General features: G+C 46.0%; 1 protein-coding gene and 1 long non-coding RNA gene across 8 annotated transcripts; both read left to right on the forward strand.

Moving 5' to 3' along the window:
- The first annotated feature begins 28,566 nt into the window (after nucleotides 1–28,566).
- LOC120651353 lies at nucleotides 28,567–33,281 on the forward strand. 5 transcript variants are annotated; one of them, XR_005666139.1, is made up of 5 exons: nucleotides 28,567–29,067; nucleotides 30,389–30,480; nucleotides 30,622–32,118; nucleotides 32,236–32,331; nucleotides 32,623–33,281. It is a non-coding gene; the product is annotated as an uncharacterized LOC120651353 (long non-coding RNA). The 5 variants fall into 5 exon arrangements; XR_005666138.1 differs by having other exon boundaries at nucleotides 28,572–29,067; nucleotides 30,622–31,032; nucleotides 31,200–32,331; XR_005666137.1 differs by having other exon boundaries at nucleotides 28,572–29,067; nucleotides 30,622–30,693; nucleotides 30,798–32,331.
- Nucleotides 33,282–36,600: 3,319 nt separating this feature from the next.
- On the forward strand, nucleotides 36,601–38,279 carry LOC120651351 (early nodulin-75-like). 3 transcript variants are annotated; one of them, XM_039928829.1, is made up of 3 exons: nucleotides 36,601–36,878; nucleotides 37,236–37,755; nucleotides 37,940–38,226. In XM_039928829.1, the coding sequence occupies exons 1-2, from the start codon at nucleotides 36,722–36,724 to the stop codon at nucleotides 37,748–37,750; spliced, it is 672 nt and encodes a 223-aa protein (XP_039784763.1). In that variant the 5' UTR covers nucleotides 36,601–36,721; the 3' UTR covers nucleotides 37,751–37,755; nucleotides 37,940–38,226. The 3 variants fall into 3 exon arrangements, with proteins under 3 accessions (XP_039784763.1, XP_039784764.1, XP_039784762.1); XM_039928830.1 differs by having other exon boundaries at nucleotides 37,236–37,749; nucleotides 37,934–38,226; XM_039928828.1 differs by having other exon boundaries at nucleotides 37,236–38,279.
- Nucleotides 38,280–72,089: the final 33,810 nt, after the last annotated feature.

Genomic DNA, 72,089 nt, shown 5'->3' on the forward strand with positions numbered 1-72,089 from the left:
ATATCCTTGGGTTGCATTATGGTTAGTTGTGCTAGGTTGCTGCGCTATAACACACTTTGGTCCTTTTTAATTAATTTGATTAATGGTTTACTTGAACTTAATTCTGAGAGTGGCCCTCTGTGTGGATGAGTGGCTCACGTCTCGTTAAAAGATGGTTTTTGTAGAAACATGGTTTAGGGGGCCAGCACGGTGCTTAGTGCTTGGTTGGCCACTCTCCATAAGGACCGGTTCATAGAGCGACAACCTGGGACAACAGCGCTACCACAAGGCTAGAATGGGATAGACTTGGCGTAATAATTAGATCTTTTTGGTTTGGAGTAACTTACCTGCGGGGCAAGAGTAGTAAGCTTCAATGGTCCCTGCTCCTCCGGCTTGGTCTGTGCTTGGATTGCGCTCCTGTGCTTGTACCCCCGGAGGTGGGCCCCATCGTCGCCGACCTAACTCTCGCGGTTACGCCTTACCAATGAGATTCTTTTTAAAGGCCTCGTAGTGAGTCGCTGGCCATCTCACCTAAGGAAGTGTGATGAACAACTGGCGTAGCTCACGACTTGTGGGTAAAGATGTGCAACCTCTGCAGAGTGTAAAACTGGTATACTAGCCGTGCTCACGGTTATGAGCGGCCCAGATCCTCCTTTTGATTAGTGGAGTTATCTTCTTCCGACGAGGGAGGTGCTTCTCGGGGTTACCTTGGTGGCTTGGTTTTGGTATGGTTCTCAGTAGTTTCATAATTAATTCTGATTAATTACTATGTAACTGGGTAAATGGTAATTCATCAACTCATAGCGAATAGCTTTAATAAAATTTTGCCAACACTTAAAAGCTAATGCAGTTGAGTCAGCCAGCCTAGAGCCTCATAGTTTGTGTTGTACTTGTTGAGTACAAGTTGTGTACTCACTCTTGCCTCTTCTCTACTTTTTCCTCTTGGCTACGCTACTGCTGCTCAGTTCCTGCCGACACGAGGGAGTTCGTCCAGCGCTACCAGGACTACGAGGACTTCTAGGTGCTTCGTCTCCCAGTCGACGTCCCTGTGGCGCCCTGCTTCAGCTTCGGAGAGCTTTATCGTATTTTTGTACTTCGCTTCCGCTGTATCAGACATTTTTGTCATTATTGTAATAAATAACATTCGTATTCGCTTTATTATGTCTTTTTACGTGATATGTGCTATGATATACTGTTCATTCTGTTGTATATACGTGTGACTTGATCCTGGCACGTATATGATTGCTCGGTTTATGTTCTTTTATATTGCACGAAGCCTAGATAGAACTGGTCGAGTTTTAGGACTTCTTCTCACCAATCCTTGTCTGCTGAAACTATTTTACTATTATACCCCTTGACTTCTTTGACTTTTTACCCTTCTTGCCTTGATTTCTCTCTCTGAAGAATAGTTTCGTAGATTTTGGCCTGAATCAGTCATCTGACCACCATGAGCATAGCTAGGTGACCTTTTTATAATAATACGATAGCACGTTCTGCGACGCGTTGTGTTAGTCGAGTCTATTGCTAAACTCGGCTAAGTTGTGAAAATTGTCTGCTTGTTATTATGCTACATGTTTGATTTGGATTTTTGACTGATTGCATAGCTTAGTAGTTTAAATTTGTTTAAAGAAAATCACTCAGATGTTAAAGTTAACTAATTAATAAAATGAGTTAGATCGTTGGGGGTAAAACAGTCAACTCTATCCTGTCTACTTTATCATGGCCGAGTCTTTTTTCCGCAAAGAGTTATCATATCCATCTGAATTTATTCCTGCAATATCCTTACTCGTGAAATCTTTTGTTCAAATCAGATGGTGAACACCAGGAGCACCGGTTCCGGTTCTGGCCAGCAGCAGGGTCAGAACAACCAGGGTACCGGGATCCCGATGCCGCCGCCTTTGACTCCGGAGCAGTACTTCCAGCTCCAGATGCAGATGATGGCCACCCTGAACAACACCGTTCAGGCTCTTCAGCAGGCTCACACTCAGCCTCCGCCTCCTCCACCGCCGCAGCCTCGCGACAGCCGTGCTGAGTTCCTGAGGGGTCACCCGCCGACGTTCTCTCACACGTCCGACCCTCTTCAGGCCGACGACTGGCTCCGTGCAGTGGAGCGTCAGCTGGACATCGCCCAGTGCGATGATCGTGAGCGCGTCTTGTACGCAGCAGGACAGCTGCGAGGGGCAGCTTTGGACTGGTGGGAGTCTCACCCAGTTCACGACCGCGAGTCTCTCACTTGGCTCCAGTTCAGGGAGCATTTCCGTAGCCACAACGTCCCCGCGGGCGTTATGAAGATGAAGCAGAAGGAGTTCCTTGCACTGAAGCAGGTAATCTTAAGTATAATCATTCAGCGTTTTCTTTTGGGCTAATGCCCCTTGTTCTATCCTTATGAATCTTGAGTTAATCTTCCGATATCTATCTGTCTTTGTGAATTCAGGGGACTATGTCGGTCACGGAGTATCGTGATCGCTTTCTTCAGCTGGCTCGCTACGCCCCTGCCGAGGTTGCGGATGACCGCAAGAAGCAGGAGCACTTCATGGAGGGTCTTGAGGACTATCTCCAGTACGCGCTGCTCAACCTCCGCTTCGACGACTTCAACCATCTGGTTGACAGCGCGCTCAATACTGAGCGTAAGCACCTGGAGATGGAGGACAAGAAGAGGAAGGTTGTCCCCGTTGCTTCCGGCAGCAACACTCGCCCTCGACTCCAGCAGCCCCAGCAGTACCAGCAGCAGTACCGGCCTCCTCAGCAGTACCAGCAGAGGCCACCGCAGCAGTACCCGCCTCGACAGCAGCAGCAGGCGGGGCAGGGCCAGAGGTTACCGGCACCTCCGGCTCGTGCTGCTCCACCGGCACCGCAGGCTCCACGTCCGGCAGCTCCTACCGGACAGCAGGCTCAGGGACCTCCTCGCACCTGCTTTCACTGCGGCCAGCCGGGGCACTACGCCAACGCTTGCCCCTGGAAGGCGCAGGCGGGACAGCAGGGGCGCCCAGCTCAGCCCAGGGCGCCAGCACAGGGCAGGGTGAACCACGTGACGGCCGAGTCAGCGGCCGAGGCTCCCAACGTGGTTATTGGTACGTTCATGGTTAATTCATATCCAGCTAATGTGCTTTTTGATACTGGTGCTACGCATTCCTTCATTACTCAGTCTTTTGTCGAGCATCATGGTATTCATACTAGCACATTAAAGAGGTGCCTGTTAGTATCTTCACCGGGAGGACAGTTGAGGTCTCACACTTACTGCCCGAGAGTCAGTGTTTCTTTGAGGGGAGTAGAGTTCTGTACTGATCTGATGGTGCTAGACACCAAGGGCATTGATGTCATTCTGGGAATGGAGACTCTGGCCAAATGGGGAGTTCGGATAGATTGTGCTCAGAGGACAGTCTTGCTATCAGTTTCCAGTGGCCAAGAGGTTGTTATCAGTGCAGTAGAGCCTTCTGGATTTCTTCATCAGATGGAGGCTAGACCCACGGACGGTATTCGCGTGGTGTCTGAATTCCCGGATGTCTTTCCGGATGATCTGCCAGGTATGCCGCCAGAACGCGCCATTGAGTTTTGTATTGATCTCTTGCCTGGCACAGCTCCTATTGCAAAGCGGCCCTACCGTATGGCACCTATAGAGCATGAAGAAGTTAAGAAGACTATTGATGAGTTGCTAGCCAAGGGCTATATCAGTCGCAGCTTCTCTCCCTGGGCTTTTCCGTTGTTGCTGGTAGATAAGAAGGATGGCTCGAAGAGGATGTGTGTGGATTATCGGGAGCTGAATGCAGTTACTATCAAGAACAAGCATCCACTGCCCCGTATTGAGGATCTCTTTGATTTGCTTCGAGGTGCTCGTATATTCTCGAAGATTGATCTTCGTTCGGGCTATTTTCAGCTGAGGATCCGTCCTGGGGATATTCCGAAGACGGCATTCACCTGCAAGTACGGGCTATATGAGTATACAGTCATGTCCTTCGGCCTGACTAATGCCCCGGCTTTCTTCATGCATCTGATGAACATGGTCTTCATGGATTATCTGGATGTCTTCGTGGTGATTTTCATTGATGATATTCTGATCTTCTCCAAGACAGAGGAAGAGCATGAGGAGCATTTGAGGCTCGTGTTGCAGAGATTGAGAGAGCATCAGATGTATGCCAAGTTCAGCAAGTGCGAGTTCTGGATTGACGAGGTTCCATTCCTCGGTCATGTTATCTCTCAGGGAGGCATTGCTGTTGATCCGAGCAAGGTGAAGGATGTGCTCGAGTGGGAGACACCGCAGACAGTGAAGGAAGTCAGGTCTTTCTTGGGCTTAGCTGGATATTATCGGAGGTTCATTGAGAATTTCTCCAAGATCGCGAAGCCTTTGACTTCTTTGCTAGAGAAGAATGTGGCATTCATATGGACTGATGAGCGTCAGATGGCCTTTGATGAGCTGAAGAAGAGGTTGACTACGGCGCCAGTCCTGACTCTGCCAGACCAGACGAAGAGGTTCACGGTATATTGTGATGCTTCGAAGGATGGTCTTGGGTGTGTTCTGATGCAGGAGGGCAGAGTGATTGCTTATGCTTCACGGCAGTTACGTCGGCATGAGCTGAACTATCCTACTCATGATCTTGAGTTAGCCGCAGTTGTGCATGCTCTGAAGATTTGGAGGCATTACTTGTATGGACAGCGTTGTGATATCTACACTGATCACAAGAGCCTCAAGTACATTTTCACGCAGAATGAGCTAAACATGCGGCAGAGAAGATGGCTAGAGTTAGTCAAGGACTATGACCTGGAGATTCACTATCATCCGGGCAAGGCCAATGTTGTAGCAGATGCTTTGAGCAGGAGAAGCTATGTCAACATGGCCGTGGCTTTCCAGATGCCTCCAGAGTTATGCGAGGAGTTCGAGCAGTTGAGTCTAGGCTTCTTGCATCATACTTCCAGTGCAGCATTTGAGGCAGTACCGACTCTAGAGTTAGAGATCAGGCAGCATCAGAAAGATGATGAGAAGCTGCAGGAGATTCGTGAGTTGCTCAAGAAGGGCAAGGCTCCTCATTTCAGAGAGGATGATCAGGGTACCTTGTGGTACAAGAACCGGATCTGTGTGCCAGATGTGAAGGATCTTCGGAAGTTGATACTGAGTGAGGCCCATGATACAGCTTACTCTATTCATCCGGGCAGCACGAAGATGTACTATGATCTGAAGGAACGTTTCTGGTGGTATGGGATGAAGCGTTCAGTGGCAGAGTACGTGGCTATTTGTGACACCTGTCAGCGTGTCAAGGCTGAGCATCAGAGGCCAGCAGGTTTATTACAGGCTTTGAAGATTCCAGAGTGGAAATGGGAGGAAATCACTATGGACTTCATTGTTGGATTGCCTCGTACTCAGAAAGGGTACAACTCCATTTGGGTAGTAGTGGATCGATTGACGAAGGTTGCTCACTTCATTCCAGTGAACACTACTTACTCCGGTGCTAGACTTGCAGAGTTGTACATCTCTCGGATTGTCTGCTTGCATGGTGTGCCCAAGAAGATTATATCTGACAGAGGGTCTCAGTTCACTTCTCGTTTCTGGGAGCAGCTTCATGATTCATTGGATACGAAGCTGCGTTTCAGTACGGCTTATCACCCTCAGACAGATGGGCAGACAGAGAGAACCAACCAAGTGTTGGAGGATATGCTGAGAGCTTGTGCTATCCAGTATGGTACTAGTTGGGATAAGTGCCTGTCATATGCTGAGTTCTCATATAATAACAGCTATCAGGCCAGTCTGAAGAAGTCCCCCTTCGAGGCATTGTATGGCAGAAAATGCAGGACTCCTCTCTATTGGGATCAGATCGGTGAGAAGCAGCTCTTCGGTCCTGAGATCATAGATGATGCAGAGCAGATGGTTCAGGCTGTGCGAGAAAAACTGAGGATTGTACAGAGCAGACAGAAGAGCTATGCTGATGGCAAACGGAGAGATCTGACCTTCAGTGTCGGTGATTATGTGTATCTGAAGATGTCTCCGATGAGAGGAATCCGCAGATTTAATGTCAAAGGGAAGTTAGCACCTCGGTATGTGGGGCCATTCAAGGTGCTAGAGCGGAAAGGCGAAGTTGCTTATCGCCTGGAGTTACCTCTCAGCCTCTCAGGAGTTCATGATGTCTTCCATATATCTCAGCTGAAGAGATGTCTGCGAGTACCCGAGGAGCAGGCACCTCTGGATGGAGTCGATGTCCAGGAAGATCTGACTTATACTGAGCATCCGGTGAAGATTCTGGAGACGTCAGAGAGGGTTACGCGGAACAAGCGCATCAAGATGTGCAGAGTTCAGTGGAGTCACCACAGTGAAGCTGAGGCTACTTGGGAGCGAGAAGATGAGCTGAAGAAGACATATCCAGATCTCTTTGCTAGCCAGCCCAGCTAAATCTCGGGGACGAGATTTCTTTAAGGGGGTAGGGTCTGTAACACCCTAATTTAAATTTCAGCATTTAATAATAAATTTAAATGGCTTTATTCTATTTCTAAGGTTTATTGTGTTTAGCCTGGCATTTAATTAAATTTTGTTTCACAAGTAATTAAAATTTGACTAAGTTTAAAATTTTGTGTTGCATTCATGCTGATGCATTGTTTTCATTGTCTGATTTCATAGGGGTTTGAATTCAAAATTTCTTTTGAATTCAAATAGTTGAGCTTGAGTTAGAAATAGAAAAGAGAAAGAAATAGAAAAGGCAAAACCCAAAACCCAGCCCAACCCGAAACCAAAACCCAACCCAGTCCGGCCCATCACTTGCCCCTTACCTTTTCCCCTTTTCCCTCCCTGGCCCAGTGCACCGGCCGGCCCAGGCTCCCTCTCGCTTCCCGCGCTTGGCCCAAATCCCCGCTCGCCCCGCTGCCTCAGCCTGGCCCGCGCTCGCCCGGCCCAGCACTCTCGCAGCGGCCGTCCCGCGTCGCCCAGCAACCAAGCCAGCGCCCCGCCCCTGCCAACTGGGCCCCGCTTGTCGGCGCCCCTCTCCCACAGACCGCGCGCCCCGTCGCTCTCACTGCCAGCCCGGGCCCGCTCGCCAGGTCCGTCCTCCTCCCCCGCGCAACCGAGGCCGGGATCCTCGCCTGAGATCTCGCCGGCCTTCCCAAACCGGGCACGCACGCCCAAGTTTGCCGCCGCCCTATAAGTAGCGCCCCCGCGGACCCCCTACTCCCCACCTCGCCTCACAATCGCCGCCGCAACCCTAGCGCATCGCGCCGCCTCGCCTCCGCTCGGAGCAGAGCCCTCACGCCGCCGGTAAGCACCTCCGCCACTGCAATTTCTCGCCGCCAATGACCCCGGAGCCCCCCTGACCCCCGTATCCTTCCCGCAGGGCCGCCTTGGGTCAAGTCGTGCCACCCAGGAGCCCGGAGAGCCCCTGCGCCGACCCCGTCACCAAGTTCCGCCCGTGCACCGCCGCCGGTCCACGACGTTGACCCCACTCCGCTGCAGCTCCGGCCCGATTCGAGTCCTGGGTAAGCGCCCCAAGTCCCCCCTGATCGCTTGCGCTAGACCTCGTAGACCCTGGCGCGCTCTAGGCGCCCAGGCATCGCGCTCCGGCGAGCTTCATGGCCGCCGAGCCGCCCTCGCCGTCGAGGAACCCGTTCCCAGCCCCGCACCGCCCGTCCGAGCCCGCCAGTGGACTACTCATGCCACGGCGGTGCTCCACGGCCGAACACCGGCCGAAAATGAGCCCAGGAGCGCCGGATTCGCTCACTCCGGCGACCCCGCCGCCGCGGGAGCTCCGCTCCGGTGAGCTTCGCCGCCGCCTGAGCCCCAATCGCCTAAGAGCCGTCCGATCCGAAACCTAGGGCCCAGATTAGATCGCATCCCCGCTAAATCCGAATCGTCGGATCGAGATCCAACGGTCTGGGATCAAAGATACCGGTTCGGCCTTGACTTTTGCTAAAGAGCCCTCAGTCTTCTGCTGAATTAACCCGCAGTCCACCGCCTTTGAAAAATAATTGCAGTTAAGCCCAAAATTTTGCACGGACCCCCCTGAGTTTTCCAGAAATCAAACCCGCCGTCCACCCTTGGCAGTTTTGCGCGTCAGCCCTTAGATTTAATGTTTAATTACGTTTAGGCCCTCGGTTTTAGCAGAAAAGCTCCTGGAACTTAGTTTTTCTTACAAATAAACCCCTAGAACTTGTTTTTAGCCTAGATTATGCGTTTTAGCTCCGTTTTAGGCGTTCTTTTTGTCCACGCGATCGTTGTAACGCGTAGAACAGTATTAGAGTAGTTTAGTGCGCTGTTTTTATGTATTGATGTACTGTTTCTTAGTTTTTGTTAGTGTTTGCTTGTATGCTTATTATTGTGCATTGTTTTGGGCCATGTGTTCGTGAGTAGACGTTGATCCACCTGAGGAGCCCCAGTACCAGTACCCGGAGCAGCCGTCTTCCGAGCACTTTGAGCAGCAGCCAGAGCAGTACGAGGAAGGCAAGTATAACATGAACAACCCATCACTTTTAAATACATTTTCATACTGCATTTTAATACTGTATGCCTTTAAGGATTTCCTAGCCACTTTATATCCTTTATATATATCCTTGGGTTGCATTATGGTTAGTTGTGCTAGGTTGCTGCGCTATAACACACTTTGGTCCTTTTTAATTAATTTGATTAATGGTTTACTTGAACTTAATTCTGAGAGTGGCCCTCTGTGTGGATGAGTGGCTCACGTCTCGTTAAAAGATGGTTTTTGTAGAAACATGGTTTAGGGGGCCAGCACGGTGCTTAGTGCTTGGTTGGCCACTCTCCATAAGGACCGGTTCATAGAGCGACAACCTGGGACAACAGCGCTACCACAAGGCTAGAATGGGATAGACTTGGCGTAATAATTAGATCTTTTTGGTTTGGAGTAACTTACCTGCGGGGCAAGAGTAGTAAGCTTCAATGGTCCCTGCTCCTCCGGCTTGGTCTGTGCTTGGATTGCGCTCCTGTGCTTGTACCCCCGGAGGTGGGCCCCATCGTCGCCGACCTAACTCTCGCGGTTACGCCTTACCAATGAGATTCTTTTTAAAGGCCTCGTAGTGAGTCGCTGGCCATCTCACCTAAGGAAGTGTGATGAACAACTGGCGTAGCTCACGACTTGTGGGTAAAGATGTGCAACCTCTGCAGAGTGTAAAACTGGTATACTAGCCGTGCTCACGGTTATGAGCGGCCCAGATCCTCCTTTTGATTAGTGGAGTTATCTTCTTCCGACGAGGGAGGTGCTTCTCGGGGTTACCTTGGTGGCTTGGTTTTGGTATGGTTCTCAGTAGTTTCATAATTAATTTTGATTAATTACTATGTAACTGGGTAAATGGTAATTCATCAACTCATAGCAAATAGCTTTAATAAAATTTTGCCAACACTTAAAAGCTAATGCAGTTGAGTCAGCCAGCCTAGAGCCTCATAGTTTGTGTTGTACTTGTTGAGTACAAGTTGTGTACTCACTCTTGCCTCTTCTCTACTTTTTCCTCTTGGCTACGCTACTGCTGCTCAGTTCCTGCCGACACGAGGGAGTTCGTCCAGCGCTACCAGGACTACGAGGACTTCTAGGTGCTTCGTCTCCCAGTCGACGTCCCTGTGGCGCCCTGCTTCAGCTTCGGAGAGCTTTATCGTATTTTTGTACTTCGCTTCCGCTGTATCAGACATTTTTGTCATTATTGTAATAAATAACATTCGTATTCGCTTTATTATGTCTTTTTACGTGATATGTGCTATGATATAATGTTCATTCTGTTGTATATACGTGTGACTTGATCCTGGCACGTATATGATTGCTCGGTTTATGTTCTTTTATAAACCGGGTGTTACAGTGTGCCGCGAATTGGGGAAACTTTAAGGTACACATAGTCTCCAACTTCGAAGCTGAGAGTACGTCTTCTTTTATCAGCATAACTTTTCTGGCGGGATTGAGCTGCCTTTAGATTCTCTTTGATTTCTGCTATCTTGTCTTCTGCTTCTTTAATAAAATCTGGGCCCTCAATAATGTGACACTTCCTCCCGTAGAGGGCTTCAAACGGCGACATCTTCAAACTGGACTAGTAGCTATTGTTGTAAGAGAACTCCGCATATGGCAAACTGCCTTCCCAATTTTTGCCATAAGTAAGAACACAGGCTCTTAGCATGTCTTCAAGGATCTGATTAATTCTTTCGGTCTGGCCATCAGTCTGAGGATGATAGGATGAACTGAAGTCCAACTTTGTACCAAGTGCTTCATGTAACCGGCTCCAGAATCTTGAAGTGAACTGGGTGCCTCTATCTGACACAATCCTCTTAGGTACTCCATGCAACTTCACAATATGCTCAATATATAACCTAGCTAATTTATCACCTCCATAATTGGTACGCACTGGGATGAAGTGTGCCACTTTAGTGATTCGATCGACAATTACCCAAACTGAGTCATGGCCGCTCTGGGTTCTTGGTAGACCGTTGATAAAATCCATACTAACTTCATCCCACTTCCATACTGGAATTGGCAACGGCTGAAGTAATCCACTGGGCTTCTGGTGCTCTGCCTTAACCCTTTTGCACACATCACAATGAGCAACGAATCGAGCGATATCCCCCTTCATACCATTCCACCAATACTTCTCCTTAAGGTTCAGGTACATTTTCGTAGTGCCGGGGTGAATGGAATAAGTTGAGTTATGGGCTTCATCCAAGATGGTCCTGCGAAAATGACCTTGCTTAGTCACACATAATCTTTTCTTGAACCACAAGACTCCATCCTTATCTATCCTGAAATCTGGGGCTTTGCCTTCACTGTTGCGATCTTTAATCCATACCAATCTTTCATCCTCCATCTGAGCTTTCTTGATCTGGTCATCCAGGATGGGATGAACACTAAGATTGTGGTTGCAGGAGCAGCGTATAACCCTTAGGTTCAACTTCCTCATTTCTTCACTCAGCTATGGGGCTTGCGTAACTAGGTGATGGCAATACGCTTTACGACTGAGCGCATCAGCCACCACATTAGCTTTTCCAGGGTGGTAATGAATTTCCAAATCATAGTCTTTGATCAACTCCAACCATCTTCTCTGTCTAAGGTTGAGATCTGACTGGGTGAAAATGTACTTCAGGGATCCGTGTAGATTTCACACTTGTTCCCGATTAGATAATGTCTCCAAATCTTGAGGGAATGCACCACTGCGGCTAACTCCAAGTCATGGGTGGGGTAGTTCAGCTCATGTGTTCTCAACTGTCTTGAGGCATAAGCTACAACTCTTCCTTCTTGCATAAGCACACAACCTAATCCTTGTCGGATGCATCACAATAAACGACAAAGCTGTTCTGATTATCTGGCAAGACTAGCACCGGGGCAGAAGTTAGTCGCCTCTTCAACTCTTGAAAACTTCTCTCGCAAGCTTCAGACCAGACAAACTTCGTGTCCTTCTGGAGCAACTCGGTCATAGGCCGGGCTATCTTAGAGAAACCTTCTATGAATCTCCGGTAATAGCCGGCTAGTCCCAAGAAACTCCTGATCTCCGAGGCTGAGGTTGGTTGCTTCCATTCTGATACTGCCTTGACCTTTTCTGGGTCCACTTCAACACCTTCAGCTGTTAAGGCATGACCCAAAAAACTGACTCTCTACAACCAGAATTCACACTTACTAAACTTGGCATACAACTGGTGTTTTCTGAGCTTTCCCAGCACAACTCTGAGATGTTGTCCATGCTCCTCAGCACTCTTAGAGTAGACCAGTATGTCGTCTATGAATACCATGACAAACCGATCTAACTCCTCCATAAACACCTTATTCATGAGGGTCATGAAAAAGGCAGGGGCATTATTTAGACCAAAAGGCATCACTGTGAACTCATACTGGCCATAACGGGTCCTGAAAGCTGTCTTAGAGATGTCCTCTTGTCGCACTCTGAGCTGATGATAACCTGACCTCAGATCTATGTTGGAGAAGAACTTAGCTCCCTTCAGCTGATCAAACAGGTCATCAATCCGAGGCAGAGGGTACTTGTTCTTGATGGTGACTGCATTCAGGTCACGGTAGTCCACACAAAGTCTCATGCTTCCATCTTTCTTCTTCACAAAGAGCACTGGGGCTCCCCACGGAGAAGCAGCAGGTCTAATAAATCCCTTTTGTTGAAGCTCCTCAAGCTGCTTCTTCAACTCGGCAAGCTCTGGGACTGCTAACCGATAGGCATTCTTTGCTATAGGCTTGGTTCCAGGGACTAAGTCAATAGTGAACTCTACATCTCTTTCTGGAGGCATACCGGGTAATTCATCTGGAAACACATCTACAAATTCCTGAACTACTGGCACATCTTCTGGGGATTCTGCTTGAATGTGGTTCACCATGGAGTCTGATAGGCTATACTGGATTAGGCATGTGACTGTTAACCCTTGGTGGTTGGTGACTGTCACTGCTCTCTCAGCACATGCTATGTTTCCTCGGTGCTTGGTGAGCCAGTCCATACCGAGTATGACATCTATCCCTTTGGAAGTAAGGACCACTAGGTTAGCAAGGAATACTACCCCACTTAGGTTTATAGGGATATCTAAGATGCCTAAGTGGCAAGGTATATGACCTCCAGGCGAACGTGTCATTAGCAGCCTCTTAAGGGCTATAGTAGGTATATTATGCTTTTCCACGAAGTGGGAGGATATAAAGGAATGCGATGCTCCAGAATCAAAGAGCACTGAGGCTAGAGCTGATTGGACCAGAAACTCACCGAAAATCACTCCTGGTGCATCCTCTGCTTCTTCAGCATACACATGGTTCACCTTTACCTTGCCGAAGGACTGCTGCTGGCTCCTAGCTGGTGCTGTACGGTTGGCTCCCATCGGCTTCTTTGGTCCTTGAACAGAGTTGGAGAAAATAGAAGGGGCGAGCTGATTGAGATACAAATAGTTGGCCTTGTAGTGTCCGACTTCGCGGCAGTGGAAACAGGTCTTCACATTGGTCACTTGACTTCCACTAGTCGGTTGGGTGCGGAAGGTATTCTGGGTCTTCATAACAGGAGTTGACTGGGCTAGCTTCTGGAAAGAACCGGGGTGCGTTTTGAATGAGAAGGCACCCTGGCTCCTCTGGCCTGAGTGAGCCGGATACTGAGTCCTCTGAAACTTCTCCATCTGCTGGGGCTTCTTGCTTTCAAACCGTCATTTGCGCTCACTGAGTTCTGACTTCATATTTATCTCAGTGGTGATAGCCCTGTCGATCATGGCATTAAAGTCACTGTGGGTGGTGACTTTAACCAAGGTCCTGATTTCAGGGTTAAGCCCACCAAGAAAAGCTTCTTGCTTCTTTTTGTTATCATTGATATCCTCTGGTGCATAAGGAAACAACTCCGTGAACTTATGAAGATACTCCGTCACATTCATACCACCTTGACGAAGCTTTCTGAACTCATCCCTCTTGAGCTTCATAACACTGCTGGGAATGTGATGTTCTCTAAAGATCTTGACAAAGTCAGCCCATACCATCTCGTTAGCGTTTTCATTTATTTCCCTGTAACTCTGCCACCAAGCAAGGGCTGGTCCCCTTAACTGCTGTACTGCAAGCAAAACCTTGTCTCTGTCATCTGCATGGACCACTTCGAGCTTCATTTCAATCTCTCGCAGCCAATCATCTGCCTCAATAGGGTTATCAGATCCTCCAAACTTAGGTGGCTGCAAGTGGTTGAAATCTGCAATCCTGCTGCCATTGCCATTATGATGCATTGCAGGTCTATTGTTGCCAAGATTGCCTTGAGCTTGAGCTGTGAGAGTGGTCACAATAACTTGAAGGAGTTGGTTCTGCTGCTGCAGTATGGCTGCCAGATCAATTGGTGCTGGGGCACGGGGAGGTGGCGCCGGTAGGTGTCCATTTTCTGGTGCTTCTGGGGCTACATTCAGAGGGGCCTGGTTTCTCGGGTTGACCTCGTCAGCGTCTTCCTGAGCATGGAGTCCCTGGACTCGGCTCGAACAACAGGACATCTACGGTCAAGGAGGGATAAGGTAAGATTAGGTGGCTCTCCTAGTTTATTACTGGGGTAGATTTGTATATATATAATAGCACATAACACAAACAAATCATTCAAGCACCACACAAGCATTCATTCAAACAAGCAGGGATACATGCCACGACGGATTACAATAACATGGCTCGACTTTTAAGGGTCGGCCAGGACGACTCGACTACTGAACCCTACAACACGGTCTTCGGGGTCACTGTTTCCGGGATCTCGGGGAGACGCGGGTGGTGTGGTAGGCACTGATTCACCAATCCTCCTGCGTGGTTGGGACAAGGGATATAGCGGAATTCCCTCTAAGATTGGCGGTTCCGCGGCAGTCCTGGGATGGCGTTCCTTATGCTTGGCACAGTCCACTAAGTAAACACCCCTAAGGAGCTTACTATGGCGATCTGCCTGCTCCCTAAGGTTCTCTTCGGCCACGGCAAGGCGGCTTTCAGCTTCGGCTGCTCAGGCTTCTGCCTGGGCTACGTCCAGTTTAGCCCTACGCCAACGGGACTCCGCTCCCTCAGCACGCTGGATTAAATCTCTCACATGCTGATGCAGTTGGTCGCACAAATCGTCGAGGCTAAGCAAATAGCCAGACATAGCGACAACTGTGGGGTTCTTCTCTGTCCCTGCGGGGCTTTCCAGGTTGCGGATCCTCACTGCCCAAGCAGTACGGCTATGATCCAACAGTAGAAAATACTTCATGGGAGTGGAACCCAAGTGCCATTCAAACATCTGGCATAGGTACCGCAGTGCCTTGCGAGCTGCAAATTGAATGGTGTCAGGCATACGGGCTCCAGTGGCGGTGACGCTCCAGGGTTGCATCTCCAAGTACTTATCACTAGCGCCAATATGGATGGTGACCTCACAGCTTTCGGTGCCATGCTCCATGAACTCGCGACCCTCGTACTCCGGTCATTCCGGAATACCAAGTCACACCGTGGCAGCATAAAGCACCCTGGGGAATCCATCTTCGTTGATGCAGTAGGTGGTGGTCCAGTCATCCGCCATTTGACTTACAAAGGTAGGGTTAGCCTAATAAGGATAAAGTTTTAAGGAGTAATAGGGTTTCAAGGATTGACCATCCTAGGGATCCTACGGTCATCGTTACTACTGGTGCATATCCTACAGCCAAGCATGGCTCTGATACCACCTGAAGCACCCCGACACGAAGATCAAGGCTAAACCATGTATTATTTACCCAATTAAGTCTATGGCACAATACATGTTACATCAAGTGGAGTCCAGAGTCATATAGAGCTTTATTTAACACGTACATGAGGAGTAAAGTGACAACACAAAGCTACACAGAACAACCATAGGATAACAACTAGCATAACGACAAGCAGGACTAGCTCTTCATCCATCACGGCTCCACTCGAAAAGCTTGGGTGCGGACACAATCTACTCGCAGTCTTCCGGCACAAAGTCAGGATCCTCTGGAGAAAATCAACAGGGGTGAGTATAAAAGTACTCAGCAAGCTCCACCTCGCCCTACAGGAGGGGAATGACATGCATGATACACATTAAGCACAATGCATTAGCAATGCAACTCATGGTATGCAACTCTTCCCGACACAACCCACAGTAGGTAGCTCACTAGTTGTCAGGACCACACCGTAGCCTGTCCATACCGTGGACACGGACCATTCGAATGGATTATACACTCTGCAGAGGTCGTACACTGTACCCACATGCTCGACTGCCCAAATGGACAACCGACATAACCGACACCTAGCCGTGGTCACGCCCCAGCCCGGCCGCACAAACCCTCGGGCCCTGACCCCAATGGTCTATACCCGTAAACCATCCCTGCGACCGTCAGGCTAACCAGTGGGATTAGGCTAAGTCCGGCCCATACCGGAACCTGTGGTCGTACTAAAGTAAGCTAGGTGAGATGTCAAAACAACTCGGTCCTTATGGTTCACCAGGGCAGCAACCATCCTTCAACATGTCAACTCGAGCCTACCACCACGATAGCACTCACCTACCAATCTACCACCACGGTAGCGCCGGCTCCAGTATACCCAGCTGCCCTAGCCTCAGCCAAAACCCTTCATATCCTAGTCTCAACTCTGGATATGCATAACTACTCATATGCATGTATGAGCATACTCAATCACTCAAGTCTGGTATATGTAATCGATCCTAAACCAAGGCTACAACTAGACGTCCTCAAATGGATGCGACCGCTCATGTAGGGGTCGATGAAACTTGCCTTCGCTTACGTACGCGTCGGTGGTGGTGGCTTCCTGCTCGCGGTACGGGTCTTCTGGCTCCGGCTCGCTGTACTGGCCTTCGTACTCCTTGGCAGGCTCCTCCTCGATCACTCCATGATCTATGGGCGAAAACGGCACAATCGGCAAACAAACACAAGCAAGCTATAAAATAAGCTCAAATGGAGATGAAAATAGGAGGAATAGATAGTATATGATTTGAGAAGAGTTTAGGAAAAAGAGTTACGTGAAAAGAAGTTGATATGAAGGAGATATTGAGTTTACAGTATTGGTTGGTGTTTAATTCCGATTATAGAATGGTTTGGATTAAGTGCTCACGGCCTGGTGGGTGTTTTGGGCCTTTATTAGTATTGCGGAGTTAATGGTCGGGGAGCTGCCTGCCATCTCACCTTAGCGCGGAACAACTCGAGGAGGAGGGTCAACTGTTGGAGCTTCGTCTTGTGAGTGAGCTGGGCTCGTGAGGAATGGTTCAGCTAGTGGAGCAAAGCGGCTCGGTGTGCTTGGGCTGATGATGGGGCTCGTCAAGGCCTCGCTCCTTTTATAGGCGAGGAGAGCAGCAGCGGCGTCGCACAGGGACGGGCGACGGCGTGGGCTGCGGTAGCTCGTCGTCAACGCGAACAGTGACAGTGCTGAAGGCGCGAGCGTCGAGGCGGCTAAGCCGGCGAGGACGCTGCAGTGGCGTAGGCGAGGTGGGGACGCGGAGATGGGCAGCACGGCGTGGTGCCGACGGCAGTGCGCGGTCCCGTCGTGGGACCGGTGTGTCGCGCGTGCGCGAGCGAGAGCGAGCACGGGTGAGCACGGCAGGGAGGGTGCGTCGGCTTCTTTTATAGATGAGGTGAGGTGGTTCGCGCGGCGGAGAAAAAATCTCGGCCGGCACTGTGCGCGACGACCCCGATTTATGGCGAGGTGGGTGCCGCCATATTTGCATGACGGGTTATTTAATATTGTGAGCACTCTTGCCGGCTTCCAGGAAATGGAGTGAGTGTTGCCATGACGGGTCATTTCAAGGTCAATGGTGTGGGTACTCTGTGGCTTCCAGGGGATGATGAAGTTATGGCGCAGGAGGTAGGCGCTGTCATGATTGTCTGGGAATTATGGCATGGTACTGTGACTCGAGAGGCTTCTATGGAAAGAGACGAGATGATTTTTGTCAAAGGTGCAAGCATGTGTATGCTTGTTACTGACGGAAACGAATGTACTATTGCAAGGCAAGAGTATAAAATAGTTTGCCTAGTAGTTATGTAATACTTCATATAACGTTAGTATTATTTTACGTTACTAGTTTAATTGCAACATAAGTTTTATTTTAGTGATTGTTGGAAATTGAGGTGGCCCTAATACCCACTAAGTTGAGGATCTACCCCTATGACACACCAACTCACTTCAGAGTCGGTCAGCTTCTAGTCACTTAGTGTACCGGGTCCTTTTGACGGCAGAGCCGCCTTTTGCTTCCGGGAGGCAGAGCCTACCAACAGATGAAGCTGGCTCCCGGGTGACAGAGCCAACCTTCGATGGATCACAACTTTATACACTAAGTACTTAAGTTTAACCGAGAGACTAACACTTATAAAGACACTTACCTTATTGGAGAAACAAAGTTACAAAGGAACACACACCTTTAAGTGGCTAGCCTAGTACTCACCTTTCTAGCCCTACCACAACTCATCTACCTTGCTCATGGATGGATGCCATGGCAAGGAGGGGGGCTCTATTTATAGGTCAAGGGAAGCCATGGTATTAGGACAAGTGTCCCCCTTCTAGAGAATTCCAAAATATTTTAACATTTTCAAAATTTTACTTATTACTAATTCTAGAGTACTCCATGGAAAATATCTCACTCTTGATTAGTGGAGAATGTTCTAGAGGGTTGTCTTGCATTTCTTTCAATAATGATGAAAACTGGGATGTTACATGTCGTCACCAGAAGTAGTTGCTAAACCCAGAGCTAGCTCTTCCATCACCAAAGCCGAAAGCGCATCCGCCAAAGAGGAGTCACCACCGCCGGCCATGCCGACGCTAGATCAGGGACCCCGAAGCCGCACACGAGAAAGCCGAGACGTATGGCTAGGCGCCGAGAAGAAACGAGACCGCCATGCATCTGCGCTACTGCCAAGGGCGGCACAACCTCCACTGCGGCAGGACAGCTATAGCCGTGATGAAGACAGGCGCATTCCGATATCATGCAGCCCCTCGACCCGACCGCCACAGGAGCACGCAGGTCCGGCCAAGATCCGGCGGCCACCAGCACCACCGGCCAGGAAGAAGACAGCGGCGACCAAGAGCCGCTGCCACCGCTACTGGCCACAACCCGGCCGCCAACGCCATGGCGGCACCAAGCAGCTATCCGGTCCGGATCAGAGTAGCAGCCACAAACGGATCCGGTCCCAGAGGCACCCATGCTGGAGAACGAAAGCAGCCACGCATCCACATCGGTGCATCAGGGGGTCCCCTCGCGTGACGGCTTCGCCATAAAGTATCCACGCTCGGCTGCCCGCCAGATCCGCACGCGAGCGACCAAATCCGCCGGAGAGCTTCCCGCCGTCACCATCCCAGGGGTCAACCGGACTTCCGGTGGCACCCTCCGGCAGCGGCGAGGTGGGGTGGAAGATAGATCGATTTGTCATGGTGAGAGAAGATAGTGACACGTGGTTGCATTTTCTTGTAGAGGTGGTAGAGAGGAGCATCGAGTAGTACGTCATCGTGGGGCAGGGCAGGCGGCGCAGCAGCTACTACTCAATGATGCCAGGCTGCATGCTAGGCGCCCTTAAGCTTCGCATGGGAGCCGACCTGGCGCGGCAACGCAGCGAGGCGTGCTGACCACCGTACTGTCGGTTTTTTACCATCACGTCTACCTATGGATACCCTTAGGTAGATGAATGATCGTGGGAGTACACTGAGATCAAGAACACGATGGTGCAGGCAACACAAGGGTTTAGACAGGTTCGGGCCGCACAGATGTGTAATACCCTACATCCTGTTGGGTGGTGTGTATTGCCTTGAATGTAGGTGGGTGCGTATGAGCTGGTTATGGAGCATTCTCTACCCCTGGAGGGGTCCTTGCCTACACTTATATAGGCTGGGGAGGCAAGGGTATAAGGAAACCCTAGATCGGTACTAGTCTAAGAGTCTGCACCGAGTACTACTTAGGTGATTTCTTTCTATACCGACTAGTTCTAAGTCTATCGACTAGTTACATTGTCGACCAAGTACAAGACAAGTCTTATCTCGTATCACGTACTTAATCGTGCCACGTCAGGTATCCTATGGCCTCGGGTCTGACATGTACGCTGATGCCGTTTGAGTTTGAGGCAATGCTAGCGATGAGCGGGTGGGCACAGCACAGGCCCGTGGTGCTGTTGTGATGGTGGACCGCCAACAACAACGTGGTTTTTTTGGTTTGTTTTTAAATTGGTCTTTAGGGGTAGGTGACCCCCTCACCTGCCCCTACAAATCTATTTCTAGGGGCGGGTGATGTGTGACCCGCCTCTAGAAATGGATCTATAGGGACGGGTGAGGGAGTCACCCGCTCCGTCACCCGGCCCGTGAAATGAATTTGTAGGGATGGGTGAGGGGGTGACCCGACCCTAGAAATATGTTTTCAGGGGCGGGTAATGTACCCTCCCTTACAAACAACTATTTTTAGTTGCGAAAAGCAGGGGCGGGTGGGCCATCCGCCCCTAAAAATGTCTTTTTACCCACCCCTACAAACTATTTTTTTAGTAGTGTGTTAAGTTGGAGGAGGTTTCACATTCTTTTAAGTGGGGGGAACAAGATCTTGAATCTTTAAGATGAGAAGTAGAATGCTTCCTTGTCTTCATTGAGTCATCCCCAAATAATTATAAGTGCTGCTTACATGGATTCAAGGAACTCTAATATTTGTAAAGAAACAGATATGCTGCAAAGAAGTTAGTAGTTTTTGTAGTGCTTTACATCTATAGTAGGTTCTATCTGTGATTGAAGTCAGTATTGTAATGTTATCACGCATAGGGATACAACACTCAACTGAGCTTTATCCTTTTGTCTCAGTGGTGCGAAGCCACATAACTTTGTATAAATGAAATAATATTTTGTATGAAGTTAGTAGTGTCTTTGTATGACTAACTCTATTTACTGGAGTAACTTTGTATAAATTTCTTGAATCTGAAATATATTTGGTTATGTGCTTGCTTGGTTAATGTGGCTACTATTGACAGTCCTTAAGTGCCAAATTTGGCCGTCAACTAGACTCAATAATAAAGGAAAACTATACACCTTACTTGCATATTTGTATCACTAACCTTGCTCCACAGTTGTTTTCGATTTTTATACAGTTCAGATGAGCAAGAGTAGAATAAGATGAAAACACGCAGCAGATGCCACACAACTATGTAGAATATCGCATCTGGCATCACACACTTACAAGGAAGGCCCATCTGGCAGAGCAAATAGGCGCGCCACACAATATGCATACAAGGAAAGAGATCATGGCCCACATATCAGCCTGCCAGAAGAGGATAAGGACGAGTGGCCACCAGGTGGGGCCGGCCGACCCCTAGGGTCGACCGAACCTGGCCGGCCTCCCGTCCAGGTGCATTTCGAGGAGGTGTCACGGCCAAGGCACCTGATCACCTTCTATATGTGTAGATGGCGGGAACCGACGTCCACTAGTATAAATAGGCCTCTTTCTCTCTCTCTCTCTCTCTCTCACTCACACACACACCATTTCATTCCAGGCTCTCTCTTGCTCTCTTAGCTAGGTAGTGGAGCTAGGCTAGTTCTTCTTTAGCGAAGTGAGTCGTCCTCGGGTTTGTTGAGCAATCCTCAGCTCCTGGTATGGCTTTGTATTTGACTTGTCATCTTTCTATTCATAACATAGAGTTGTGCCATAGTTGCTTTACTATCTTGATAGTTTATCAATCCATGCTTTGCTTAGTTCATTCATGAGTTGTGCTACGGATTTGGTTAGGCCAGATGATCCGAGTACGGATAGAAGTTTGTTGTGCTTTCGGGCTTGCTCTAGCGTTTTACTTTCCATCCGAAGGGTGGGAGACCCGGGGACGCTAGGGTAGTGACTTCATACATGAGTGTGGTGCTCGGGTATTGTGGCAGAACCACCCAAAACTACTGGGCCTGGGTGCACTGATCTTTGTTGCTAAGCAACTCTGACCCAAATCGGCACGTACCGGTAGTTCCTCGAGTGAAGCCTCGATTAAAGCCACGCTATTCCAGGATCAGTAGACAACACTCACACGAAGGTGAGCCCAGAGATTACAACAAAGAACATTTCATACATCTCAGAGTGATTGCAGCGGAAAGGAAATTTATTACAAACCAGGTTCAGAGTAGTAAAGTACTACAGAGTTCCAAACTACACAAATTATTCAAGTCTCATTATTCAGCGGAAGCATTAAAAGATAACTAGCGAAATAACGTAATGCATCGATAAAGCCCGTACGAAAACGTCACTCAGCGGGAGGGTGATCAGCACCAGCTGAAGGGCCATCCCACTCAACAGACCAACCCAGAGGCAAGGTACATGGCCAAGTAAGACTCACGAACAGATCTTCAAAGTTAGTACCTGAAAAACAGTGCCACAAGCAAGGCTGAGTATACTAATACTCAGCAAGACTGACCCGTCTCCGGATATACCATAGTCCGATAACTAGACATGCAAGGCTTTTTGGTTGGTGGGGTTGTTTTGCCAAAAACGCCACTAAGAGTTGATCCTTATTTTCAGATTTTATTTAGCCATCTTCCAGTTGGATTAACCGTTCTAAGTTTGCATCTAACTCTATACAAACATGGTAGAGCAACCATTTAATCAACCAGCAGTATTATCATCATCATGTTCCACTTGTTACTCTGTGTGACCGAAAACATTAAGCAATCTCATGCCGTGAGAGGCGGACGATTCTGAATCGAATTTCAACCTGGCCAGGGGAACCTAGACCACACGCATGGGGATCGACTTCGCTCCCGCCCACGCTACAGTTCCCCTTTCTTTCCAGTCCGTGGATCCGGCATACCCTCCCCGACTACAGAGCCCGACGTCTCTGCACCCATACGTCGCGACAAAAAATATAAACCCTACTTCTACCAGGAGGGTGCGAGATTGTTCCACTCGTCGGTCCAATCAGGTACTTAAGCTTACCGATTACCATATTTCTCGGTATGTGGCTAGTACTTTCAAATGCTTAACGAAATGAGCCACACACCGCGACCTTAGCCATTTTTTACTACACCAGCGGGGTATCACAACTACACAACCCCACCCGTTGTCCTTATATTTCAGCAGGAATTAAAGTCAGTCAAATTCCTATTTGCTCGCGAGAGGCAGGAAACCACTCGACTTCTACCGTACCTAATTAGCATGGCAACTAGTCGGTAAAAAGATATCCGGTATCAAACATAGGTACATAGGGATCATGCATTTAAGGTTTTCGATCAACGCCTAGAAAACTTAAATGCAGAAAGAAACTATTACAACACATTATAAATAGCTAAATGAATAATAACTCGGAAAAATAAGGTATAATGCACCGGGGCTTGCCTTGTTGGGCACTGTCAGGCAGAAAAGACTCTGGGGCTTGGCCCAGGTCTTGAGACAAGTTAGCACAATTCAAATTGACCTCCTGATCCACACGAGAGTCCGCGGGCACCAATTCGTAGTCCTCGTCTGCGAGATTAACCGTTTCTATATGCAATGCAAGATTATGAGTTATTCATGAATAATGATTTCTTTCCTTCACGATAAAGTTGTAGTTCAACAAAAAATAATTTAGTGAGGATTTCAACATTTCATTTCATGGGCTGTCATTTATAGAGTAGTAATCACAACTATGTTTTTTTCATGAATGAGTGGGGGTTTGGTTTTCATTTTCAAATTTAAAACATAGCATGCTTTCATTATTTCATAACAACAACTTTACTCATGAGCTAGTGATGGAAAAATTAAAGTAACTCAGATCCAAACTTTATCATCTATGGTATAAATTTCAGCATCTAACCATAAAGCAATTACCACAACTATTCATGTAAGTAGATTACTCTAGTTATTTCACCTTTTTTTCACAGAATGTTTAACATGGGTTCTGGTGCTACAAATTTTACGAAAACATCTACAAAGCATCTACTCAGTACTGAAATTTTCCCATATTTTATTCACTTAACCAGAAGAGGTGACAAAAATAACAAAATCAGCGAGCTATTAACTAAGATTAAATCTACAGAGAGTTACACTAGGGATATGATTCACAAATTTTTACCAGAGCCTAGTCATGAGATAAACATACTCCAAAAAAATTATCAAGCTTTATATTCACCAGATAAATTAGTTATGCTTTTAACTTAACAAGAGTTAGCATAATTTTCTCAAAGTTCATTTGACAAGTAATGCATGTGATCTTTCTATTATAGACAGAAAATCCTCTAAACAAGAACATGTCCAAAAATCATGATCAGATACGGCCTAGTTCACTCAGCACAAAAATGGTAAAACTAACCCTGAGATGCTAAGCATGAATTTTAAACTAAAGAAAAACTCAGTAACTGCATCTCAAAATTTTTAGTCAGGATCAAAGAACTAAAAAGAGACTTCATAAATAAATATAGTTTTTTCTGAGCATAATAAATATATATGATGAATTAAGTTGATTAAACAAGCATAAATCATGCTATATAGTAAATGAACTCTAATAAATCTGAAATTTATGGATTAACAGGGTTTCAGTTTCACATTCATGCAGTAGAAATTCCAGAGCAAGTTCATGTATATATTTTCCAGTATTAAATTGAGAAAGCCAACAACAGATTAGAGAATCTTGATTGTTCCAACATGATAACTATTTTGGTTGGGTGTCATATTTTTACTGTGATCTTAATATTCAATTATTGATAACATATTAAAAAATAAAGGTCATTTGTTGAGTGGAACTTCCTGAACATGCATAGTTTGATTTGCTTATTCTTTTTCCTAGATTAAATTTGGTAGAGTTTCTGCAGATTTGATTGTTACAAAACTTGTAGATCGTGTTACAAGGATTCCAAATCAGTTGAGTTTACATTTTTACGATTTTTCTATGATTTGTTTTGCATTTTAGAAGTTCACTGCCATACACTGTAATTCTTGCAGACACACCCTTAAGAGAAAAAAAGAAATTACAACCGGGTCCTTCGCCGGCCTTCTCCGCCGTGGCATCTTGCCGGTGGTGTTCTGCTAGGCAGGGCTTACCGGGGCTGCCACGGGGAGGCGCGTGGGAGAGTAGAGATCGAGGAACACCTACCCTTGTAGCCGTTCGGGTGGAAGAAGGTCGGAGGTGAGCTCGCCGGCGCTAATGGCGGAGAGGATGTTCGGGTCGCCGGCATTGTAGGCGAAGAAGGGCTCGGGGTGGAGGAACGTGGCGCGCACGAGCACCGCGAGAGCGTGAGGATGCTCCTAGGGTAGCTCTCGTGCATGCTCTCCCTCTGGGCTGGCCGGTCCGCGGTGAGCCCGAGCTCGCCGGCGGCGACGCAGAAGGGGAACGGCGTCGGGAAAGGGTTTGGCTTCGATTCCGCGCGCGTGGAGCTCAACTGGAAGGTGGAGAAGCTTCTGGGGTGGTTGGATGGAGCAATGCAGGGCTAGATCTTGCCGGCCATGGCGGACGGCGGGAGGAGGAAGAAGGAGGAGAAGCCGCGCAACGGCGGGGCTCCAGGGCTACTTATAGGCCAGAGAGCACCTGGGCGAGGGGAGTGGCGTCTGAGGGCGGTTGATTTGGTCCTGGGCGACTTGACGGCGAACGGGCGGAGCGGGCAGCGGCGCTGCACATGGTGGGGCGTCGTGTCGGCTCGGGAGAGCGTCTGGGACGCGTGTGAGCGTGGGGAGGTGCCAAGTGGCGGGCCAGGTGGCGCTGGAGGGGTTCCCCGGGTCCACTTGGCCGTGGACGCGCCATGGACGAGGTCCACCGGCGGCGTACGGCGAGCGGCGGGCAAAACAGAGCAAGCCGTGAGGAGAGAGATGGAGGTGAGGGCATATCTGCGATTTCTGAAAATCCAGAGACCTCTCGGTAAACTAAAAATATCTCATACTTAGAGGGCTCAAATGAAAAAGTGTTGAATACCAATTTTGCATAACTTTTCAAGATCTACAACTTTTGTGTTATGCAAATTTTCATTTGAAACTCACATTTTGAACTATTTGTAAATTTTCAAACTTGCACAAAAGGGGTTTGGTTTTATTATGTTTTTGATTGATTTTTGGCTGAAGTTCAATTAAGCACATGTCAATTGAAGTACCTCTCATGAGCCAACTAAACTTTTGTGCACATTTTTGAATTGAAAATTTGAGTAGCTTTTCACTCTTTTTCTTTCTCCTTTAATTTCTTTTGTATACTTTGACTTTTATTTGACCCACTCTTTGAATTAATTTCCCACAATTTTTTCTTTTAAGTTTAAATGGGGTACAGTGATTGTATTTAAGTGTACTGACACCTGAGGTGTCACAGGTATGCGAAATCTTTCGGATATGACCGTGCTCCACGGTGCGACTGGGTTTGACGGTAGGTGGTGATAGCCCCGTCTGTCCGTCGTAATAGTTGTGTTGTGATTAGTGCACTCCCTGACGTTCGGGTTCGGTGTAGGAGTTCATGTAAAGAGGTAACGGGACTGGATGTACTTTAGCATGGGACCTTCTCCCTGCTATCCCATTTTCCTAGCACCTGCAGCCCTAACCATGTCCTAACATGACCTCAGCTTTGGATAGAAGCACCAGGACACATAACCTAGCCTAAGCTCCAGCTGACTTAACATAGGGTAGGGTAGATTAGTTCGTTCTTTTGTTCTTTCTCTCTTTTATTCCTTTCTCCTTAGGTGTGGTTGTGTGCTGTGTCGTATTACACTTCTTATTTCTTTATCATGGCTTACCCTTGTTAGAGCTCTGCCTATTGCTTGTGGCATAATGTAATGATTAATGTTAAGTATAATACCTTTGCCACTGCCATTCTTTGGGAAAATATAAATCACGATACCCTTACTCTCCAGGTGAAATGCTATAACGGTATATCTGTGTGCTTGCGGATCCTTCTGTAATCGTATACCAGGAGAGTGGCATTTCTTGGTGCAGTTGCTAGGGATAGGCTTAACACCCCCATTCCTAGTGATTACATTAAGAAATACCAACATGCATTTCTGGCATCATTACCGGGAACACAAAAACCTGGTAAGAAATGCCAACAGCTACTCATGGTAAGATTAGGTTTTATTTTTTTAATCCATTTGAATTGTGACATTAAACCATCAGTCGGTAATATCTCCATATAGTGGTGGACGGTTGGTCGGTAAAATCTTGTTGGCGGGCAAAAACTTATCCCGACAGCACTTTTACTGATAAATAGTTAGTGTCGGCGTAACTTTATGCTGATCGATGGTCAGTTGCTATAGCGATTTATAGCGACTAAAATGTAGTCGCTATATTGTGGTTGTGGTATAGTATTTCTCCATGCTTGATCCAAACATAACCAAACCATCTAAGACAAAGAAGCTGAATTTCACCGACAACGCTACAAAAAGAACTGGGTTCAGAACGGGGACAGAAACAACAAATTCTTCGAGCAGCAAATCATCAAAAGAGCAAGAAAAATAGAATAGTTTTCCTTCTCAATGACCAGAGCCAACCTCTAACCACTCATGGCTAAATTTCAGCCTATTTTACGCACTACTTTTCCAACCTCTTCTCAGAAACCCACCAACCCAACCCCAAACTCCAACCAACCAGTAGCATCCCTGAACCCCCCATCTTGCAGACTTCACCAATTCGATCCAAGACAAAGCAGAAATTTGGAGCATCCTAAACAGCATGAGAGACAATGCTGCCCAAGGACCTGATGACCTTAATGCAGCTTTCTACAAAGCCTCATGCAAATGGATTGGAGATGACATCGTTGACCTCGTACAGAAATTCTGCAAAATAGGAAACATCTCACTTGAGCTCAAGCAAACTTACATTGCTTTAATACCAAAAAAGAGCAACCCTGATTCACCCAAAGATTTTAGACCAATCAGTCTTTGCAATGTCATTTAAAAAATAATTTCCAAGTCCCTTGCTAACAGAATTAAAATCCATTTGCCATCCAACATCCACTCTTCACAGGCGGCCTTTATTCCTGGCAGACACATAGCTTCTAATATCATCATTGCTCAAGAAATAGCTCACTCAGTCTCACTAAAAACATGGAAAAGCGAGGGGTTCATGCTAAAAATAGACTTAGCCAAAGACAGATTAGAGTGGAATTTCATCACAAATGCCATGCATTCTTTAGGCTTTGCTGACTCCTTCATTAATCTCACTCAAGCCTGTTTCTCATCACCTCAATTTTCAGTACTAGTAAACAACACTCCAGGCCCTTTTTTCCAATCACAACGGGGGTTAGATAGGGTTGTCCTCTATCACCCTACAGCAAACCATGGCACAACAACTACTTTCTGGTATATCTCTTGGTCAAGACTGCGCAGCCATTCACTCTGCACTTTTTGCGGATGATCTCATTATTCTTGGTAAAGCTGAGCCCCAAGGAGCTGCAACATTTTACAATATTCTCCAACATTTCTGCTGCAGCTCAGGCCAGTTCCCCTAATTGGCAAAATCTTCAATTAACTTCAGCAAAAATGTCACTGAAAACATTAAAGACAATATCCTATCCATTTTTCTTGTCCAACAAATGTAAACAGACACAAAACACTTAGGACACCCCTTATATTTTCCCATCAAGATAGGACCCAAGCTTACAAATTTCTCATTAATAAATTAAGAACAAAACTTACTGGCCTCAAAGCCAACAAACTCAACCATGCAGGTCGTCTCTCTTATATTCATTCTGTAGTCAATTCTATCACTATTTACTACATGCAAAACATTCTTTTCCCCAAAAAAAAGTTCATTAAGAAAATCAGTTCTATTTTTAGCAATTTCTGGTGGCAAGGAATTCAAGAGGAAAACCCATCCAAACCCTTCCATTTCAGAGCCTGGAAAGATATATGTAAAGCCAAAAGTCAAGGAGGCCTTGGTATAAGAGACCTACACACGATAAACAAAAGCCTCATTATCCATTCAGCATGGATGATTGCAACGAGTAAAGATCTTTTCCTCACCTCCATCCTCATTCTCCCCCCAAGGATCAATCCTTTGCCAGTTAGAGAACTTCTGACCAATGACTCCACTGAATGGAACACCCATCTAATACACCAAATCTTCTCCGAGCCAGTACACATGCTATTATCTAAACTCCAATAATAATCTCCCTCGAACCTGACATTGTCTACTAGAAACTCTCTCCTAAAGGCATTTGCACTACAAAAATGGCCTCCAGGTCCTCACGCGATCCAATTCAAACTTAACTCACAATCAAGGATAAAAAAGATTAACCCCTGCAGCTATTCAAATTCTCAAAAACATCTGGGCGCATAAATTTACCCCGCCTCCCCGTCTCTCGCTCGCCGTCCTGCTCGCGCCGACGCCGCCCCTCTCGCGCCGCCCTCGGTCCTTGCGTCCGTCTCGCCCAACGCGAACCGGCAGTTCCCCGCCTCCCCGTCCCTCGCCCTCCCCGTCTCGCCCGCCGACGCCGCCGCTCCCGCGTCGCCCTCGGCCCTCGCGTCCGTCTCGCCCGCCGACGCCGCCGCCACGCCCTCGCGGCCCTCGCTGCCCTCGCCTCCCCGTCGCGCTGCCGGCCTCCGCCAGCTCGGCGCCGCCAACTCGCGCGCCTCCTCCGCGAACTCCACGACACCGACCCGCGGGCCTCAGCCGGTAGCGCGCGACATCGAGCCGGCGCGCCCCTACTCGGGTGGCACCCCTCCTCGGACATCGAGGGGCCGCCGAGCCGCTCGACTCCGGCGCCAGCTCGACGCCGTGGGTGAACGAGAACGCCGCTCCGCTCTGGCGTCACTGCGCCCCACTGTGGCGTCCCCGACGTGCCTCCACACCGAGTAGGTGAGTTCCTCTTGCAGTTCGTGTTGGAGAGTTCGAACAATCGATTGACATCTCAGCTCTGATTGTATGCAAATGTTGAATGTTTTTTTTTCATTCGGGGAAATCGAGCTCACCCCCCCTTTTTTCAGTTTCTAATCCTACCTGATCTAGGCCGATTCCTTCCTGTCATGCTCCAAAACACATGGCAGTTGCAAACCTTTGGGGTTGGGTGATCACCATTATTGGGGGTAATGCAGTGGCTGAGGCTAGGCAGCGGTAATCGGGTACATCATGTCCTTGCAGAGCTTACTAACGGTAGAGGTGCTAACCACACATAATCATCAGGATGATGAGGCGTCTGACTTGGTTAAGGTTTCATCTAGGTGATAAATATGCAGCAGAAATTTCACGAACCATCTCTGTGAGCTTTGGTATCCAGGATTCACAAATACGTTCCAGCTCCAACATTAATTTTTCTGTATGCTCCATATTTCAACAACCAGGCTATTGTAACATGAAATTTTTTATGCCCAGTTGACTACTAAAATCTTAAATTTGGCTTATTATTGGCCCCCCTCCTCGGACATCTCGGGGCCGCCGAGCCGCGCGACTCCGGCCGCAGCTCGACGCCGCGGCTCAACGAGAACGACGCCGTCACGCCGCACCGCTCTGGCGTCACTACACACCACTGTACTGATTGCACTCCTTGCTAGGTTTCGATTTGCGTCTCCGGATCCCCCTGCGACCCTCCCCCATCTCTTATGGCATGTCTCATACCCTTCTTTTTCCTTCTTGCTAGATTTTGATTTGGGTAAAATCAGTTGTATGCTGCCTAAGTTAGCCTGACTGATGTACGAATCAGTGTCATATTTGACACTACAAGTTTCAGCTTATCTACATGGGCGTGGCTTGGGTCACATGTGAAATCTGGCTTCATAGGGTGTGCCACTATTTTTGTTGGATTTAGTTTTGCTCATAGAAAGGGTTTCTTTTTATAGAAAATCTATTATTCTTAAATTCGAAAGAGAAGTGGATTAATGGGATCATATTGGGAAAACCAATTGTCTTGTCATCTCTCTTTGGGTGTGAGGACAAGAAGATGAACTTAAAGTCAGCGGGCAGCAGCATGTTTGGTTGTACAGGAGATGCATGATGTTTGGTTGTTAGCTCATCTATAATGATTGATATGTAGTTATTGACTAATTATTTCTTCTCACCGTGATTTCAGAATGCTGTTGTGATCCTTATCCATTAGTTGTGATGCTAATCTGCATATTTTGAATTTGTTGGATGAATCTTCAAACTACATTGCATAAATTTTAACTGAGATTTTTCAATGCAGATCTGTGTTGTTGCTGTTGCTGTGGCCAGCTTGCTTAATACAACTCTTGTGAACCTAACACTTCGTCTGAATAGTGCTTAGCGTGATTCTAGGTAACTATTTGTCTGATTATCAGAATATTTGATATGATGATTTGCCCAGTATATGTGTTGCCAAAAGAAGGGATTTCTACCGTCCATTCGCTGGTATTGATCACTCTCTCACGTCTTGTTTCTTTCGTTTCCACTAACCAGGCTGAGGACTTTGAGGATACGAGATTACTGACCAAGCTTATAGTTCATTGCTTGTGAGTTGTCTGCTAAAAGGTATGTGATGCCCTTTCTTCTCTGCTTCTACCATCAATTCTCAGAAAATGTGTTTCTGTGATGTTCTATTGAACTATCATGTTTGATTGGAGCTAACTTGCCAGTCGGTATCTAAGGCATCTGTCTCTCCGTAGAGAATGTCCTTCGGAACTGCATCGCCAAGCTATCACCAGGCGAGTTCCGTGATTTTGCTGTCTTCTTTCCATGTCCCTGGCTAAACTGATTTAAAATTAGCAGGAACTGCTAAATCTCCCACCAAAATCTGGTACTTGTGCGTTGACAATTTTCTCTGCTGAGCTGTCTGCCTTCTAAACAAATCTCCCTATTACTGAATATTCTGTGAGTACCTGATGGTTAATATGATTTCTGTGTAGTCTTATCATCTGGGAGGGGCGGGAGCTCTAATAATGCAGGGTCGATGTGTTGTTTCAATTTTACTGATGCCACGCTTTCTCTGCATTCTTTATTTATCTGTTGTTTCCTCTTATTAGTTGTACTTATTTCAGGGCAAGACTTGGCTCCATTGGGTTAAGCAACCAGTGCCATGACATTATCAGTATGATAAAGATTTTTTACATGCAATTATACAAACATCTGAATTATGGTTGGGAATATTATTTTTGGACCACATTGGAGACCGAAGTCACTAAATTGTATAGGTAATCTTAAAGCGTTGATGTTAGAAGCATTCATTCAGGGTCCATGCCGATCCTACAGCCACACACAAAAGTTGAGAGTTTGAGATCTCACCCCATGCTGAAGAATAGTATCTATTTTACAAAGATTCCTACGTTTGTATTTACAAATAATATTGTTCTGTTGCAGAATTCTAGAAACGACAAGAACAACAACTTAGCCACAAGAGTGGGAGATTGCTTCAACCAACATTTTTTTATTTTACCATTGATATCATTTGAGCTCAGTTCTTCTTTGCATCTTGCGCCCTTGCCATTTAGTATGTACACATAATTTTTTCAGCACCCACTTAACTGATGGATTTCAGCAGTCGCAGTAGTCTATTTCCCTTCTGAAATTTGCTATGCAAGCTTACCTAACTTAGGAAGACCAACAAGCTTCATTTCTTTGAATTGCATTCACTCCAAAAGTATTTCAATTATTTTGTTTCCAAATAATTTTGAAGTCGAACACTTCTGTACTGCAGGTGGAGCAATGAAGGCGCTATTGCCACCGGCTTTGTTCAACAGCACAGTTAAATTCAGAGAGTGGTGAATGGAAGTCCTTCGGATAAATTTTTTGTTTGTGCTCCAGTTTCTTAAAATAGTTGCATGGCTTAAGTTTTCAGGCCTCCATTGCATAGTAAAACAACTTAAATGAGATAAGTGATGCTCTGGAAGTAGAGTACCTGACTACCTATTAACGAGTGATGAAATAATCGAGATAAATTTGTATAGGATTACCGGAATGGTATTGGATTCCGAATCCCTTATTAATTTTGTATTACAGCAGCCTCAAGATAAATATGTTTAACTAAATGAGTGATGAAATAATCTGAGAATTTTATTTTGTTTCTACTGGTCTCAGGTAATTGAAAGCAGTGGGAGGAACTAGATGAAGTCAAGAGAACCTATATACGTCTGGAGGGTCAAAACAAGATAGAATTCGACCTCGTGCATTTTGGTACATTCTGTTTTTGTCATTCGCTTTGTTTGCCATGTGCATGATTTTTGTCAGGCTCGCTGAAAAATTTGGACGCTTTTGTCGGAAATAGTTTTACTTCTCATAGACTAATTTGACTAACTTAATGTGTTACAGCATATTGAAGATTAATTGAAATAGTTTGGAGTGTTGGGTGTTAAATTGTGTGTGTTTTTCGATCCTTGTTTACTATAAATGCAATCAACTTATAAAAAAAATATTACCCATAGCAACGCACGGGCATTCAACTAGTATTACAATAAACTCTCACAGGTATAGGAAGACTCTCTCAATGCACCTATCTTGCAAAGGGACCCAGAAGAGCTCACTCTTCAGGAAAATCACAATTGGACATGCTTCACAGATGCTGCCATCACGCCTGACTATCTTTAGGTGGGCCACATAACCAGAGAAACAGGAATAGGAATTTCCCTTCATTTTGCAAGGACAGAAGAGATGCCACGCACCTCACTCGAAATTCAAGCTGCAGCTGAGGCAGAATTAGTCATCCAAGCTGAACTCCAAGCAATTCAACTTGCCACAACTATCCTACAGTTTCTGCAGGCCACGGATGTCCTGTTATGTACAGGCTCACAGCTGTCTGCAACCTTCATCCACCAGTGTCAAACACATCTCCTGGAGGCTACGACCGCTTATTTCAAAAATACATAGGAACACTTTGAATACCATCTGTACCTTCAAGAAAATTAGCAGGAGCTCCAACTCTAGAGCACATGTTTTAGCTACTACAAAGTTGGCCATTAACACTGGCCTTGGGGACGATCTATCCCTCACTTTCTCTTGTGCTCATCAAAATGATGGATGCACCCACATACAACGCATCCGAGATTGTCCAGCAGGCCCCCTGTCGACTGATCAACATTACTTGTACTGTTGATTATTAATAAAGTTTGGGCATTTCATAAAAAAAATATAGTAGTTGGGCATAAAACTACTATTGAATAAATGACTGTGGATGGTTTTTGATGACGAGTAATCATTCTCATTCTTACAGAATTTGCATGGACAACGAAAGAAACTGTCATACTTGTGTTTCTTGGCCGCATCTATGAATTCATGCATACCATCAATGAACTCCATTGAACGTCGGTTGGCATTGTCCATCCATTGCCGACTCATCTGAGTTCACAATTCATTTATATACATCATTTAATTGTAAAAATGATTCAGTCACACTACAAAATTATAACTAACATTGAATACTCTATCTCACTATGTAACAATTATAGCAAAAAATTTATTTTTGACACTCTTCAGTTTGTTTAGATATTCACAATTACTCTATATATGTGTCTATGTATTTACATAAAAATACATCATATTTTTACACTCATATTTTCAACTTTAACTTACTTGCTATTTAAATTTAAAAATAATATAACATGTATAACAATTATAGTACAAATACAAATAATAAATTGAATAACTTGCTAACTATAGAATTATTTTGACACTCTTCAGTTTGTTGATTGTTTAAGTATAATGGATTAATTTAGAATGAGTTCTCACATTCATAATTAGTCCATTAGTCTTGAACAATCAAGGTTCACAATTCATTTATATGATAATATAACCAAATTGCTAACTACATCTAATTGTAATATACCAAATAATTAATATAACAACTACAAACTGAATGGGGTGCTAACTATATCCAAACCTAATTATCACATGTATAACAATTAATATGACAACTATAAACTAAATATTGTGCTAACTACATCTAAAGATATTTTTTTGAAGAAAAACTGTGGGGGAGTTCCCCACCCCACAGCGCTTAATTTTTTGATTTTATAAAAAGCAAAAAACAAGCTGTACAGGGGGAGTATACTTACAAGGCGGCGGGGGGGGGGGGGGGGGGGGGGGGGGGCGCAAAGATAAAAAGAAAAGCAAAGACTCTGAACAATAGTATCTAGCCATTGTACAATTTAAGGGTGAAAAATCTCCTTCACTCTTAAAAGCTGAAGGTGGACTTGCTTCTTAAACTTGGAAATCCAAAGTCTTCTGCTGATTGCGGCATTGTTGAAAATTTTATCATTCCGTAAATTCCAAAGTTCCCAAGCGGCAACTAAGAACATCTAAAATCTTTATAACATGAATAAACTAAGTCAAAATGCTAACTACATCTAAAAAAATAATTGCTAGGTCATAGTAAAAAATTACTTACCTTTTAACAAAAAAAATACAAAAAATTCCCCTCCCCTCCCCTCCTCCTACTCGGCTGCCATGAACAGTGAGTTCACGACAGCTTGGGGGAGGGGTGGGGTATTTATAGATGCGGGCCAAAGGCACCTCTTGGTGCCCCGGTCCCGGTGCTAATTCTAATTCGTTAGCACCGGGTAGAGGAAGCAAGTGGTGCCTTAGGCCTGTGCTAGCTATTGCCGGCACTGGGTATTGGCATGAGCCGATGCCATTTCCTACTAAATACGCACCAGTTCGTGCAACCAACCGGTGCCTTCGCTGCCGTGGGCAATTGGTACTAGTTCGCGGCATGACCCAGTGCCTACGCTGGAGTATTATTGGCACTGAATCGTGCCACAAACCGATACCAATTTCCCTCTCTGGGCTCGGTCGAGGCCAATGGTACTAGCTGCTGTTGCATACTGACGCATCAGTACTGGCTGCAGCAGCTGGTACCTTTGGCCCATTTTCTAGTAGTGATTTCATCCTCTCAACATTATGACCTACATCTGCATGTCACGTGGGGTGGCATTGGCCATCCAGGCACCAAGCTGGCATGCCACAGTCACATATGAAGTCATTGACTGGCTATAAAACTTTAGTGACACTAATGAAAAGATTAGGGAGCCGGATCTCCACATGGAGAGTCTGGGGATCCAATAAGAGAATTCATCAAGAATGGTTTCAATAGTTTAGAAACCGGCCACACACTAAATATTCATGCTAAATATTTTCACTTCAGTGTTTTCCCATTCTTAGAAAAGCAATACAATGCACTCATTCGAGATTCTATCCACGTGTCGGAAAATTTTGAAGATGAGAACGAAACTATTGTTCTAAAATATATAGAAGTACTATTTTCAATTTTTTAACAAAATCAAAGCACAAGCAAATGTAGTTACTGATAGAAAAGAGCAAGGTGCACAGTGTAGTTTATGTTTTGAAACCACTTGCTCATCAATTCATAACAATTTTTCTGGGGTGGGGGGCGGCAATTTGTCCAGTCTGTAGATTAAATCAGTACAGCTTGAGGTAAAATAATTACAAGTTAATGTGTCTATACACTAGGTCCACTCTCTAGATCTGATTCTATAGCCGGCAAAAGGTACGCATTATTTTCTACCGTAATCCGCAGTGGGATTTCCGGTAACCTGTACTTCGTTCTTTATGAAGGTCGTCCTTGCAGTACCAAATTCGCCAATTGACGTGCCTTCAAGTTGGGATTAGAAATCAACATCCCTTCCCCGGCCCTCAAAGTACGAACAAAGATCTACACAAGTGAACTACATAATCACTGAACTACAAGCTAGGTGAAACTGCAAGATACATAATTAAAAAAAAATCAAGAATGATGGTGAATTGAGCTTAGCTTATAGAATTTAACCGTCACGTTTTCTTTTAGTGACAAGTGATCGATGTGCCATCAATAACGAGGTGTCTGTGCTCACTTCACCACTGACGTCGAATCTAACGATTTGGTAATCGGTATATATATAGGAGGTGAACATAATTAAGAGTAGGGTTGCATGTGTTGTTTTATAGGGGTGAGTTTGCATGCGTGTGAATGAGAGCGTCTATATGTATCTATACTGTGTTTTGCAAAAAAAAAACAAATATGGTGAAGCATTCATATGATTATGTAGAATTCCATAGTAGTATTCCAAAACAACCTAGTAGGGGATCAATTGCTCTCTATGCATGCATGTAAAGATCGTCAGACTGACACCACTTCATCGTAGTGGACCATGTATCCAGCTCATATCCCTGTATCATTCTCACTGCAAAAGCGCATGATGGCAGTAATTGCGGCAGGGAACCGGCACTGCTAGCATATTGGCATGCATCCATGTGCTGGAGCGCGCGCGCGCACGATCGTATTCGTATCTACTCAGATGCGTTTGCGTTGCCACGGAATAAATGTGGATCGCCGAGGCGATCAAAAAATTGAATTCAGCTTGATCCGGACGGCGTGGATTCGATTAATGTCCCATCTACAAAACCGGCGACGCTGCGTGCCGGCGGGCTTGCCTTGCCTTGCCCGCTCCAACCCTACCATGGAGCTGCCGAGCTGCGTGTGATCAATGCGGCCGCGCCTATAAAAGCCATGGCGTGCCAGGTTGATTTACCACACGGCTACCGGTAGCCTTCGCCTTAGCTAGCTAGCAGCACCATGGCCGGAAGGATGCTCCTCGGCGTCTGTGCCGTGCTGATGGCGATAGCCGTCGCTAACGCAGCGGAGCGCCAGCAGGTGGCGTCGGTCGTCGTCGGCCTGGCCAGGTGCGCCGACTGCACCAGGAAGAACATGAAGGCCGAGACGGCTTTCAAAGGTACGTCAGTAACATGGGGGCATAGATGCACATGGCTAGCGCAATACATTGGCGTGGTGAAGTTGTTGGTAATAGCCGGGGTTAATTTCCTGCACCGACTTAATAAAACTAACACATAGGTTCCATCAGAAAGAAAAAAACTAACACATAGTAACCAACATTCACTTGGAGTTTTCAAATGGAAATCTTTAATGTGAAACAATAACGAGCCAAAAATTATCGCTAATATTGTCATGGAGATCGTCGGAGCTTGAAAGTACCAGTAATGACAAGCCAAAAATATGTGTCTAATAATCAAAACTGCTAGGGCCCTTAGCTTTTTTCCAACATGAGAAAACCGTGTTTTGTTGTTCACAGGTCTTCAGGTGGCCATCAAGTGCAAGAACAGCAACGGCGAATACGAGACCAGGGCCGTCAGTGAGCTCCAAAGCTCCGGAGCCTTCAGCGTTCCCCTCGCTGCCGACCTCCACGGCGCCGACTGCCACGCTCAGCTCCACAGCGCCGCCAACGCGCCCTGCCCCGGCCAGGAGCCGTCCAAGATCGCGCCGATGTCATGCGGCACCTTCGTCGCCATCCCCGCCAAGACGCATTACCCGTCCGCGGACTGCGCGTCTGCGTTCCTATGCGTCCCGTTCAAGAAGCACTTCCTCGACCATTTCCACAAGAAGCCCGTGCCGGAGTACCACCCCGTGCCAGAGCACAAGCCAGCGCCGGAGTACCACCCCGTGCCTGAGCACAAGCCGGCGCCGGAGTACCACCCCACACCGGAATACCACCCTCCCACGCCAGAATACCATCCACCCACACCGGAGTACCACCCACCAACGCCCGAATACCACTCTCCCACTCCTCCGGCGTACGGGAAGCCATAAGCCAACTCAGTGGCCGAGCCAGGATTTGATCATTGGAGGGGCTAAGCAGTGATTGGGGAGGGGGGCAAAAGTCTTGCCACAGGCTACCACTGGGGTAAGTTCCACCTTTGATAATAGTACTATAATGGTGCTACGGGATCATTAGGAGGGGCCAGGCCACTGCCCCCCCTGTCTCCGCCCCTGAGCCAACTCCGATCTACCATCCTCTCGCTGCGCACTGCATAAATTACTCCTACCATGAGTTCAGCATATTCTACCACTGCTTGTGCTGTGTTAGTTAATAATTCGGTATGTGCAAGTACTAATGAACGCATGGAGAATAATTGTCGAGAATTAGTTGTGAGGTTGTACTTGGGGATCGTTGTTTAGCTTTGATTAAAGTGGACTGCGTACCTTCAGCCGTCCTCGTTCTTTGTGAAATTAGCTATTACTCTGCTTTGAATGCTAGTGGGTTGAAATAACCTTGTGGTTATGTATCCTGTGAGTGATACTTTGTTCTAAATCAAACAATGCTTTGCTTCAATTGCAAGATTCATGTCTGATTTACGTCGCTATATTCGGTGAATTGTTGAATTTTAACAGTACTATAATCTTATTGAGTTGGTGTGTTTGATATGCCCAAAAGAATTGATATTCTGCAATCGCACAAAATTATTGCTGTAATATTTCACCTTAGTATTCCAGAGTATTATAATTCGTGGGGAAGCACTATGGTTCAAAAGTATCTAAGAAGCGAGTGATACTAGTGATATCAACCAACTAACATAATAGAGGTAAACGGGATATAGAAGATAAGAGTCTAGCAATGACCGTGACACACGAGACTCTAACCTTAGTACATTATAGGTAGCTAGAAGGACACCGAGCGAGAAAGACTCTTAAAACACTTCTAAATTATACGAGTCAGCCTCACTAGACTAAAACTTGTTTCTAAGTAGATAACATAAACTAGAGCTTAGTTTGGGGGCCTCTAGAAGGGACTTAGACAGGGATGAGAAGGGATTCCCAAACAATCGACAACTACTCCTATGAAAACACCCGAACATAGTGGACTACAAAGGACAGACAGGGCTATCACCACTAGCCACCTAACATACGGTTCCATGGGGCGGAAATCAGTTCAAGCTAACATTAAGCCTAGACATCATATCTGTACTTAATGCTAGAATTTCTCTTGAGGCCATTAAGAGAAAGAACTAACTCGATTTTCCAAGTCCGGGCGAGAATAGCCATAAGGTAAGTTCGCATAACCAAGAAAGAAAACAAAGCCTAAGCTACAGGTAAACACTTCTGCACTCAAGTCGAGATAACTTGGCATGGTAAATAAATGCGGAATGTAAAGCTGACTCGAATGAGAAAGAAGATAAGTTAAATTGAGAAATGTAAAAGGGAAAGATACAATAGCTTATACCAGACTTCCGATAATAACTTCGAAATCCAAGACTACTACTACCTATCTCTATAAAGTGAAGGAGAGATAACAGCCTTGTTGGTGTGTGTTACAAGTGTTGAATGCACCCCTATTTTATAGTTTAGAGCTAAAGGGGAGGATGCCGGTGAAATGGTTGGGCTTGGGCCGTTGGAGGTGGGCCGGCCGGCCGGCCTAAGGGAGGCTAGCTAGCCGTTGGATTCCACCGACCTTGATCTGTGCAGCCCTGATTTCAACCAAGAAGTGGTTAATCCAACTACTGAGGGCGGTTTCCGGCGTGGGTGCGAATTTGCTCGTGTACGTCCAGGATTGATCACCCACAACCTGCATTGGTGAGAGTTGCGCTTGTTTCCTGTGTCTAAGACATTCAGTCCATGGGCAAGGACTTTCGGTCGATCTGATCAAATCGACATTGGATGCACGCACACTGCCAGAAAACAGCTCATTCGTCCGCGGCCGTTAGTACCGGGCGCACTTTGGCCTGGTACTAACATGCCTGTTTAGTACCGGGCCAAAGCTACAGGACTCCCAGGAGCCTTTTAGTACTGGCTGGTGGCTCTAGCTGGTACTAACGTGCGTCACCGACAGCCGACGTAACGGCTAGGTGACCACTTAGTACCGGCTGGAGCCACCGGCCGGTACTAAATGGAGCCGAGCAAATTTAGCACTGGCTGGTGGCTTTAGCCGATACTAAATGTAGACTTCTAGTGCCGGCTGGAGCCATCAGCCGGTACTAATTCAGCCACTATAAATCAGCTTGCCTTCTTCCTCCCTGAGCCCGAACCAACCATTTGACCGAGCTCAGGCTTTCTTCCCATTGCGAGTTAGAGAGGAGGTGCTGCCCCATTTTGTCAAGTTTTGTGGGGATTTTACTCATCCAAGTGCACCAAAGGTTTGCAACTTCTTCCTCTCTTGTTTGATGGTCTTCATTCTTTGTTTCATGCTCCATAGTTAGAGAAATTTTTGATTTTTAGAAATAGTAAGAATGAGCACGATTTCTTTGATTTATGCATGGATTTGAGATGTATACAAACCATTACTTTAATTTGGAGAAGGTTCATTGGATAGTTTCAATGTGGATAATTTATAGTGATTTTTTTCAAATTTTTTCTAGTGGCATAGTTAATTAGTTTGGTATTTGTTATGCATCTAGTTACATTATTTTAACATTCTAATGATGTAATTATTTGGGCTCATATGGAAACCATCGAGAAGTTTAAAAAATCTTTGTTTCGGATTATGAATATGTTGTTAACCTTGATCCTGCGGTGAAAACACTGCTATTCAGGGCTAGCATCGATATTCACGATGCGGTGCGGTATATATGAGGATGCGATGAAGGAATACGGTCTTGGTCCCAATAATGAAATCCTCATCTTTGAGCGAGTTGAGAATGAAATTATCCGGACCAAGGCCGTACTCCTTCATCAGGTCCTATTGTACCACACTTTGTCGTGGATATCTATTCTAGCCCCGAATGCCAGTGTCATCACCGCAGGTCAAGGTTAACGACATAGACATGATTCAAAACAAATATTTTTTTTCTTCTCGATGGTTTTAGAGAAAATGAGCCTGAAACAAAGCCGCGAACATTGATTGCGCATCCCTTATGGCGTGGAACGACGTGTTTGCGTTGAACTGAAGAGTGTCAAAATAGTTTTTTACATTTATTTGATTAGTGTACTAAAATTAGTTTTGTTTCTTAATGAGACATATAATTCACCCGTTGTTAATATTACTTCTTAGAAATGCCTTTGCAACATGATGCCTTTAAGCATCGAGCTGCGGCTCGAGCGGCAGTACGCAATCAATTGGAGCGCACCGGTCATTCGCTTGAGTTCCACCCTGTAGAGCGTGTTGGTCTTGTTAGCGGTCATATTCGTCGTTTGATTAAGAAAGCTTTTCATATATTCTCCCTTGGCAAAGAAAGCAGTAAATTTTATCGTGAATTTAACATCGAGTTGCATGGTACTGATGATGATCGTGAGTTGATGGCTTGATATAATGCAAGACATTAAGAGTCGGGGCTGGCGGAATATGACTGTCCCGTGCCAAGACTTCGCGAGGCAGGTCACGAGGCATCGGTCAAAAGATCTCATGATGAGTAGTTTGTATTAGGTAGCTAGCATGTAGTGTAATCTATATATTAATTTGGAGTTCTATTTATCATGTTTTGTATTTTAAGCATGTTATGTAATGGATATTCGGACCTTTTGTATTTCAATGTTAAATTCGTAGAAATGACTTTTGTTTTGTATTTCATTATGTTATGTGCCAAATGATATGAATACAAGTAAAATAATATTGTTACTTAATACAAAATTGTAGATCGATGGACCGACAATGGATGTACGGCGACCGGTGCATCATGACGTGGATTAATGGTCTAAATTCTTTTCTCGATGCGGCGGAGGCCCACAAGTCATCGAAAGGTTTCATGTGTTGTCCATGCAGCCTTTGCCAAAATAAAAAGGAATACTCTAAGAGAAGCACTCTACACGCCACATTTATGAAAAGGGTTTCATGGATAACTATACTCTTTGGACCAAGCACGGTGAACCTGGAGTTGTGATGCAAGACGGAGAAGGAGATGATGACGACGACGAGCCAAAACGCCACATAGTTCTTCCAGAAAAAAAAATCATTAGAGTTGAAGACATTTCGAATAAGTCAGAAGACTTTGATCAGTTTGATGACCGTCCTCCATTCTCTGTCGATGTTGACACCAGCATCCTGTTATCCAAAGAAGACGCTCCTTACTTACGTCGCGATCACGATCAAGGCACTTTTGTAAAAAGAAAGGTTATCAATGTTCCATTAAATAATAATGTGTAATCATTATGTTGTAATCACGATCCTGTCAAATGATTTATGTAATATATTTGCAAGGGCAAACTCACAAATGTTAGTATTTTTTAATGAATTCATTTTATTTACACTAGGTATATGTAATCGGTTTCGACTAAAGATGACGAATTAAGTATGTAAATGTATATTCAAATTAACAAAATAATACAAATTACAAAAAATTTAATTTGCATGGGCAAGAAAATATATGTTAGTATTTTTAATGAAATTATTTAAGTTACTACGGAAAAAAACACATTTCAAATTAATTTTTGACTCAATATGAGCGTAAACCTATATTCAATTAGATGCAGTGATGCAAAATACAAAACTATTAACCTTTTTATGGTCAAAACAATAAATATTTGTAATTTAATCCATGTATAAAATAATTTAGGCACAAAACAAATTTGAAACACAAAAAAGAAAAATTGGAAACAATATGACAAATTAAGTACATTTCATATACTAAAATTAAAAAGTGGCTACAAAAATATAATTTTGCGTGGGCAAAATAATGTATATACATAATTTTTAGTGATTTAGTTAAGTTACTACACATTAGTAGCATATAGGACATAAAAAAAAGGGAATTAGGCTATTTAGTACCGGGCCAAGTAAACGCCCGGTACTAAACAACCTCAACGAAATTTTCTCGCCAGTTGAGGCTGTTTAGTGCCGGGCACAGCCACGGCCCGGTACTAAACGTTCCAGTTTAGTACCGGTCGTAGGCCGTGCCCGGTACTAAACAACGCAGGAGCCAGTTTAGTACCAGGCGCAGCCTCGGACCGGTACTAAACTGGCAGATACTATATATAGCACACGACTTAGCGCCGATCCGCGATCCACCCCCGCCCCCTCACTCTTGATCTCGTCGATGGCCGTCGTCTTCGTCCCGCCTCAGTGCCTCCGCGCCGACGTCCCGCCTCCGCACCGGCGGTCCTCCTCCACGCCGCACGGCCTCGGCGCTGCTCTGCCTCTCCCGCCACCGGCCCCTGCCCCGGCCACTCTACGTGTCGTGCCACTACGCCGCCGCCGCCGCCCGGACCTCACCGCTGCCGGGCCTCCACGCGCTGTTGCCTCGCCTTCGGGCCACCGCAGAAGCCCGATGCCGCTGCCGAAGCCCGCTGCGCCTGACGCCGGCGCCAAGCCCTCCGCCACCGCGCGGCCTCGGTCCTCCTCGCCGCCACACGCCACCACCGCCACCGCCGGTACGCCACGCAGCTTCGCCTGCGCCGCCACCCGGCCGCCGTGTTGGTGTTTACCGCCAAGCCTGCTTAGGGATACCCTTACTAGTAGAGTTTGTAGGTAGGGATCGACGGCTCTGGAACTTGATGGTGCAAGGAACACAAAGATTTAGACAGGTTCACACCGCGAGTTGCGTAATACCCTACGTCCTGTGTGGTGGTTTGTATTGCCTTAAGTGTAGATGTGTTTCGAGGGGGTCCCTGCCCGCCCTTATATATCCGAGGGGACAGGGTTACATGGAAAGTCTTAGCTGAGTACAGTTGGAGTCCTTCTACAACACGATCGGGTAGTTTCCTTATACTGCAGCTAGTTCTACGCCTATTCGGGTAGTTACAAAAGAGGTAAGGTACAACCATGAGCTATCCCTTACTCTAGAACATTCTATGTCTGTAAGCAATCCCGCTGCCCCGGGTCTGACAAGCCCCCTAGCTCTTCGTAGCTAAGTCCTGTAGGCGTCGAGTACTTGGCTGGGCGTCTTTGAGTTCTTCGAGTAGTCAGAACATCCTTCTGGTTGCTTCTGACTCTTCCTTCAGATACGTCGAGTAGTCCTTCAAGTACTTTCGTTTGCTTCGAGGCTGTGAGGTGCTCAAGCCCCGAAATCTTGATCATATATGGTGCGCTAAGTACTCGCGCTCCATATGGAGTAGCCCCCGAGCCTTAGGTTAAATCGTCGAATCAGACTGAGGGTCACTTTAGTCTTTTTCTTCTTCCTTATTTTTCAAAAAATTTGAAAAATAAATCTGTGAGGCATATATTCCGCAGCCCCCGAGTCTTGAATTTAAATCCCTCCATTTAGATTTAAGAATCAATGTAAACTCGTGGCAAAAACTAAAAACTTCCCTGAGAAGGAAAGAAACCATTGGCATCCCAAATATTCACAAAATTGCCTCTGAAGACCGTATAAAGTCGGTTGAAAACTTCCAAGAGTTTCACCCCTTGAACTTCTGGCCGCCGTCAAACTCAGATTTCACATTTGCCTCTTCTCAGTCAAAATCCAAAAGCCCCTCTCATAGCCCCCGAGCCAAAACTCGTGACTTTGAGATGGCTCCCAAGAAGAACAAATCCAAAGTTGATGAGGGAACTGTCGCCAATATGTCTACAGGTTGGCATAAAAGTAAGATGTTTGAATAATTGGTCTGGGAGTTGGAGAATATGGGTCTCCTCCAAGAGCAGGGCGTAAGCCAATGGCGCGCTGGTGAAGAAGAAGATTACCCCATGGAAGATGTCCTTGAGACCATTATGTTTCGTGATTTTGTAGAACGGGGTCTCACTCTTCCTGTGTCAGAATTTTTCTATAGACTTCTTCAGTTTTTATGGAATTCAGTTACACCATCTCACTCTCCAATCCATCTTGCATCTTTCAATTTTTACTCATTTCTGTGAGGCATTCCTTGGACTTCTCCCCCATTTCCATCTTTTCCAACATTTCTTCTTCCTTGTTCCAATCCCTAATGCCACCAATCCCGCCGTCGTCGGGGGATGTGAATTGGTACTCCGCCCTGAGAACCGAGGCGAGTACTTGGCTTATGAACCGTCAGGTCAAGGAGCCGAATGGAAGAAATTCTGGTTCCATGTTGGGAACTTTGAATCCCCTCTTCTAGAAAGGACTGCTGGTGCCCCCCAAGTCCAGGAGAGCTGGTCGAGTAGAGGATCTAGTGGCAAGCAAGTTGAAGCCATTCTTCGTGCGATTGCCATTATTAAGAAAAAAGGAGTCACTGGAGATCATGTGGTCTTCTCATTTATCAGTTGCCGGACACAACCTCTCCAGCTACGAAAGCATCCCGCCTTTAGATATGAAGGTACACAGGATCCCCTAGGATGTCCTCAAAACCATTGGCGCAGTCTGAAGTAATAAAGAGATGCTGCAAAGTACTCGATAATTTCGACAAGTCTTTGACGCTTCCAACACTCTTCTCGGCACAAAATCCTCCCGAGAATGCCTGGGTACATGCTTTGGATACCATGTCGAGTACTTATAGTTAACTAGTTTTGATCTTCTGACTAAGTATTGGCTTCTTTCTGCAGAAGAATTATAAATCCTAGTATTGTATGCCTCCAACTTCTGCAAATGCTGATTCTGACGACAGCAAGAAACGGAAGGTGGCTCCCAGATCAATGTTGTAGAGGAAAGTTCCTCGTCTCGATGTCGGCGAGTAAGTATATAATATTTTGTTGATTGTATCCCATTTACCTCAGCTTTCTTATTTAGAATCTTGCTTGGCTAGGGTCCAACATCTTTCGGCGCATGAAAAAGATCAAATCCAAGACTTTCGCAACTGGGTGTTGAGTGGTTCTGAAGAAACTAGTCGTTCAGCCCCCGATTCTCCTGTAATTGGGTTGATCGAGACCTCGACTGCCAGTTTCCCGAGTGCAGACACAGCTGAGAAACTGAGCAAACCAAGCCCTAAAACATCTGATACTCCCACGGCTACTGAAGGAGTTTCCAAAGCTGGTGGATCTGGGAGTAGTGGAGCAGAAGGGTCAAAAGGTCCTTCCGTTCGACTGGTACCATTCTAGTCTATGCCACAGTCAGCCCAATAAGAGCTGGGAAAGGAACTATTTGATGATCCACTGTTGTCTCTAGACAATATGAAGAAATTTGCAGATTGTATGCAATGGAGCTTTAAATTCACCAAGGTGAGTCTTCTGCCATTACTCGTCTTTGTCGAGTAGTTGTTGATGTCTGACCAGATTCGCCTTGTATATCTCATGTTGTAGCCAATCAATCTTTCTTGAAGTCTCATGCTTTATATATGACTGTAGACAATCGGAAGATTTTAAAGGAGCAAAAGATCATGATTGCCAAACGACTGGATGAAGCTCTTGATGCCCGGAACAAACTTTATGAAGCCAGTCAGCAGCATCATCTAGAGATTTGTGACATGAAGTGCCAGATTAAAGACCTTGAGGAAGAAAGATCAAAGCTTCAAGAAGAAAATTCCAGGCTTTTGAAACAATTGCAGACTGCTCAAGCCTGTAAGCACTCGATCTTTTGTCCTGATTTTGCTTTGTCATATCAATATTTGAGATATCTTCCCATCAGGTTCTCCGGAAGACCATACTCGACTAATAGCAGCAGCTCAAGCTCTTGTGGATGTGGTTGATACTGAAGAAGAGTCGTCAAGTAGCAAGTCCTTGGTGGAGAGTTTGGAAGAAGCTTCCCAGAAAATTTTTGACGTTATGATGGCTACTTCCAAGAATTATCTAACCCACATGATAGGAGTTGTCAAGTCATACTTGCCTCAGTTTAATTTAGCTCCGATAGCAAAAGGAATAGCTCCCAGTTGCTCTGATAAGAAATTCTGAGAGTATTGTAAGGAATCAGAAGTGATTGTGGAGGAAATTCTAAAGAACATGGCAGAGTAGACTGCTTGTAACAACTCTTATAATCTTCAGTGAGCTCTTGTCGTTGTTCATAGCTTGTATCCTGTTGGTGTGTCTTCAGAAGCATAATCTGATACCGTAGGATAAGTATAAACTAGTCGATCAATCGAGTAGAATACCCGCATGGAGTAATCCTTAAAGTTAATCAGTTAGGATGAGTCCCGTTTGGACTATCCAAATAGAAAAAACTTGTAAAGATACCTATAAACTACTCGATCAGGCGAGTAGTGTGTCCTTACCAAGGACTGGAGTAACCCGTAAGACAAAATTGTTAGGTACGAACCCCGTCGGGTTGCCCAAGACATAAATGTCATTGGGATATCCAAGGCTTACTCGAGCAAGGCGAGTAAGGTGTCCTTTAACCAAGGACTGGAGTAATCCTTAAGGCAAAACTGTTAGGTACGAACCCCATCGGGTTGTCCAAGACGTAAATGCCAGAAAGATATCCAAAATTTACTCGAGCGAGGCGAGTAAGGTGTCTACTTGTAGACTGGAGTAACTACTAAGATTGATCTGTTAGGGCGAACCCCATCGGGTTGTCCAAGATGGACAAAATATAGTAGTATCCATAACGTACTCGAGCGAGCGAGTAGTTTTGCATTGATAGCAATGTTGGAGTTCCTCATAGTTGACCTGTTAGGATGAACTCCGTCGAGTTATCCAAGATGGACAACTAGTAAAGGTATCCATTCATCTTCTCGAGCTAGGCGAGTAGGTTGTGCCCTTTAAGGGAAAGGATGCGGCTTGTGTAGTTTTTCTGATGGAAAACTGTGTAAGCTTATCCCAGACTGGTGATGCTATTAGACTACCTTTAATGTAGTCGATATGTCAATTAGAATCCTCAAAGAAATCAACTGACACCACTAGTCTGCTTGGATCAAGGATAAAACTTGCGTAAGTGTTCAATGTTCCAGGAGTTTAGTACCTCATTGCCATCTGCATCAGTGATTCTGTATGAACCTAGTCTTGTAACCTTAGTTGCGATGAAAGGACCTTCCCATCTAGAATTTAACTTGTGCAGTCCTGTCTCATCCTGAATCCGGCGAAGTACTAGATCTCCAATGTTGAAAGATCTTTGCTGGACTTGCGGCCCTGATAGCGTCTGACTCCTTGAAGATATCTAGCTGATTGAGTTAAGGCGTTGACTCTGGCCTCTTCGACTGAATCTAACTCCAGTTGTCGAGCTTCATCTGCTTCTCCTTCTTGATAGGCTTCTACTCTTGGGAATCTCCACATGATATCCACGGGTAGTATAGCCTCTGACCCATAGGTAAGGAAGAAAGGAGATTGTCCAGTTGCTTTGCTAGGCTGGGTTCGCAGCCCCTAGACTACATGAGGTAGTTCTTGAATCCACTTGCCGCCTTTCTTGGTGTTGGCATCGTAGAGTCTTTTCTTCAAGCCATCGAGTACTAAACCATTGATGCGCTCAACTTGACCGTTTGCCCGAGGATGAGCCACGGAAGCGTATTTGACCTCGATGCAGGAGTTGTCACAGAAATCCCAAAAAGATTATGACGTGAAGTTGGAGTCAAGATCTGTAATAATGGTGTGAGGAAAACCAAACCGATGGATAATGTCAGAGATGAAGTCCACTGCTCTATCTGATGAGATTTTGACAATGGGCTTGTACTTGATCCACTTGGTGAACTTGTCGACTGCTATCAGCACATGATTGAATCCTCCTGGAGCGACGGTTAATGGTTCGATCATGTCCAAGCTCCAATAGGCGAACGGCCATGATGGAGGGATTGCTATCAAGTTGTGTGCTGGGACATGAGTCTTCTTGCCAAAGAATTGGCAGCCAGGACACCGTCTGACCAGGTCTTCTGCGTCCGAGACAGCTAGTTGGCCAGAAGAATCCTGACCTATACGCCTTGCCGACTAGTGTCCTTGATGCAGCGTGGTTGCCGCAAACTCCTTCGTGTATTTCTCGGAGGATGTCTTTACCTTCTTCAAGGGTAACACACTTCATGAGGATGCCTGAAGCAGAGCGCTTGTATAGGTTGTCGCCAACGAGGACGAAACCCTTCCTGTGCCTGGTGATGCGGGCAGCTTCAGCGCTTTTAGGATCAACATGTGGTGGAAGCTTGAATTCCTTGATGAAATCAATAAACTGAGTTCGCCAATCTTCATCAATCATCAGCACTTCTCTGACTGTGGCCGGGGCCTCCGTGTCAGTGGTTTGTTGGCTTTGTTCCTTGACTGATGGGTGGTGAAGTTCATGGACAAAAACTCCTGGTGGAACAGCTGCTCGAGTGGACCCAAGTTTGGAGAGGACATCGGCTCCCATGTTGTTGTTACGATCGACGTGGTGGATTTCCAATCCTGAGAACTTGTTTTCAAGCTTACTGATTTCTGTAACGTATGCGTCCATTGTATCCTTGTTGACGTCCCATTCTTTATTGACTTGTTGGACGACGAGTAGAGAATCGCCATAGACAAGTAGTCACTTGATGCCGAGAGATACTGCTAGTCGTAGGTCGTGTAGCAATGCCTCGTATTCAGCTTCATTGTTGGAGACCTCGAACAAGATTTGGAACACATACTTCAATTGTTCTCCCTTGGGGGAGATGAACAAAACTCCTGCGCCGCCTCCATCTATCTTGAGTGAGCCATCGAAGTACATCACCCAATGCTCTGGAATGCTCTGAGGTGATGGAATTTGATTTTCCCGCCATTCAGCTAAGAAGTCGACTAGTGCCTGTGACTTCATTACTGTTCTTGGCTTGAAGTTGATTTCCAAAGCTCCTAGTTCAACTGCCCACTTTGATATTCGTCCAGTGGCATCCCGATTGTGGAGTATGTCCCCCCAATGGAAAGTCAGTTATGACTGAGATCTTGTATTCGTCGAAGTAATGCCGGAGCTTCCTGGAGGTGATTAGAATTCCATACAAAAGTTTCTGAATTGATGGATATCTAACCTTTGATTCAGAGAGTACTTCACTGATGAAGTAGACTGGTCTCTGAACACCGTAAGCGTGGCCTTCCTCCGGGCATTTGACTACTATCGCCGTACTGACTACATGGGTAGTCGCAGCGATGTAGAGGAGTAATTCCTCACCGGGTAGTGGAGCTGTTAGAATCGGCGGTGACTGGAGATGTTGCTTGAGGTTCTGGAGTGCTTCCGCGGCTTCTGTAGTCCACTCGAATTTATCTTGTCGCTTTAGGAGTTTGAAGAAGGGTGATCCCCGTTCGCCAAGCCTGGACAAGAATCGATTCAAGGCTTCCATGTAGCCTGTAAGTTTCCGGATGTCCTTGATGGTAGCTGGGGCGTCCATGGCCATGATGGCATTGATCTTCTCTGGGTTAGCTTCGATTCCTCGGTTGCTGACGATGAATCCGAGTAGTTTTCCAGAGGCTACACCAAAGACGCAGTTGGTTGGGTTGAGCTTCCAGCGGAATTTTCGGAGGCTGTTGAAGGTCTCTTCCAGGTCAGTAATGAATTGATCTTGGGTCTTCATTTTGACGACGACGTCATCAACATAAGCTTCAACATTTCAATGTAGCTGGTCGGAGAAGCACAACTGTATCGCGCGCTGGTAAGTAGCGCCAGCATTCTTCAACCCGAAGGACATGGTCTTGTAGGCGTATGCCCCGTAAGGGGTGATGAAGGCTGTCTTGATTTGGTCTTCTTCTTTTAGGGCGATCTGATGATACCCTGAGTAGCAGTCGAGGATGGATAACATGATACAACCTGCCGTCGAGTCGATTACTTGATCAATATGTGGTAGCCCGAAAGGAAACTTTGGGCAATGCTTGTTTAGATCAGTGGAGTCGACGCACATCCTCCACTCGTTGTTGTTCTTCTTCTGGACGAGCACAGGGTTGGCCAACCAATCAGGGTGGCAGACTTCCTTGATGAACCCAGCTGCAAGTAGTTTTGCCATCTCTTTCTTGATGGCTTCTCGCTTGTCCGGTGAGAACCGCCGTAACCGTTGCTTTTTTGGTGTTGCTTTAGGGTCGACCTTCAAGGCATGCTCGATCAACTCCTTGGGCACTCCTGGCATATCCGTTGGTTTCCACACGAATACGTCTCGGTTGGCCCTAAGGAAGTTGACGAGCTTGAGTTCCTATTTGCCACCCAGTCCTGCTCCGATGATGGCTGTTTTGGAGTCATCTCCCTCTTGTAGCTAGATAGTCTTAGTGCCCACACCATTGGTTGGTTTAACCGTTGATTGGCTTGGCTTCTTGGAAGGCATCGACTCCATGAGTGGGAGTCTTTTAGCAGCGGCAAGTATTTCGCTGACAGAGCTAGGAACCCGGATAGTAGAAGCATGACCTATTGCTTCCTTGTCGCACTCGAAGGATTTAAGGAGGTCTCCCCGTAGTGAAAGGACTCCTGTGTTGCCTGGCATCTTGAGGAGCAGGTAGACATAGTGTGGCACTGCCATGAACTTGGCTAGTGCTGGTCTTCCCAAGATAGCATGATAAGAGGACTCGAAGTCGGCTACTTCGAATTTGATGTACACTGTCCGGAAGTTCTGTTCTGTACCAAATGTGACTGGGAGGGTAACCGAGCCAATTGGAGTAGAGGAATTTCCGGGGACGATGCCGTAGAACGGAGCCTTGCTTGGAGTAAGCAGACTCATATAATTGAGGCCCATCTTTACCAGTGTGCTTGCAAAGATTAGGTTGAGCCCACTTCCGCCATCGATGAGTACTCGAGTAAGCTTGGAGCCCTGAACGACTGGATCGAGTACTAGCGGGAACTTTCCAGGTTCAGAGAAGCTGGTCCACTGAAACTCCCTGGAGAAGGTAATGGGGACCTCGCTATATTTGAGTGGCCTCTGAATTGCTAGTTCGACTGAGAGGATCTCTCTGAGTAGGAGCTTATGAGCTCGCTTGGAGAAGCTAGAATCTCCTCCAAATATGACATTGACGACATTTTGCTGCTGTTGGAAACCATCACTGTCTTTCTTGTCGTCTTCATCATCTTTGTCTTGTTCTTTCTTTGGAGCAGTTGCAAGTGCCGACTGGAAGGATTTGCGTAGGATCGTGCATTCCCACATCAAGTGGTTGCTCGTGGGGTGGATTGGACATCTTTTGTTGTGAAGTATCTTATCGAACCGGTCCTGCGGTTTGTCGCCCTTCTTACCACGCGGTGTGCGATCCATAGTGCCGACAGTGTCTCCAGGCTTACGCTTACGCGTAGGATCCCGCTGGTTGCTGGGCCCTCCACGGTCGTTGTGGCGCTTCCCGTTGTTGTCGTTGTTGCGACGGGGAAAATGACTGCGTTCTTGCTCCTGTTCATCTGCCCAGCACTGCATCATGTCACGTAGATCTACTACGGTTTTGGGCCAATTACGCCCAAAGTTGCGGTATAGTGACTGGACGGTGATGCCACTCTGGAAGTAGTCGATGACGTCGGCGGCGGCGACATTGGGGATGGTGGCTCTTGTGTCGAAGAAGCGCTTGACGTAGGATCTGATCGACTCGCCTTGCTCCTGCTTGATCATGGATAGGGCGTGGCGAGTAGCTACTCGATGTAGCGACCCTTGGAAGTTGTCGACGAACGCCTTCTTGAGGTCCTCCCATGAGTGGATTGACTCGCGCGCCAAGCTTTCGAGCCACATGAGGGGTGCGGGCTCCAGGGCCATCGGGAGGTAGAGGACCTTGGTGTTGGTGTCTCCCCCTGCAACACTAATAGCGGTCGAGTATAAACGTAACCATTGAGTAGGGTCTTGCTTACCGTCGTACTTTTGGATGTTCGTAAGCTTGAAATCCTTCGGGTACTCGATATTGTTGAAAGCCTTGCTCAGGGCTTGGAAGCGGTCAGAGTTGTCCGCAGGTTGCACTCTGCGTCTTGCGTTGATGATGTCCCATGCGTCCACAATGGAATCAGCTACCTCTTCCCTATTGTTCTCACGGTTATTGTTGTTGCGGTTTGGCTAAGGGCCAGGAGCTTGATTCGCTTGTGGTTGGCCACCTCTAGGGCGATGACTACTCGCAGCTTCCTAATCCTCTTGGTTTCTTCGGTTTTGCTGTTCTTGCTGCTGTTGACGCTGGTGGCCTCCGGGGGTACGGCTTGCTTGAGGTATTGCTGTTGCGGTAGCCCTTGATCGCGTGCCGTGAAGCGAGGACAGGGGGTTCTGTTTCTCGAGTTGTTCAACAGCGTTTTTGGTGAGATTTATGACTCGTTCCAACTCGGGGTTCTGGGGCATCGTCATGAGTCGCAGGGTTACTTCTGTCATTGCGGCGATTGGTGTTCTGAAGATGGGATCCGCAGTATTGTTGAATTCGTTGTTGAGGTTGGGTGGCGGGAGATGAGCACGCTCGGCCGCACGAGTCCTGTGCACTTCTTTGCGTTGATTCCTTTCTCTGCGAGCTGTACGAGTGACTTCGTCTTCATCAGCTGGAGCGTCTTGGGTCAGGTTGTCTGCTGAGATCTGATCCAAGGCTTCATTTGGATCATGGAGGCTTGGCGCACCTCCGGGCTGGATGATTACCGGAACCAAACGCTCGTGAGAGAAGCTTTCCAGGTCTGATTCATAATCAGCTAGGACAGTTCCACCGGAGCCAGTTTCCCTCTCTGTTTCGAGAGGAGTGCCATGTTGAAACGGGAGATCATCAATGCTGGCGACTTCTCGCAGGTTGTCGAGTAGTTCTGCGAGGGTATTACCTCGGCAAGACTTGAGTTGCATCTTAGCCAGCGCCTTGGTGATGAAAACCAGGCTGTCTTGAGGTGACTCAACTGGATCTGGGTAAACATCAAAAACGGGTGCCTCCCGGCTAGCGGTGGCTGATTGGTTTTCGACGTGAAGTAGGTGATCCAAGCTATTTTCATAGGAGGATCTAATCATCAGTTTGTAAACAGACGATGAATTGCGCAAACCAAGGATGGGTTGCGCAATAAGAGTCCCAATCCGAGTGGAATTCGGTTTGAGATCAATCTGAGTCCGAGTTGAACTCGAATTGTTTTCGAGTTTCGGCTCGATCTCCTTGCAAGGTCGGGAAGCAACATGACGCCGCGAACATGAGATCTGGCGAGCTTGTTGGAGTCTTCTGACGTGGAGCTCTTCGGCGTGGGAGAGTTAGTTAAGTGGCTATCGAAGCCGCCTGAACCATTGGCGACGCAGACCCACGAACCGAAGATGAAGGTGGCGCTTCTGGGAGGCGTCATGGTGCTGAAAGCGAAAATTACCATCGAACTCGCCGATGAACTCGCCGAGTCCACTACCTGGCGCACCAGCTATTGGTGTTTACCGCCAAGCCTGCTCAGGGATACCCTTACCAGTAGAGTTTGTAGGTAGGGATCAACGGCTCTGGAACTCGATGGTGCAAGGAACACAAAGATTTAGACAGGTTCAGACCGCGAGTTGCGTAATACCCTACATCCTGTGTGGTGGTTTGTATTGCCTTAGGTGTAGATGTGTTTTGAGGGGGTCCCTGCCCGCCCTTATATATCCGGGGGGACAGGGTTACATGGAAATTCTTAGCTGAGTATAGTTGGAGTCCTTCTACAACACGATCGGGTAGTTTCCTTGTACTGCAGCTAGTTCTACGCCTATTCGGGTAGTTACAAAAGAGGTAAGGTACATCCATGAGCTATCCCTTACTTTAGAAAATTCTATATCTGTAAGCAGTCCCGCTATCCCGGGTCTAACACGCCGGTCACCCGTCCGGCCAGGCGACCTCAAATTGCTGACGTCAGCCCCCGACGAGCTGACGTTAGCAATTTTTATACATTTTTAGGTTTTTAGATTAGATAGTTATATATAGGAGTTATAGAAATTGTAGAAATGGTAGGAAAAATTAGAAAATTGGTAAAATAAACTAGAAAAATGGTAGAATAAAATATAAAAATGGTAGAAAATTATAGAAATGGTAGAATTAATTAGAAAAATGGTAGAAACAATTAGTTGTGAATTATGTGTTGTTTTATTGTATTATTGGTTAATACTCATTGTAAATTATTGTATTATCGGTACGCCGCGCCAGCCCGTGCCCGCGCAATTGAGCTGTTAGTTTTTTTGTTTTTAATTCTTCTTTAAATTATTAGATAGTTATATATATGAGTTGTACAAAATTTTAGAAATGCTAGAGTAAATTAGAAAAGTGGTAGAATAAATTAGAAAATTGGTAGAATAATTTAGAAAAATAATAGAAAATTGTAGAAATTGGTGAACATTATAGAATTTCATGGCGCATTGGATATTGCAAACTTCATGCATGTATATGTATCTTGATATTTATTGTAATAAATGTTGTATTATATGAATATATATGATGTAAATTATGTGTTGTACAACTTCATTTATTTAACTCGTAATTTGTTATATACGATGTTAACTTGTATAACTTGCATAACATTGCATACCTTTGCAACTGTTATTTCACGTAGACATCAAAATGGAACCTTTTCGGCGTGAGGACGATGATGCATTCCTTCAAGACATAATTTGTGAAAGTGGAGAAGATGTCAAGTATGATGGCAGCTAGTATTTGAACGATACTAGTGAAGGCGATGCTGACCAGTTAGAGCAAATGGCTGCGCAAGACGATACAGCCGAAGTTAGTATTGAAATTCGTACATACATATATATATATGTACAACTTCATGATGAATTCTGTTCCTACTAATGTTCGATGTGTATGAAATGTCTATTTCTCCAGGCATCTGGATCGAGGAAGGAGAAACGAAAACGAGGCTCAAAGAAAAGGATGGAGGGGCATACCACCATCACCTCATTGTACCCAGATGGTGAACCAAAGTCTCCCAAGGGTGCTAAGACAACAGTCATCAATCAATGCAGGTATTATGTGCGTGAGAATATCCCCATCAACTTCAGGCTATGGAAGAAAAGCAAAGCCACCGACAGTGATGATGACATCGTCCCGGAAACAGAAAAGGAAATGCTATGGACAGATGTGAAACGACACTTCAGTGTTCTGGAGGAGCATGAATAACTATTTAAGGATTGGGTCATGAAGAAGATGGCTTTTGCATTTCAGACGTTCAAGAAAAACTTGAACAAAGACTGTTAAAAAGGGACTCACCCCGGACTTTGAGAAGGACTTCAAGAATCAACGTCCTTACTAGGATGCATTTGTGCAATACAAATCGTCCGAGGACAGCGAACAGCGAACAGTACAAGTCAAAGAGAATGCGAGCAAGAAAAAATAGTTCCATCATCTTGGCCAGGGAGGTTACAAGGCTGCTATTCCGAAGTGGCAGAAAATGGAAGAGGACCTCATTGCAAGAGGAATCGTATTGGCAACCTTCAACTGGCCTCTGCGAGCAAAGTATTTCTTTTATGCTCACGGAGGCACATTGAACATGGAAGATGGCTCGTTTGTCACTAGCGACACCATAAGAGAAGCGGCCAACAAGCTCAATGACGCACTCAAGGCCATGTCAGAAGGCAACTTCAAACTTGATAGAGAGAAAGACGAGCTGACATACACTCTCGGGACACCCGAACACATTGGACGTGTCCGAGGCATGGGCGTAGTTCCATGGAAGCATGGCTTTAGTGCCAACATAGAGACGTATCGAAGCCGACATAGAAGAAAGGCTGAAGTAGCAGAGAAGATGCATGCCCTAGAAGAATGGGTTGCTTCGATCGAAGGTGCACTTACAGCTAGCTAGCAGCAACAACTAGAAGCCAGATCAACGGCTCAATTGGAGACTAGCCCCGTCGGCTCGCAGCATCGTAGTAGCGTCGCTTCAACGGAACACCCAGCCGTAGATCGAGAGGAAACAGTTGCGGAACATTACCCCGTGGACGACATCGCCATGAGGAACCCCTATGAGCTTCTATATCAGCTAAGGAAAAAACTAAAAGTAGTCACTCACGGGGTTGCTGAAGTCCCTATTCAAGGCGGGACAATCCATGGCATGACGATTCTAGAAGGATATGCTAGAGTCATGGTTGACCGTGTTGAGAAAGGATGGTAAGATCTCGACCTTGAGATCCCTGGAGGCGATGGAGAAGTGGAACTAGGACAGGCCGTCCACACTTGGATCTGTTGGAAAAAACAGTACATAAGAATTGCAGAAAGGGATGCTAGCCCGTCTCCGAGGTCACCAACTGCTCAAGGGTACCCCAGCGTGGATCCACCGTCACCGGCCACAGCCCGGGACAGCAGCGTTAGTCCATCGCCGTCACCGGCCGCTTCCCGGGACCCCAGTGTTAGTCCGCCTCTGCCACCTCCTCCACCTCCTCCCCCCAGAAAGAAGAAGCAATCTGCTTGGGTGTCGCCACCGCCACCTCCAAGGCCGAAGAAGACCCAACAATGCAAGAAGAAACAGAAGCCCCCGCCAGAGAAGTCAGGTTATGAAATGACTGATGAGGAATTGACTGCTTGGGTGCAAAAAGACGTGTGCGAGCAGTTGAAGCCAAAGAAGCCTCTGCAAAAGGGACCAGTGGATCCACCAGGGAAGAAATTCTATCTATCCATGATGTACCAACCAAAGCAGTAAGAATCGATGTCAGACTATGACCGCTCGATCACAAAGTCATGGGAGAAGAAGAGTAACCGTCGAGAGAACCAGAGATTTCCCCAGCTCGGAGAACAAGCCAACAAAACAATACCCCCTCTACTAGTGCTTTCAAAAGAGGATGAAGCTACTGCTGAGTTTGTCAAGGAAACGAACCTCACAAAAGGTCAGCTCCTAGGTGATGAAATCCCGCTTCACCCAGGGGTAGGAAGAAAGCCATTTGTAATGGGGCAACCTCTGATGTGGCCAGAGTTGATTGACAAGCTACCAACAAGAATGCGTGAGTTGCATCAGTGGTACTTGAAAGCATGTGCAGAGGGGTATATAATGCTAGCCGCTCGAATTAAACATACCCATTTCTATTGGGGGATGGATGACATTTGGATCGATTTTGACCATTTTTGGTTTCTATTCCATCAAGATGCCCTAGACAAGTCCCTCGTCAGTGTATGGGCTATGTAAGTGTTTCCTGTCAATTCTATACTCTAGCTCTACTAAGTCGTTTTGATTTCTCATTCCCTCCTTTTATTTGTAATCATGCATGATGAAAATGCAAGAATGCCGGAAGAGCGGGATTTACAACGTTGGCTTCATGGATCCGAATGTTATACAAGAGGAGAGTGTACGCAAATGGCCTAATCGGACCGAGAACAATATATTCATGTCCTTGGAAGGGCAGCACGATCGCACATTCATTCTGTTTCTCTACAACTTCGAGTGAGTCCTTTGACTTTTTTTAGTCACTTCAATTAGCCAATAAGTGTATATATCTAACATTTATTCTATCCATATGTATGTATCAACAGTTTCCACTGGATCCTACTTGTGATCGAAATCAATCGGTCCTGAGTTACTGTGTGGGACTCCTTGAAGAAGCCACTAGAAAAATATCAAAATCTCATAGACATCATGCAAAGAGCATGGTCTCGGTTCCTCAAAATGCAATTAGGAGTCACATCAACACCGACTGAACTTGAATTCAACCATAACAAGCCGGTACGAATATCGCACATCTACTTTCATTTATTCAAATAGCATGAATATTTCATAACATGTATATATGTATATAGTGTTTGAGACAGAATCAAGAAACAAACCTCTGCGGATACTACGTATGTGAGCACTGTTGACGGTGCTTAAGTGCCAAATCCGACCGTCAACTATACTCAATAATAAAGGAAAACTATAAGCCTTACTCACATATTTGTATCACTAACCTTGCTCCACAGTTGTTTTCGAGTTTTGTACATTCTAGATGAGCAAGAGCGGAATAAGATAAAAACACACAGCAGACGCCACACAACTACGCAAAAGATCGCATCCGGCGTCACCCACTTACAAGGAGGGCCCATCTGGCAGAGCAAACGGGCGCGCCACGCATAATGCATGCAAGTTAAGATATGAGGGCCCACCTGTCAGCCTGCCAGAGGAGGATAAGGACGAGGGCCTGCTAGGTGGGGTCGGCCGAACCCAGGGTTCGGCCGAACCTGGCCTGGCTCCCGTCCAGGTGCACTTCGAGGAGGAGTCACCCCCAAGGCACCTGATCACCTTCCATACGTGCGTTGGCAGGAAACCGACCTCCAAGTAGTATAAATAGGCCTCTCCTCTACACCCCTCAACACACACACCTCTCATTCCACTCTCTCCAAGAAGGCTCTCTCTCTCTTGCTCTCTTAGCTAGGTAGTGGAGCTAGGCTAGTTCTTCTTTAGCGAGCAAGTCGTCCTCGGGGTCGTTGAGCAATCCTCGACTCCCGGTATGGCTTTGCATCCGACTTGTCAGACTTCTATTCATAATATAGAGTTGTGCCATGGTTGCTTTACTATCTTGATAGTTTATCAATACATGCTTAGTTTGTTCATGAGTTATGCAAAGGTCTTGGTTAGGCCAGATGATCTGGGTACGGATAGAGGTTCATTGTGCTTTCGGACTTGCTCTAATGTTTTACTTGTCCCTCCGAAGGGTGGGAGACTCGGAGACACTAGAGTAGTGACTTCATACACGAGCATGGTGCTCGTGTATGCGGGACCCTTCGGATATGACCGTGCTCCACGGTGTGACTGGGGTAGACGGCAGGTGGTGACAGCCATGTCTGTCCGGTGTAACAGCTGTATTGCGCTTAGCGAGTTCCCCGATGTTCGGGTTCGGTGTAGGAGTTTATGCAAAGAGGTAACGGAACTGGACGTTCTCCAGTGCGGGACCTTCTCCCCGCTATCTCATTTTCCTGACACCTGTAGTCCTAACCATGTCCTAACATAACCCCAGCTTTGGATAGAAGCACTAGGACACCTAACCTAGCCTAAGCTCTAGCTGACTTAACGTAGGGTAGGGTAGTCTCTTTCTTCTGTCAATTCTCTCTTTTATTCCTTCCTCTTGGAGTGTGGTTGTGTGCTGTGTCACATTACCCTTGCTTATTATTTACCTGGACTTACCCTTGTTAGAGTTTTGCCTATTGCTTGAGGCACAATGTCATGGTTAATGTTGAGTACAATACATTTGCCGCTGCCGTCCTTTGGGACACAAATAAATAATGATACCCTTACTCTCCAGATGAAATGCTACAATGGTATATCCGTGCGCTTGCGGATCCATCTATAATCGTATTGATTATACCACGAGAGTGGCACCCCTTGGGTGCAGTTGCTAGGATGGGTTCTGCGCCCTCATTTCTAGTGATTGCACTAAGGACCGCCAACAGGCAATTCTGATGTTATTACCGAGGTCATCGTAAACCCGGTATCGACTTAAGAAATGCCAACAAGCACATGCACTATTTTTGCAGAGAAACCAAGAGGATGACACAACAAACATTCGAAGTATGTATAACATTAGTAACAATTTCTTGCATCTAATTCCATGCATGTACTAAATTAAAATATTAGTGTTTATTTGTTGTTGACAGATTTGGAATATGAAAGAGAACCTCATCGAACCGGAAAGAATCAGGGCAATTCAAGAAGCACTCTGTGGATTCCTGTTGGATGAGGTGATAAATCCAAAAGGTGAATTTCATTCCGATCCAAGGATAAGTGTGGCTCGAGCTGAACAAAAGAAACGCTGCAAGAACGATGCCGGTGTCGATGACGATGAAGATGATTAGAATTATTGAAGAATTTGTCGGAAAAAACTTATGAGCATTCATACTTGTAAATATTTTTTTAATCCCAAGCTAGTGCTCTTTTATTAGAACTAATTATAATATTTCAAGTTTATATAAATAAAATGTGTATATAATTTCTTTTATTTGCTCGATATATAAATATGAATTCTAGATACGAGTACGAATACACAAATCGCTGCGAGTATGACTACTAATATTAATTAATTGAAATTGAAAAGAAAAGTGAACAAACATAAAGGCTCAAAAAGAAAAAAACTTCTTTTAGTACCGGTTGGTATCACCAACCGGTACTAAGCTGCCCGACCTAGGTGCTGGCGTGGCCAGCAGTGGCACTACAGTAAACTAAACAGGCTTTTTAGTACCGAGCGAAGTGACCGGTACTAAGTGCACGCGCACTTAGTACCGGAGGAGCAGTACCGGTCAGGAAACTGGTACAAACCGGGGGTTCCCGACCGGTACTAAAGCCCTATTTTCTAGCAGTGGCACTACAACAAAACATGCATGTAGAGACACTATTTTGGCTTCTAGAGATATTTTACGCTGTCTTCTACATAATTGTAGTCTCATTTTTCACTATGTCATAGAGGTGCCACTACAACCAGTCTCTTTGATGGAAGAGACACTTTGTTAATAGTTGTCTCTATGTTCTGTAAGACAACATGTAATGACACACTGTTATATCTCTACCCTCTAGGTGCACTAAAAAATATTAAAAGAAATATGATAATACTTGAGTGATGGAGCTTTGACGCTTTGAACTCAAGACCACATACCATATTGCATAATCCTCAACTTGCTAGCTATCTCAACCTTACAGCAATTATTACACATATACTTAGTATAATCCTTATGAGTATTCCATAATGAGCCTCAATGATCTATATAGTGTCTCAACTATACCTCTATGGGGCTAAGTTCAAAAATTAAAATGTCTCAAACTTGCCCCTAATAATCTCTATTGGCATTTTATGAAATGACTTTTAAAAATATCTCTAATGTAACATGCCTCAAATAGTGTCCCAATACATATGTGACACTTGTCTTTAATACATTGTGACACCTTTGTAAAGACAAATTATAAAATGTTTATACAAAAGTGTCTCTAAATTATATTTGTGTTGTAGTGACGGTCGAGGCAAAGTACTTATAAGTCTGTTTTCTCACCCCTAAATCAATGCATGATATTTGGGTGAGCTACCAAGCTGACTTGGCTTGGCTTTTCAACCATTTTACCTTAATTTTCTACCACACGTCCTTGCATTAGGCGGGCCGGCCTGGCTTTTCACCCATTTTGCCTAACTTTTCTGCCACATGTCCCTGCATTCACAACTCATCTAAAATTTGTGGAACTTTATTAGTTTAAGAAAAATATGTATGGATATGGTGTAAAGCTCTGTTTTATTTTGAGAAGTTGATGGTCAAGGCATGATTCAACGGCTATCAACAGTTGGTATAACAAGCAAGTAAAGTTGAGTGTCAATTGCAGCAAGACATGAATAGCAATAGAGAAATCTCATTTAGTATAAATGGCACTCTAAGTGAAAGTAAATTTACACCAGGAGCGAATGCAAATCAAGGTGCAATCACTAACTCAAGTGGTGGGTTATGGTCTATTGTTTATGGTGCTTCTAGTGGGAAAGAATTGGCAGCTCAAAGTGAGAAGACAAAACTTACAATATCATCATCTACAAATAGGCTTTTACAGCAGAAAAAATAGTTGAATTCAATGTTTCAAGTGCAAAGGTCATGGTCATGTCATAAGGGAGTGTCCAAACAATCACACATCATTATTGATAACATGGGAGGATACCAATCTACTAATGATGAGAAGCATGAAGTTATTGATGAAGGATAATTCAAAAAGACTATTGAAAATGAAAATCACACATCTTGAGAAATTGAGGGTGGTGCTACTCATATTTTTACTCAAATTTGAAGTGTACAAATGAAAGAAACCGAAAATGGACAGAGATATAATCTTTTAGAAACAAGAACTGCGGTTGAGAATAAGATTTGCAAAGTTATCATTAGTGTTGGAAGTTGCCACAACCTTACTAGCAAAGAAATAGTTGACAAATTTAGTTTAAAGTTACTGAAGCATTCTGTTATCGGTCAAAACCCACCGGCAAGTAGCGACAAGCAACACGAAGAGCCGGGAGGCTGCTGGGGCGCTGGCTGGCACCGGTCCCTCGGTCAACGGCCCAGATCCTGGCACACGCCGATGCTTCCGGAGATGCAGGGCGTGCCACCTGACCTATACCCGATCAGGAAGGTGCAAACGTGCTTTCGACGATTTGCATACATGCACAAACACGTGTAAATATTAGTTCGAGCCGTGGTCGGCTCCTCGGGACGACTCTTGCATTGGCTTTAAAGAGCCGATCGAGTACCGATGTCAGATCAGATCTGCATATCTGGATATTAATAGATAAAGCAAATAACTGAAAAATCTACTTCAATTAGATCTAGTTAATCTAATCCACGACGGTAAAAGCTTCACTGCTAGATTGGAACATCCTACACGTAGTTAGGCCTAACGAGCGTAATAGATAACCAAACTTTAACCAGAATAGAGGCCTAAGAATAAGCAAAAGCCAATTCCCGGATCAATCCCTGTTAAGATCAAGGCAAAGCATCTAATATGTCGCCGGATCGTCCAACCCGTTTGCAAGGCCTAAACTAGCAGATATTAAGCCGATTCTTACGTATAAGAACAAATAATAACAGATTAGATCTACTAGATAGAAAAGAAGCAGGGTGTTATCTCTACGCAACTAACTCTATGCAACGAGAATTAGTATAAGATTAATACGTGATCACGCATAGATAACATGATATTCGTAGATGACAAACAACAAGAGCATGATAGATCTACTAAAGGTCATGCTACGAATACCAGGATAACTAGCACTACTCGCCATCAAAAATGCTTTAGTACGAGTAATACCAAGGTAAAAGTAAGAACAATGCTGCCCTGATCACAAGAAGTGATCAGGGCAGGTTGACACTTACTTGGATGAAACCCTAGGATTAGGGGTGGCGGTGCGCCGAGAATTGTTGTTACGAGACGTGATGACGTTCTTTTTTTACGAATGTCATAGGGTACATATTTATAGTCCGGAGACTTGGAAAACAATCTAAACTAACATGTCCATATTGGACTCTATCTCTAACTCAAATTGAACTTAAACCTAAAGGTACATAGCCCAGATGGCCCGAACGCCCATGCAGGAGCCGATTCGTAAGCCTCCTTTAATTTCTGCATTAAGCCCAACTCACTTGCGGCCCATTAATTAACCCTGTTAATTTATGGCGATAACACATGCCCCCTGGTTTTGGCAAAGATAATTCCAAAACCATCTCGTTGCTTCATCTTCCTATTGATGCTCATTAAAACGCACTACAACCACCACGGAAGACGCAACGTCTCTGCAGCCGGCTCCTCGCAGAATGTGAAAGTGCCGATTCATCTTCCATTTTTTTCTATTTAATCTCACCCTGAATCGACTCCTTTCACCACAAACTCGTCTTCCTCCCTCAGCCAATCAGCGCAGAGCACCCAAACCTCCTGTAGCCATGGCGATCTCCTCCTCCTCTGGCTCCAATTCCATCGGCTCCTCTCTTTCCCCCTCTTCCTCGAGTTCCTCCGTCTCCTCCCTCGACCCCATCTCAGAGAGCCGAGAGCCGACGCTGGAATACAACCCGACGGCGGCGCACGAGGCGCTCGCTCCTCTGCATTGGGTTGCAGAGGAGTTCGACTTCGGGGTCATCTCTGAAGACGACGAACCCAAGACCAACAGCGAGGACCTCCGGCTCCTGTTCTAGGAAGAGCTGGAGGAGAGTAGCGACGACCACTTCTCCTGGGACAGAGTCGATTCCTCCTCAGAAGAGGAAATCGACTCCTCCTCTGACGAAGACGACCCGATGGCCGGAAGCGCCTTTCGATTCCTCGGCTCCTCCGAGGAGGACAACAAGGAGGAAAGCAACGGCGGCGGCGGCTTGTAACACTTCAATTTAAATTTCAGCATTTTATAATAAATTTAATTGGCTTTATTTAATTTTCTAGGATTTATTATGATTAGTCTTGCGTTTAATCTATTTTTGTTTCACAAGTAATTAAATTTTTTCTAGGTTAAACTTGTTTTTGCATTCATGCTGGTGCATAATTTTATTTTGGTTGAGTCCTTAGGGTTTGAATTCAAATTTTATTTGAATTCAATTAGTTTTGAGTTGGTTTGAAAAAGAAAGGAGAAAGGAAAATAGAAAACCGAATCCAGCCCAGCAGCTCAAACCCAGCCCAAACCTGATGCAGCCCAACCCTTCCCTCCTTTCCTGTTGCATTTAAATTCAATCAATGTACCTTAGTTAAACTAAAAAGAAAAATTTGGGAAATTAATTCAAAGAGAAAGAGTCAAATAAAAGACAAATTATACAAAAGAAATTAAAGGAGAAAGAAAAAGGTGTGAAAAGCTACTCAAACTTTAATTCAAAAATGTGCACAAAATTTTAGTTGGCTCATGAGAGGTGTTTCAATTGACATGTGCTCAATTGAACTTCAGCCAAAATCAAGTTAAAAACTGAATAAAACCAAAGTCCTTTTGTGCAAATTTGCAAATGTACAAATAGTTCAAAATGTGAGTTTCAAATAAAAATTTGCATAACACGAAAGTTGTAGATCTTGAAAAGTTATGCAAAAGTGGTATTCAACACTTTTTCATTTGAGCCCTCTAAATAGGAGATATTTTTAGATTACCGAGAGGTCCCTGGATTTTTCAGAAATCGCAAAAGAACCCCTATCTCCATCTCTCTCTCCCGGCTGGCTCTGTTTCGCCCGCTGCCCGCCGTACGCCGCCGGTGGACTTCGTCCACCGCGCGCCCGCGGCCAAATGGACCTGGGGAAAACCCCCAGCGCCACGTGGCCCACCCCTTGGCGCCCTCCCACGCTCACACGCGTCCCAGACGCCTCCCTGAGCCGCCACGACACCCCGCCAGGCGCAGTGCCGCTGCCTCCTCTGCCCGCTCGCCGTCGAGTCGCCCAGGGCCAAATCGACCGCCCCCAGTTGCTACATCCCTCGCCCAGGAGCTCCTTGGCCTATAAGAACCCCCAGAGCTACACCATCGCGCGCCTTCTCCTCCTTCTTCCTCCTCCCGCCGCTCCGCCATGGCCGCCAAGATCCAGCTCGCGGACCGTCTAACCCAGACCTGCATTACCCCCTCCAACCACCACAGCAGCTTCTCCACCTTCCATTAGAGCTCCACGCGCGCGGAATGGAACCAAATCCTCCTCCCGACGCCGTTCCCCTTTTGCGCCGCCGCCGGCGAGCTCGGGCTCACCGCGGACCGGCTAGCCCAGAGGGAGTCCGTGCCCAACAGCTACCCCAGAAGCATCCACAAGCTCACGCCGTGCTCGTGCGCGCCCTGTTCCCCTACCCTGAGCCCTCCTTCACCTCCAGCGCCGGCGTACCGAACAACCACCCAGCCATTGACGCCGACGAGCTCGAACCCGTGCACCAAACACTCGAACGTCGACCAAGGTAGGTGTTCCTCGATCCCTACTCCCCCACTCTGAATCCGACTCGAAATAGATATTCCAAATCCGAGCACAATTTGAGAATCCCACTCCATAAGTTTGAGCGAAAACTCACAGTATCCAAAACTTGAACCAGAGCCCGCAAAACAACCAAACCCTAATTTAGCAGATCTGAACCATGGCGGACTCTGAAGCTCAAACAGTGAGATCTCCAATCATAGATACGGCAATCCTCGGCCTGAAGGTAATATTCAGCATGTCCTTTCAACTTTCCTCAGCTCATTAATCCTCTGAATGAATTAAACTCTGAAATATGACACCATATATAAATTTCTGAATTTCTGAACTTCAGGTGTCACACATCCTTTTGCCGCATCCTTCCAATCTCAAATCCTTTTGGCTTGGCCCACGAGCTTATGAAAATCCCACAGATTTAATCTCCTGTGGAGCGAATAGAATCCCCTTCGTAAGTCAAGACATTAATTTAAATTCCTGGGCCGACTGCTTAAGAGCCTGGCCTAATCCAACCGAGAGCTGGATTGCATAGTATAGCAGAGTAGCAAAAACCTATATGCCCTTGTGGCAAGAATTGAACATAGCTGATGCACTCAATTTATCATTATCCCCCCTTGATAAAGATGAAAACCTTCTGAAAACCATCGGCTATTTCTGGTCCGACGCTCTGAACTGCTTCCTCTTTGGTCATGGACCCATGACCCCTACTCTGCTAGATGTTACCATGATTACTAGCCTAGACATTAGATCCCCTGATCCTGCAGCCCACAGAATGGTAGAAATCCCCTTCAAACTTTCATCCAAGGCAGACTGCACAAACTGGAGTACTTACATGAACCAGCACATGAAGACAAAAGGTCCAGTAACTAAAAAGGAATACACAGCCTTTTTAAATCTTTGGTTAGAACATTTTATTTTTTGTGGTCCTTCCTTAGCTCCAACTAAGAATTACCTTCCTTTGGCTTACCATCTGGCCCATGGCAACCGCACCAGCCTAGGCAAACTGTTTCTCGGGAAAACATACAGATGTCTCCATCTGATGACAACTAGTTTGCTCAGCCAAAGGAAACTCAGAACTGAGGCCCTTGGTGGTTCATTCAGTTATGGGCACAACTCTACTTCCAGCATCAGATTCCAAACTTTGAAATCCTAGCCAAGAATTCCTTCCCCGACGAGAATGGCAAGCAAATTAGATGCACCAGCTATGGCCAAGCCCTATTCAGCCTCCCTGGCAGTAAACTGAACTCGACAGATGCAGCAAACTGGTTTAGAGTTTTGTACAAAGGTCTAGACAATCCCCTCTACTTTCGATTCACTGAATCTGAAGCCTTTGAGAACCCAACTACCTTTAGGCTGGATAGCTTTGCCGATGACGACGACACTCAGCATCTGTATTCCCTAATGATCCGACCTGGCTTCCTCCCTGTTGGCATAAGTACTTCCAACAGAATCATCAAACCAGGTTATGGAACCTATCAACCAGACGTAGCAGCTCGACAATTTGGCTTAGGACAAGTCCCTCCCCACTTCCATATTCACCACTTGGTGGAGAGTAGAGCTGATTTACCCGATGGTCTTACCAGTTCAAGATGCTACAGCATGTTTGACAACCTCCACATTTCAATACCAGCCGATCTGTTCTTTACTCCCTCGTCAATCGGTTTTAACACATGGTGGGGAATGTGGAAACTCATATATTCAGAAGATCTTTAGGCCCTCTACAGTAGCAAATTGATCCTGAATATGCAAGCCCCGAGGAAGAGGTACTGAATCCGTGCACTTATTCTAAGTCCTCCACCACTTTACTTGGCTAACCCTGCTCACCTTGCCTACAGCAACAAGATGATCCAGAACCCATGACTAGTAACGGGGAGCCATTCTACTTCCTTCCAAACGCCCCTGATGTTCTTTTTTGCAAGGAATCACCGCCAATGAAGAAAGTAATAATGACTGTTCAGCCAGACTCACCCCAGTCGGCTTCTAAGCGGAGACAGACCTCTGGAAGTGCTGCCCCCCCCCGAGTCCTAACTAAGAAAAGGAAGATCATCGTAAGACGAGTTATCAAGAAAACAGCACAACCTTCCCCGAATCAATCAGAATCCAATACCAACCAGGTAATTCATTCCTCTGAAATTTATTCCTTACGCATATATATTCTGGTTGACTGTAATCCTATTTACAGGACGCAGCTGGAGACACCTTCAGTACTGGAAGCCCAGCACAACAGGGAACCACCATTCATGAAGCCGACACTGGAACAACTGAAGTCCAAGAACAGCAAGAATCAACCATCGTTTCAGCAGAAATTCGTAGCGAAGTAACTGCAACAGCTGATGTACCGATGGAAGTTCAACCCGGGACTCCCGATACTCCGATGGAGGTGCGTGACGAACAGGCTGACATAGCCGATGCCCCTGTTGCTGCCTCAAACCCAACTGAGCCGATCACACCTGGACTGACCATTGCTTCTTCCTCAGAACAGGTAACACTACATGAGCCGATTCTAAATTAGCTGATAACTCCATTGATGCACCTTGTTCCAAAACTAACTCTAATATCTCCACAGGGCTTCAATATTTCAGATTTGCTCTCCTTTGACCCAGCATCAATGGGTCTGATCGCCCCTGGAGCGAAAGTACCACCATCACAGTAGCCGATTGACCTCGCGGATCAGCTTCAACACATCAAAAATCTCTATCTACTCCAATTAGTACCCTGGTTGACGATTCCAGTGAAATAAAAAAAATCCTTGAGCAGATAGAATCCCAACTCCCAGAGTCACTTCAGGTCAAGCTCTGGCCAGCCGGCCATCTTCCCTTCTTTCGGGCAGAGGTGAAAGCAGCACAACAGAGAATAGAACTACGTCATTCTCAAATTCCTCTGAAAGCCGATATCGCTCAAAAGAGCAAGATGCTCAACTAGAAGAAAGCAACTCTGGACGCCAAAGCCGATATCTCCGCAAGTACAAGGCGACTCAATCTCCTAGAGAAAGAACTGGTGGAACTCGAAGAAAAGGTCCGCACCACCCAGAGACTAATCCACGAGGAGAAAGCCTCGATTGCAAACTCCAAGCAAGAAGCCCAAGAAATAACCGAGCAAATATGGGCAGAGTTTGCAGAGATAAGCACCTTGAGTCAATAGATAGTAACAGGCAATGACAAGGACAACGAAGCGATCATAGCAAGAGCGGACGCCATACGCGCAGAAGCCATCCATGCCATAGAAGGGTTCCTGAACTAGTAGAACAATTCAGAGAACATTTAATGTTGCCTGTTAAATCTGAAACTCGTACCTATTAAAAACATCTCAAGTCGATGGTTACACATCGGCTGCCTTGCTTCTGATATATATATATATATATATATATATATATATATATATATATATATATATATATATATATATATATATAGCCAACTCAACGTGTTGGCCTCTCTCACTTTTATTATTATTATTTTTTTACTGGCCAACTCAATGTGTTGGCCTTTTATAATATAGCCAGATAGATTTCATCGGCTCTTGTTATTCGCCTTCCCACATGCTCGGGAAATATTTCTTGAGGTGTTGGCCATTGACGGCTACAGGAAACTTGACACCGTCCAATTCTTCAAGCATGTACGCATTTCCAGGCAAGACTTGATCAACCTTGTACGGCTCATGCCAAGTTGGAGACCACTTATCATACTTCCTATCTTTAGTTCCCAATGGTAGCACTGCCTCCCAAACCAGGTCTCCGACCTGGAAATCTTTTGGCTTGACCTTTTTGTTGTATGCACGAGCGACTTTAGCCTTGTTTTCCTTAATCTTCTCAAGAGACCAAAGTCTTAGCTCCGTGAGATCCTCCACATTGTCACTCTTCAAGGCTGCATACTCCTCAGCCAACAGATCATTCTGGAACTCAACACGCCTCGATCCGAACGTGATCTCCCATGGCAACACAACGTCTTGACCGTAGACCAGATGGTGTGGTGACGTCTTGATGGATCCGTGACACGAAATACGATATGCCCACAAAGCCTCTGACAACACCTCATGCCAGCCCCTAGGATATTCATCGATCTTCCTTTTGATCAGCTTGATAAGGCTCTGGTTGGATGCTTTAGCCTGTCCATTAGCCTAGGCATAATATGGGGATGATCTGATCAGCTTGAACCCGTGTCATCGGCGAACTTCCTAAATTCCTCCGATATAAAGACCGATCCTCCATCGGTCATAATGGTCTGGGGAATCCCAAACCTATGAATGATGTGCTCTTTAACGAAACTGATCACATCTTTCGATGCCACCGACCTCATGGGTACCGCCTCCACCCATTTTGTGAAATAATCCGTGACAGCCAACACCCATTGGTGACCTTTGCTGGATAGCGGGTTGATCTGGCCAATCATATCCATGGCCCAACCCCTAAACAGCCATGGCTTAATGATAGGATTCATTACTGATGCCGGCACCATCTGAATCTTGCCGAATCTCTGACATGCCTGACATCCCTTGTAATATTTAAAGCAGTCCTCAAGCATGGTAGGCCAGTAATATCCTGATCGCCTAATCAGCCACTTCATCTTATGAGCCGATTGATGAGTACCGCAGGCTCCCTCATGAACCTCATGCAAGAGCCGATTCAACTCCAAAGGCCCCAGACATTTAAGCAGCAGTCCTTCCAAAGTCCTGTAGAACATATCGTCCCCTATCAGAACATACTTCATAGCTTTGAGTCTTATCCTTCTGGGTGCCCCCCGAGCCGAATCCTTCAAATAATTGAATATATCGGCTCTCCAATCTCCAGGTTCTAGAAACTAAACCTCTACATCTACCCCATCGGCTGTTTCCTTGTATCCGGAAGCCATTTGTGCCAAGTCATTGGCTTCATTGTTCAAAGTCCTACGTATCCAGTGGAAATTAATGTACCTGAATTGTGACATCAACTCACGGCACTGCATCCATATCGGAAAAAGAGCCTCGCTCTCACATCTATATTCTTCCGTGAGCTGAGAAATCACCAGTTTCGAATCCCCAAAGATTTCCACCACTTCTGCACCAGCTTCCAGGTGTAATTCTATCCCCTTGCGAATGGCCTCATACTCTACTAAATTATTGGTGCATGGAGTGGTCATCCTGATGGAAAAGGAATAAGTCAACCCTCGAGGCGATACCAAAAGAATTCCTACACCGCACCCATCATCACACGCCGATCCGTCGAAAAACATGGCCCATGGACGTATGAAAAGTGCAGCCACATCAGTGCTGATCCTGTCTGCAATGAGATCCGCCAGTGCCTATCCCTTGACTGCCTTTGCTGGTTGATATCGGATATCGAACTCTGACAGCGCGAACATCCACTTTCCGAGTCGGCCTTTCAGAACAGGAGCTGACAGCATATGCTTTATGACATCCGATTTGCAAATAACGATTGTTTCTGCCGAGAGCAAAATATGACGAAGCTTTGTACATGTAAAGAATAAACAGAGACAAAGCTTTTCAATCTCAGGGAACCTGGTCTCGGTGTCCAACATGCGCCTGCTAAGGTAGAACACAACCTTTTCCTATCCGTCATGCTTCTGAACCAGCACCGAGGCGATGGAGGTGTCGCCTACGGATAAGTATACGTAGAAGGGCCTGTCTTGCTGTGGAGGAACCAAAACTGGAGGCTTCGACAAGTATACCTTGATTTCGTCGAAAGCTTGCTGCTGCTCTGCTCCCCAGTGAAATTCACCATCGGACTTGATTTTCACGAGACCCATGAATGGCTCGATACGTCTAGACAGATTGGAGATGATTCATCTGACAAAGTTGATTTTGCCGATGAGCTTTTGTAACTCCTTCTTCATAGTAGGCGGCCTCATCGTCCTTACAGCTTCTTGACTTTTTAGGCCGATCTTGATCCCTCGCTCATGTACTAGGAATCCTAAGAATTGACCGGCCGACACACCAAAGGCGCATTTCTTCGGGTTCATTCTGAGCCCAAACCTCCGAGTCCGCTCCAATACCTTACGCAAATGTTCCAGATGTCCCCCAGCTGATGTGGACTTGACCATGACATCATCAATGTAGATTTCTACCAGTTTGCCGATGAGATCATGAAAAATGTAATTCATGGTGCGTTGATATGTCGCACCGGCATTTTTCAATCCAAAGGTCATAACCAAGTACTCGAACAAGCCGACCGTGTCTGGTACTCTGAACGCAGTCTTACTTATATCCTCTGGGGCTATGAAGATCTGGTTGTAGCCAGCATTACCATCCATAAAGCTCAGCATTTTGTGACCGGCAGCTGTGTTGATCAATGTTTCCGCGACGAGCATCGGGTACTCGTCTTTTGGCATTGC

Source organism: Panicum virgatum, chromosome 9K (assembly GCF_016808335.1).
Source record: "Panicum virgatum strain AP13 chromosome 9K, P.virgatum_v5, whole genome shotgun sequence".
Taxonomy (NCBI): Eukaryota; Viridiplantae; Streptophyta; class Magnoliopsida; order Poales; family Poaceae; genus Panicum; species Panicum virgatum.

Coding starts and splice junctions, on each gene's coding strand:
- LOC120651351 (XM_039928828.1), top strand. CDS start 36,722: ATGGCCGGAAGGATGCTCCTCGGCGTCTGTGCCGTGCTGATGGCGATA. Junction 36,879..37,235: donor GGCCGAGACGGCTTTCAAAG/GTACGTCAGTAA, acceptor TGTTGTTCACAG/GTCTTCAGGTGGCCATCAAG.